The sequence below is a fragment of the Silene latifolia genome, chromosome 10 (assembly GCF_048544455.1).
Source record: "Silene latifolia isolate original U9 population chromosome 10, ASM4854445v1, whole genome shotgun sequence".
Lineage (NCBI taxonomy): Eukaryota > Viridiplantae > Streptophyta > Magnoliopsida > Caryophyllales > Caryophyllaceae > Silene > Silene latifolia.
This window is the reverse complement of record NC_133535.1, coordinates 111,598,870-111,670,958: the sequence shown is the minus strand read 5'-3', so window position 1 is coordinate 111,670,958 and position 72,089 is coordinate 111,598,870.

Here is a 72,089-nt window from a genome sequence, read left to right as displayed (position 1 = left end):
CCTACATTCCTGTTGGGAGTTCGCTTCTTCACCTTTTTCCCGCTCTTCTTGAAGGTTCCCTTGCTCTTATTATTGACATTGAGCACATCTTTGGTGGAGCTAACACTTAGCCCCATATCCCTTTCGGCTTGCACAAGCATTTTGTGCAACTGATCAAGGGAAACCTTTTTATCTTGCATATTGAAATTCACCCGGAATTGAACATATGCTTTGATTTTGTTGAGGGAATGAAGGATGCGATCAATCACGAGTTCATCGGGAATTTCCACCTTATGCATTTTCAAGGTCTCAACATGCTCCATCAACTTGAGCACATGAGGGCTAACTTTTTGGCCCTCCTTGATGTTAAGATCAAAGAATGCGGAAGCCGCCTCATATTGTATGACCCTAGGAGCTCGTGAAAACATGTTCACAAGCTTCATGTAGATCTCAAGAGCGGTGCTAATCTTTATAGCACTTCGTTGGAGTTCGGCCTCCATTGCAAAGATCAACACGTTTTTGATCGCGGCCGACTCCTTTTGGTAAACCTCATAGGCTTGCCTAGTGGCAGCGGTGGACCTAGCATTAGGTTTGGTGGGAGATGCCTCGGTAAGGTAACGAAGCTTGTCGTCACCCTCTGCGGCCAAGCGAAGTTACGCGTCCCAATCGGCGAAATTGGACCCATTCTTTTCTAACTTACATCGATCCATGAAGGATCGGAGCCATGACACATTGGTGAGCGTGGTGGAACTAGTGGTTGCGGACGTGATTGGAGTTGCCATTGCGATTGATAAAACAATTTTGATTACAAAATAGGAAATGAAGAAATTAATGAACATCTATCGTTTTATAGTACTCGTATATTTTAATACAAGTATTTAAGCATTTATGTAGTGACCTCCACCGAACTAACATAAATGATTCCGAGATCCAAATTCATATTAATATGGGTACGGTGAGCCGAGTCATCCCTTATTAATATAACTCGGTGGATTAACCTCTTAATCGATTCTACTTCTAGAACTCTCGGTCGACAAAAATTACTCTAATTTTCATCTTTAGCCCGGAACACATGAGACTACGGTCACGAATACTTCCGTTGAGCTCAATCCAAATTTCAAAGTAATAACATTTTATTACCCACTTACCCAACGTAACAAGTTTAGTACCCCGGTGAGCCGAATCTACTTCCTTATGAAATTGGGATTGATGGTTTCTACTATTTGGTAAGGCTAATTCTCAATTATTATATGTGAGAGGTCTTGTCCATTTATTATCTATCACGTTTTAAGTGAACTAAAGCGGTGAACTACGATAATTATAATTGACACGGTCGATGACTCGATATGATATGCATGTGATGTATTGGCGATTTGGCAATGCATGTAACATATTAAAAGAAATACAAAGCAATAATAAAATTCCTAGTATGGCCTTCCTAAAGATAGAAAATCAAATAATCTATTACATATTCGGAAACCAACTCCTTTGGTCCCTTGAATCTTCAATTGGCACGCCTCCCAAGAACACCGTCTTCGTCGGATCACCTTTCCGAATGGCACCGTCTTGAAGATACTGCATAATTACAAATAATAATAAAAATACAAAGCTATTCCTATTATACATTTGTAAAATGGAAAAACTAATAAAATAAAAGAAAAGTGATACGAGATCACATTAATTACAACCGAATCAATATTCCCTTTCATTACGGGTAATATCGATTAAAACTAAGGCCATACTAAGATAAAATTACATAATTCAAAATTATATAAATAAAATACATTCAACAATTGAAATATGCAGCATTATAATATGTACCTGTCATGCCAAATGATGTGCCAAATCACCCTATTTAACTTGTGTCATATATATAACCCGGTTTTATGGAATTGCGTGATAATAACCTTTTAAAATCACTAATTAACACTTAAATCACATCTAAGCTCAATTTAATTATCCTAACACATTTTAGGACTCAAAAAATAGTCATCACTCAATTTTTGACAATAATTCAACTTGATTTAGTTTTTATGCTCATTTTTTACCTTAAAATCATAATATTTATGAAATAAATCCAAATTAAATTATAAAAATTTCAAGTATTGAATTTTAAATTTTTGATCATTCTGGAATAATTCCATGACACTCATAATGACAAAAATCATGGTTAAAATGTTCGAATTAATGTTGAGAAAATATAGTTGCATTTTTATCGGTTTTATCTCATAAAACATCTAAAGTATCCAAAAATTAATCCAATAACTTTTATAACCTTAGATCTAATTAGTGGGATATTTATGAAACTTAAAATAATTTTCTCATGCCATGCAATACGTTTTAGCTATTTATGCTAAAATAGTCACTATTTATGCCATTATTACTCTAAAAATTCATAAGTCATGCTAAATGAGATCATTTAATAGAGAAATTTACATACACTCTGTAAATTATGCATGTGACAACATATTAAAGTTTCATGACCCAATTCGAAATTTAAGTATTTTTAACCATATTACCTCTTTTAATCCATTTTTATCTCATAAAATTCATAAATCATGCAATATTAATCCAATTAATACGAGATTTTACACACAACTTGTAAAATATGCATGTGAGGTCATATAAAATTGCCAAGGTCAGAGAGTAAGTTTAACCAATTTTAGTCATTTTAACCCTTATTTATGCCATTTTTACACTAAAAATTCATAAATCATGAAATATTAATCACATTAATATGATATTTTACATGCAATACATAACATATTCATGTGAGGTCATACTAAAATACCACGGCCAGTAGTGAAGGTTAACGTATTGTAGTGAATAAATGTACATTTTACTCATAAAAATGTGATAAATCACTAAAAATCATTAAAATGAGCAATAAATTTCCATAAATCATAAAAATGACCTAAAAATATTTTAGGACCAGAATATATAACATGCAAAAATTTTCGTGGCTTTATCTTCATAAAACTCAAACTTTTAGTTTTATATGTTAACATTTTAACTCGGAAAAACAATAACCGATTATGCATGCAACATCCGTATGCTCTGATACCACTTGTTAGGTTTATTTACCTCTTATTAGACTCTTCTAATAGTGAACTAATTAACTTCTTAATTATTTGTTCTTTAGATCTAGTGCATGCATAACAAAATAAAAGATTTATGAAGAAAAACAATGTTCCTTACATTGTTGGTTGGTTCGAAATATGGGGCACAAGTAAGGTAACCTTCTTTCACTTGTTCTTGAGCTTAATATGATGGATGATCCTCCTTAGACTCCAAGTATAGAAATCCTCCTTAGATTTCACCTAAGACTTACCCTTAAACTATTATACTAATTAACTAGATTAATAAACTAGTTTCCTTAAAATGATTCTAATATTATTACTATTAATACACTAGTAATCTTATTGTGATATTAGAATGGATGAACAAATGCTTGTGAATCTAAAAACCTTGTTTTAGAGAGATGGAGAGAATAAGAGTTTTTGCATGTTAGAAATTATGAATGAATGAGTTTAGTTGTTCACCGGTGGGGAAGAGGCCAAAATGGCATCTTTGCCTTTTGCTTTTTGTGTTCACAATGCATTAGGTATGAAGGCTAGTATTCATAGGTTTAGTTGTTTATTATTTGATCACATAAAATAAAATAATCACAACCCATTTATACTCCCTCCATTTCGGTCCAACACACTTAAAATGGACTACCATTTTATTTTGTCAATTTGTCACTTGTCACACAATATGTCACATGTAATATTTTACATGTTATTAATTAATTTAATGCATATTTATCACATAAATATCATTTTACAAATTAATTAAATTACATACAACAAATTGACTAGTGATAATTGATCATATAAATAAAATGGGTCATTTAATTATAATTCACAACATCTTGTAATTATAATTGACCATTCATTCTTATCTCTATCGTTTCTCAAACAATAAGCAATTTTAGTAATAAAGCATTTTTATTACCAAAATAAATCTTATTTAATCCCATTACAATAAGATATCAATATTCTCTATCACAAGTAAATTGTTCAATTTTAAGGAATTGACTACCTTGTATCGTTATACAATTAATCAATTTATCCATTAAGGGAATTGTCCTTTAGGTGTGACCTTAAGGGATCAACTGACCACCACCGTCATACGACAGTAATGTCAAACTCTAGTCAGCCAATCATTACCGATTAATGATGATCAGTTTATTATATAATAAATCATCCCTCACGTATTCTTAATATGAGATTTAATTATGATATTAAATCATGTGATCGCACTATTGTTGAGGACACATTTTCCAACAACTATCGCCTTAAAGAAAATCTACTCTTGAGTAACAATCTTTGGATTGTAATGCTATGGCTCGTATGCAACAAGGTCGATTTGGGACAAGGTCATAATACCATTACTTTCGAAAAGCAACATTTTAACAATAAGACATGTGTGCTATACTCCCACTAAGCTATACTCCCACTCTATTTTAATAGATTATAGTTCCATTACTTTCAAAAAGCAACACATTAACTATAAGACATGTTTGTGACGATCTACTCCCACTCCATCTCTTAGAAATACATCTATCTTCTTAAGAGATAGCTTTGTGAGTTACAAACATATATGGTGAGGTATTAGAAGTTTGTCTAGACTGACGTGTTTGCACATAAAAAGACAAACTCTATCATGGCAGCTTGATTCATGTAATATGCGAGCCTGATTCATGTCATTTGTTAAATAGACTCTCTATTTTAGGTATTTCCTGGGTTGACCATTCGTTTTTAATAACGTGTCCGTTTTGGATTGCAAATTCCCTAATATGTGAGTTCAATAGCTCAACATAACTTTATAACTGATCTTACATAAGTAAGTTGTTACTTTTAGTAACAATGGCATAAGGAGAATCGAATTCATAGGTTATGGACATATAATGATTTAATCATTATAATTATCTATTTGATCAATTTAAGTCGATAATCTTATGTTTCTCGATGCAAGTAGTGTATGATGATAAATTTTAGAACAAACGATCCGATAAAGTGTGTGACTTGGGTTGCAAACCAAGTCACCAATATCCAAAATACAACCATTGTTTAAAGGAAACAAACAAATTTCCAAGTCGAACGAGGAAATCGAAATAGTTCTAAAATTTCAAAATACAACATGAAAATAAAGACAAAGTAAGCCCTGGCTTCCATAGATCTAGCACCATGGGAGGCTACATATAACATCCCTCAAGATCTTCTAGGCTTGCTTTTCTTTGCCCTTGCCCTAGCTAGGATGCCCTAATTACAATAAAAAGGGGTAATCATCACAACTTGTATCAAAATACCAAAGTTGAGATCGAAACATAAAAGATAGGGATAGTTATTTACCTACTGAAACAATCTTTCCAGCTTTGATATCGCCAAGGTACTTTAGACAATTCCTCTTCCAATGCCCAACACCATAATAGTGGCATTTGTCCCCGAACGGGGCACCCTTCTTGGGCTTAGAGGAGCTAGCTTCTAAAGCCTTTCCTTTGTTCTTGGAGGGAGTTTGCTTCTTTCCCTTATTGCCACGTTTCTTAAAATTCCCATTGCTCTTATGATTAATGTTGAGCACATCCGTGGTGGTGCTAGCACTTAGCCCCATGTCCCTCTCGGCTTGCACAAGCATTTTATGCAATTCATCAAGGGAAACTTTCAAGTTTTTCATATTAAAATTCACCCTGAATTGAACATATGCCTTAACCTTGTTTAAGGAATGAAGAATTCGGTCAATGACTAGTTCCTCGGGAATCTCTACCTTTTGCAATTTTAGAGTCTCAACATGCTCCATCAACTTGAGCACATGAGGGCTAACTTTTTGGCCCTCCTTAATGTTGAGATGAAAGAATGCGGATGCCGCTTCATATTGAATGATCCTCGGAGCTTGTTAAAACATGGTCACAAGCTTCGTATAGATCTCATAGGCGATGCTAATCTTTACAGCACTCCTTTGGAGTTCGGCCTCCATAGATAAGATCAACACATTTTTGATCGCGGCCGACTTCTTTTGGTAAGTCTCATAGGCTTGCCTAGCGGCGGGGGTAGTCCTAGCGTGAGGTGCGGCGGGAGAGGCCTCGGTAAGGTAACGAAGCTTGTCGTTACCCTCCGCGGCCAAGTGAAGTTGAGCGTCCCAATCGGCGAAGTTGGACCCATTCCTTTCTAATTTACAACGATCCATGAAGTATCGGAGCCATGAAACATTGGTGAGAGTGTTTGAGCTAGTGGTTGCGGATGAAATTGAAGTTGCCATTGCAATTGAGAAAACATTTTCGACTACAAAATAGGAAGTGAAGGAATTAATAAACATCTATCGTTTTAATAATACTTGTAAACATTTTAAACAAGTTTTAAGCATTTATATAGTGACCTCTACCCAACTATTGTAAATGATCCCGAGATCCAAATTCATATCAATTCGGGCACGGTGAGCCGATTCATCCCTTATCAATATAACTCGGTGGATTAACTCTTTAATCGATTCTACTTCTAGAACTCTCGGTCACTAAAGTTACTTTAATATTTATCTTTAGCCCGGAACACATGCGACTACGGTCACAAATATTTTCGTTGAGCTCAATCCAAATTTTGATGTAATAACAATTTACTACCCACTTACCCAACGTAACAAGTTTAGCACCCCGGTGAGCCGAGCCTACTTCCTTATGAAATTGGGATTCATGGTTCTACTATTTGGTAAGGCTAATTCTCAATTATTATTTAGTGAGAGGTCTTGTCAATTTATTATCTATCACGTTTTATCGAACGGCGATCAGAGCCAACCTATGTACACTTCCTTACAGATGAAGAGGAAAACCCAGAGGAACCTTGGTTCCAGGCCATTCTAAATTTCAAGCTCAATGGTACATACCCACCAGATATGGATAAGAGGGGACAACGCGCCATACGCCTACTTACCTCTCAATACCACCTCATGCAGGGAGAATTGTACAAAAGAACACCACATGGTGTCTTCTTGCGTTGCCTTGATCATTCACAGGCACAAAAAGTAATGGAGGAAGTTCACGATGGAGAATGTGGCCCTCACATGAGTGGACCTATGATGGCAAAGTAGATCACGCGTCTAGAATATTACTGGATGACAATGGAGTCAGATTGCATCAAATACGTCAGGCATTGTCATAATTGCCAGAACTTCGGGAATGTGCAACATGTTCCTCCCTCAATGCTTTATACCATGACATCTCCTTGGCCATTTTCTGCTTGGGGAATAGACATCATCGGGAAGATCACTCCAGGTTGGACAGGAGGCCACTATTACATTCTAGTAGCTATCGACTATTTCACTAAGTGGGTCGAGGCAATATCATACACTAGCCTTACAGCAAAACATATGGCAAAGTTCATACAAACCAATATCATTTGTCGATACGGTTGGCCACATGAAATCATCAGTGACAACGGGTCACATTTTTAGGCCGAAGCTGCACAGTTGTTAGCCAAATATAAAATCTAGCATCACCATTCCTTGCCATATAGACCCCAAACTAATGGCGCAGTAGAGGCTGCTAACAAAAATGTCATCGCAATCCTCAAGAAAATGATCGACAATTATCGCGATTGGCCTAGCAAAATACCCTTTGCGTTATGAGGATATCGCACGTCAGTAAGGACGCCCACTAGGGCTACTCCTTTCTATTTGACTTACGTCATGGAAGCAGTACAACCAGTAGAGCTAAAGATCCCATCCCTACACATTGTACTCGAAAGTCAAATTCCAGAAGCTGAATGGAATAGGGATATGTATGATGAACTCATCCTCTTGGACGAACGAAGGCTACGCGCATTATATAATGTGAAGACATATCAGGCACGTATCAAACGAGCCTTTAATAAATGGGTCAAACCCAGAAACATCAAGGAAGGAGATTTAGTGCTCAAGTCAGTCAGAGCTCTCTTACCTGTCGATCCACGGGGAAAATTTAAACCTAATTGGGCAGGACCATTTTTGGTCAAGTCCATACTTTCAGGGGGTGCAGTTAAGATCACAGACCTAGAGGGAAATGAGTTTTCTAATCTGACTAACCTAGACCAATTGAAACGGTACTACCCTTAGAAATAGGATAAAACGCGCCTCGCGTGACACACGTGCCGCTCTTGCGACACGAAATAAAACCGGCCCCTGGCCCACCAAAAAGCTTATGACATTTCGCTCTTGCGTTCTGACATTTTGACATCCTCATATCATCAAATTGAATTGCATTTCCTTAGGAGTAAGTAAACCACACTCTTACTTTTCTAAGTTCGTTGCAAGCTCTTGCTTCGAACATTTATTCTTTTACATTTTTTCGAACTACGTATAGGGTTTGATTTCATTTTTTTCTAATGAATACGTAGGCAATCCTTTACAGGATACAACCCATCATTTCCAAAATGTAAATAGAAGGACATTTGCATGTTGCATTTGAAATTCGACAAGAATAAATAAAGAAAATTTCATGAAAGTTTCTTAATTAAAAAATCTTTTATTCATTATTCCTTAAATAATAGTAATACGCCAAATACATATATAATTAAAATGGTGAAAAATAAAATGCTAGGCTAGGATTTTAAAAACCCCGCCGTTTATTACAACTTTAATAATAATAAATACTACTATAAAAATGACTAAGGCTACTGTTCCATTTTCCCCTTGCCTTGGTCACCCTTGTCATATTTCTTGTCTCGACCACGAGCAGGACGCTCTTGCGTTATTTCTGACCTAATCACTAACGGTCGTTCTCGCGGTCTAGCATTCCCATTTCGATCCACCACCATCTTCTCGGTAGGAGCATTCTTTGGTCTCTTTGACGGATGGACGACCCGATATTCGGCCTCTTCTTCCTCCTCAGTCAAGTACTTTTGGTTCTCCTTCGCCACTTCACGGATCATATAGTCTATAGGCTCGTGCTTCCTTAGCTTTTCACATTCCTCGGGAGTGCTAGCTTTCCTCCACTGCAGATATGAGTCAGATACCCATAACGAGTCAACCGGAACGGGTATGAACCACATGTTCCTTTGGGCCCAACGAATTACCCACTCTCGACAAGAATCCGAAGTATGCGCCAAGGTAGTTTGAGGGACGGTGTCTAGCTTCGGGATTTTCTGTCTTAGGCCCACTTGCCTCATCAATCTCTCCGAAAAGGTATGGACCATGAATTCCAAGCTGGGAACGCGAATTGACCGTATCGGATCCAAGGACGATACTCCAGGCACTGAACTAAGATGCCACCAAGGGACTTTCCACCTGATCAAGGGCCCATCTTCACTACTCAATTTGTTTTCCCAATAATTGCATACTCGAGTGAAGTCCACCATGTATAGCCAGATCTGCAGTCTTTCCATCAGCCGATCGGGAGCGATATCCTGTCACGTCAACTGGGGGCTCGATCAACCGCAGTCTTTCCATCAGCCAGACCTGCAAGAAAGGATACGAGAGTCAATGTCCCGAAACCGGCCGGAAAAAAAAACAACAAAAACGAAAAAAAAAACCGGCCGAATAAGACTAGAAAACAGGTTCTTACCTGTAAAATGATAGGACTCCCAAGATAAGGATGCTCATGATTTGCCTTCCTATTGTCCAATCCTAGAATGGTCTCCCCTAGAATCAAACATGTTGGGCTCCTGCGCAGTTCCATTTGTTCCACTATGCCTAAAAATCGAGGGTCACCCCTCATCTCTTGGTCCACATGCCCTCGTAGGACATAGCAATGAAGAAGGCAAAATCTATAAGCTCTGCGCCTTTCCACATGAGAGATAGTAAGGTCCTCCCTATTTATAAATCGATCGACAAATTCGAACATGCGAAGACCTTTTGAGGTCACAAGACGGTCTACCTCAGCCTTGGTCAATCCAAGCAAATCCCTAAATTTGTTTTTATATCCTTGAAAGCTAGGGGGTATAGCCGGAACACTTTCTGCATCCCATCCTCCAACTGCAGCAATTTCTTCAGGAAAAGGATAAATTTTGCCTCCCGGAAAGGCAAATACATGAAAATTCGGGTCCCAATATTCAAGACAAGCATCCAAGAAGGGCCTAATTACCTTCACCAGCTTCAAACTTATGAGGGATCCTAAATTAAAAGCACCCATGTCATGTTTCTCCACATTTTTAAATTCATTCGTCCACTCCTTAATGTGATTTTCAAAGGCATCCATATTTTTGTTGGAAAATTTTGAGAATATATAGGAGGTTTTATGTAATAGACGGAGTCAAGGAAGAGAGAATTGTGAGCATAAAAGCTCAACCGAGGTCTCTATTTATACTATTCGACGTTTCCTAATTTCAGCCGAGGACGGACAAGCTGGAGAAGGACGCAGCAGTTGTTGCGCCTCTTCGAAGGATCGCAGCTCCTACTTCGCCTCTTCCCCGGGCTATTTTCCTCGTTTGACGGCCGTGGATCTTTCCTAATATGTTTTAAGTAAAGTTTCCTATTCCTATAGGGACTTAATTCGGTAATTCCGAATAATTACCAAATTTATGTTTTCTAATCCTTTACGGGTTCGCTTTTTTAGGCAAAATCGACATTTTCGCAAAATACGCACACTTACTCATTTTTATTTTATTTTATTTTTCGGGGAATCATTTCACTCCCTCTTTTCAAAATGTTTATGGTATACTTAGACATTTCTTTTAAATTCTTTTTCTAGGGGGTAGCCCTCCCTACCGTCCGGCCGCGTCATTCCGGCCGCGTCATTTTGTCCATTTTCGGGCAATTTTTTCATTTTTGTCCATTTTTGGGCACCTTTTTGCTTTTCTTTTCGCGCTAATTTATGCCATTTTAATTTTCTACGTTAATTCTTTTTGCTATATGTTTTGCTATGTGATTTTCTATGCGAATTTCGGCAGCTTGACGGCACAAACCGTCACATGCCAAACCCGTTTTTCAAAGCTAACCTGGAGATACAACGAACACCCAGCAGCAAAGGCACACAGGCCATCATATATACAACCAAAATGCAAAAAATTATATCAAAATACGGGCTCCTGCCCAATATGACATCCAAAAATTTACAAATGTACAACAAACAGTCAGCAAACTAGTCCTAACGACCCCTCAGCTCAGCCACTGTCGCCTCAAGGGCAGCGATCTCAGCATCTCTGGCCTCGAGCTCTCTCAGCAAACGGACCGTCTCCTCCTGGGACTACGCTAGCTCACCCTCTAAGCCGCGCTCCCTCTACACAGAAAAATGGAGTGATACTTCACTTCACTTCGCTTCACAAAATTGGAGATGATAAAGTAAAAGAACGGGTACGAAAGGTTCATACCTGCCACCCCGAGCCACCTCTGAGGGCCTCGATAACTATAGCTCGCAGCCGGTTGGCTATCTTCCAAAGCTCCACGTGCCTGGACGGTGCCACCTTCATTCAAATAAAGAGAAGGTTCAAGCAAATACATTCTTATGTAATAAAGCATAAAATACAAAAGACAGCCAAAGCTGGGGGCTTACCCTCCTCACGATATGCTGCCACTCGTCCAAGCCAGCGTCAGTCACCGCCTCGCTGAAATCCGGGATCTTTGAGACCACCGTAATGCTCGCCAACTTAGTGTACTCCAACGTCTGTGGAAAAGGTGGGGGCTCGACGCCCGCCACCTCGATCTCCTGCAAATCTCAAGTGATTCATTATTTCGGTGATCATTCATCATCTATCAAGTTTATCAAGGACAAGTAAACGGTAAATATACTTACCACGATAGGCCAGTACGCTAACCTCCGGCAAACAAACTTAGCATACTCCTCACCAGGGAGAAGGAGAGCGTCACCACTCGCTCCAGCCAGGTCAACTATCCTCGCAGCCTCTAAAGGCTCCCTAAACATCGTCCGTGGAGGATTGATGGGAACCGTGAAAGCGTCACGGGAGCAGTGCCGAGCTAAACGCTCACCCAAGTACGACACAGGCCCCATGGGCATCGTCAACAACAACCGACTCGAACTCCGGGGACGGAGTACCTCAGTCACGAAAGCTGGAGCCCAAGAGTAGCTCTCCCAAGGTCGGGACACCCACTAAAGCAATAAAACGAGGGCTCATTCCTATGATCATCTCTAAATAAAGGGAAAAAAGTAAAATAATGATCAAAGACACTTACGCTGTCTAAAATCAAGGCATTTACGCCCCTCCGAGAAACATCGTAAGAAGACCGCTGACTCTTTCGACGACACACGACCCAGTCCCTCCCGACAGGGTACGCTGTCGGTACGTCCGCCGCCCTCGTGTGCACAAAGCTAGGAAAGTAGGAGTACGCCCACGCCTGCAGGCAAAAAAATAGTAATGATTACTAATCATTCTCTTCAAAAATGATATTTCATATCTACAAAAATGATGATCTTTCATATTTTCAAGGAAGGTTAATACCTCCAAGAGGAGTCAAGGACCAACAGTGGCAGGAGAACTACCATTCTCCATCAACTCCGGACGAACCATTGCCCTCATGTAGCGTGTGAGTACCACAAAGCTAGGATTAACCCAGTCCCAACGACCTAGGCTACTCAAGTTAGAAAAGAACGAAAGAAGCTTCGTCGATAGCCTCTCCCCTTGTCTCCGAGGTAAATCGAAGACAAGAACCACCACAACCACAAACAGGCGCTCTGCTCAGCAATAGTCCCTGACGTAGGTACTACGCACCAAGCCAGGAACCTGGGCCGCACTCGTAGGCAGGTTCCAGCCAATGAAACTCCACGTCTCGGCCGAGTCTACTCTCATGGCCACCGACAGCCACATCAATGGCTCCTCTCCACACGGCAGGCCCGAGATCATGCCGTAGTCCTCCAAGGTGACCCTGATCTCTCTAAAAGGCATATGGAAAGTCGAGGTCGTGTCCCAGAACCGATCAAAAAAGGCTCGAATTAGGCTGAGGTTAGCCCGAATCTTCCCCTCCTTGATCTCCCTCCAGCCTTGTATAAAGGCACCGAAGGCTCCCTGCTCGATGACACCCTTCTCCTCCTCCGACAGCTTCCCAAAGGCGTCCATCATCGTCCTGTAACTGGAGAAGGACCTCGTGTTCCCAGCCTCCTGCAACAATTCAAAAGAAAGCTTTCTTAAGCATAGAACATGTAAGAAATAAATAAATGAAAAGTAAATGACGAGCTGAAAGTTTACCATACTCCTCGCCGTTCTGTACGACTAGTGGCTCTCCACCACCCAAATGAGATGTCTACCATCCCATTTCTCGGCCCACTCAGGCGCGCCTGCGAGCTGACGGCCGCCTCGTCCCAAATTGGCCCTCCGCACGACCTTCTCCTCTATATCCTTCTCCATCTCCTGGACCGCTTCCGTAGCGGTAAAAGGGTCAACATCGGTGTCCATGGGGTCTCTTCCTTATGTAGAATGGATATCCTCTGCAAGTCGAAGTAAACAAAGCAATGCTAAGCATTTTCAAGCATCTTCTAAGCATTTCCAGGCATTTTCAAGTGTTTCAAGCACCTAAAGACAACATTTATAAACATCTTTGCCTAGAATTTCCCAACCCCGGCCACACACGTGGTAGTTTAAGTCGAGAAGAGTCTGAGTTCGAGCCTAGTTGCGGGTTTGAGTCAAAAATTCGGCAGCATTTCGCTACAATAACAATTATGCCATATAAAAGTGTCCCGGAGGAGCTGTCACAAACTGAAAATCCGGCATGATAGCAAGTTTACCCATTACTCAAGGGTTCCAAAACATTAAGTTTCATCAAAAATGGAGTAGTATTGGGCCATTTTCGAAGGGTTTTACGGTTTAGCAGAGAGACCGTCATATTTCGCCCTCGAATCCTTAATACTTGACGAAAAATCAAGAGGGATACATGGTTGTCTTTCTAACATGATCAATTACTCATTTATAATGTCAATTTCATGAGGTAATTTTATTTGGGACGAAAGCCCCAAATTTTCGAAATAAATGGGTATATAAACCCTAATTTTCGACCCAAGATCAAAGCTCAAATGCAAAATAAAGCAAGTACAAGACACATACCTTGATTAGTCATCGTTTATGGCGGGATTTGATCAAGTTTTGACGGATTTTGGTTGAGTTTTGTGAATAAATGAAATGTTTTATGTTTTTCAAATGAAAAAACAAAACACGACTTAAGTCGGGTTTTTACCCACACAGGGATGAGCTCGAGAAAGGACGCAGTACTTGCTGCGCCTCTTCCAAAGGTCGCAGCTTTTACTGCGCCTTTTCCTCAGCAAGTTTCCTCAAGACTTTGTTAAAGTTCGTTATGAGTTCGTTATTTGTGGGCCCAGGCCTCATGCGCCTCTTCTTTCACATATGCCTCCTTTTTGGGCGTTCTCTTCGTCCGAATCGGCATTTTATCTTCAGCAGACTGCAAACAACCACAACATTTAGTTCCCCAACGAGAATTCATGATCAATAAATACAGTTCATGGGCTTCTCCCTTTTGTCGGAATTTTGCTTGCGACGACCCGAGCGGATTTTCTCGTCAGCGGTGCCAAGGGCGCGTTGTTGTCGATCCAACACCTTTATTTTTCCTCAGCGATGACACAGGCGCGTCATTGTCGATCGATTTATTTTCTCCCCAGCGGTGCTAAGGGCATGCCGTTGTCGACTCAACATATGATTTTTTTCCAGCATAATAATCAATATGTTACCCAGCGAGAGTTCGTTGCCGCTTACAGCCCACGTATTTCTCAAAAACAGAATTCGCTTGAGGCCAACGTAAGCAGATTCCCAGCGATTTTTTTCAACATATAATCTCCCGAAGAGTTCCTAATCCTTCAAGATCTTTCAGAAACTTTCTTTCAGACATCTTTCAAAATATCCTTCATAGATAATCCTTTCAGACAACCTTCAGATAACCCCTAATGCCTTCAGACACCAAGTTATCTTCAGACTAAAGAGTTTTCCCGAAGTGCCTTCAGTCTCATTTCACCCAGGGGTGTCTCAGGTATGGTTTCTTCTTATGGCTGGCGAGCTTCCTTACGTAGTCAAATGGACTTTAAACGACCCTCCCCAATAGTCGACAGACTTTAAAATGTTCCCGACGACAGGTCCTTGGTTTAGACCCCTTGAGCCGCCTTGCATCGCCATAGTCGTCAAGTTGTAATCTTCGATTGACCTGATGGCTATACTTTGACTTTCGCCTTGTCCAAGCCTCAGTCAAAGTGGGGGCTCTGTAGATACCTAATTTCTACACCTCCCGCCAACCACCCAGTGATGATTGGGCCGCATGTTTGATATGCGGAACGATTTTATGACAGTTCGTAAGTTCATCGACAAGTGATAGCTCAAACACTCGAGTCAACCCCTTGGTCATCATCTACGCACCGATACGGTCGTTTTGACAGTAATTAGAGTTCATTTGGAGTCCGGGTCAAAAACCGCTTCATTTTCTAAAAACCGTTTGAATGCCGAGTCGGAATATTTCGGAATGTTCTAGAATTCTCTGGATATTTATTCCTTAAATTAAAACTGATATTTTTAGTAAATATCTTCCGTCTTTTGTGTTTTATGGAATAAGGAAGTATAGATCTACCGAAATTCCATAATAAAACGCGGAAATCTTTCTTGCTGAGTAGGAAACCTCTGGGGAAAGGATGCAGCAGGTGCTGCGCCTCTTCTAACGGTCGCAGCAGCTACCGCGCCTCTTCCCTATCCCTTTTTCACGCTTTTCATAATATTGTCGTGATTTGTTTCCAAATCCGTGTCATTCCTAAACTCCTCCATGTGTTTAGTATAAATAGAGACCTTCGGCCTCCATATTTGGCACGCGAGTGTTCCGCCCCTTCTTTCTCTCTCTTTGCATTCTAGACTACGTTTATGCTTTCGACGCCTACGTGCTTGATCAATCGACCACGTAAGCTCAGATCCTTCTGTGTACCAGTCACGTTGCATAGACCGACCAATTTGACCAACTCCACTTTTAATCAACCTAATCTATCTATTAAATCCTCTAACGAGGGCACTTTCCACGCATATTCGAGTCGAGCAATCACTAAACGATAACTTTAGTCAATCTCATTTCGTCACACATGTAAGCCTGAGGGTGTAAATCCCATTTTATTTATTGTACTTTTTATTTTGTATCACTAATGTAAGATCTATATCAAAAGCACGTTCAAAAATTGATTTAAAATCCGTCTTTTAAAACCATTTTTATAAAACAGTAGAATTCAGACGTCGAGAAGAAACACAGCAGCAGCTGCGCCTCTTCGAAGAGTCGCAGCACTTGCTGCGCGTCTTCCCGAGTAATTCAATACTTGCAGGTTTTCGCCATTTTAATTCAAATCGATTCTTCTGGGTTTTGACTTGTCCATGTCGAGGTTTTGGAATCCTAACTTGATACATAAGTTTTATTTCGGGTCTTATTCGTCTCTAATCTCAAGTTTGTTCGTCTTTTGTATTTCCGACACGAGTTAATCATAATCATGTAAATCGCTGTAATTTCTCGTCTTTTAATTCGTTTTATGACTTGCCCAGATGCATATAATGGATTAAAGCACTTCAACTTGAGTATAATATCAATAAACGACCTTAAATCTACCAACGATTGATGAGTAACCCGCCGTTCCGACTTCACAGCCAGAACCCAACTCAAGAACAGGCGCAGGGATTGCTGCGCCTCTTCCAGAGGATGCAGCAGATGTTGCGCCTATTCAGGGTTGGTTTCTGTCTCTGACCTCTCTCCCGCTTTGACGTAGCTCCTAATTACGGTTTAAATCAACTATTATTCGTACTATCACCTCTAATCTGACGTATTTCCGTATTTTAATTCCAATTTTATTTTCTTCTTGGAAATCTTGTCTTTGAGCGTGCTTTTGACGTAGATCAAATAAACCTTGTAATTCTTGTAATTTTAATTATTGTAATTTCGTCATTATTATCTTGCATGATTTATTTACTTAGCGTTCACATGCAATTAATCTAACTTCCAACTTCGACCAAATTGAGTGGTAAATTGTTTGTTCACCGACATAGTCTAATTTCACATGCTAGGATTAATCTATGTTTGTTGCATTGCATGCATTACATCGACGACATATCAAATATGAACGATTTCCCTAATCATTAGTAGAAATCGCTATCGAGGCGGGCGGGATTAGGTGTTCGAATTAAAGAGCTTCCTAATACGTACCCTCACCCCTTACTCAGTTATCTCTGGACATCCATGTCCATTGGCATCTTCGATAGTCATTCTAGACATAGAATGCTAAGGGTAACGACTTCTTAGTGTTCATGTCATTACTTTGTGTCTTGACATGGCACGAGGTATTCGAACGGTTTCCAATTTTTCTACAATAAATTGGTGGCGACTGCACAAATGCTGGCTTATTCAACCTTTCACCAGTTTCAATGCCTCACCAATCGGTAACGACCCATGACGTGCTTTGGCAAACCAAGGTTCCGTGGGAGAAGTGCCGCCGCCGCCTCGAAACCAACGCGCGGGTGGCCCATGTCCATATATTCTAGCATCTCAAGCACAGCAAATTTTCTATATTGAGGATCCTTTAGACAAGAAATGGTCAGTTGTTCGTAATGGTAAAAGACGCATTCTTGGCGTAGATGGTGTTGTTGATGAAGAAGCATATGATCAAGTTGATGAACTTTCTCCTTAATCGATCACTTGCCAAAATGTGCAAGTACTACGTGACGAAATCTATGTGCGAGATGACCATGACGAGGGATTATGGTTTGATAACTCCAAATAATAGATAACATCCTTCGCTGTTTTTTGAACTAGTTTGTAGACGATTATATCATTATGTCATTTGCGCTATAATTATTTGAACTGAGATTTTTTATATGAAGGAATGTTATCAGCTAATTATATTTGAACTGCATTTGTTTTCGTTATTCATCGTGTTTTACTAATTGATGACCCATTTATCTTTATGTTCATTTTCTGAATTTTTTATTAGGCTGTTATTTGAACCTCCAATGCTACTGCCATTTATGTATGAGGTTATTTTTCTCCATTTATTCATACTAATATTTTTCTAATTTGATTCAGGTCCACAATATGGGTAAAAATGGAGATAATGATTCCCGTCCAAAAAAGAAGACGAGGGGCCCGTCAACGGAAAAAACTTTTGAAGAGATTCTTAGTAATCAGGAGAATGCAGAAGACCAAGCGAAAAATGAGAAAAAAGAGAAATTGTATATTGATTTTAATGAGCTTGGTCTGCCTTATGGATGGTGGTTGAAGAAATTTAGGTCTGATATGGGAAATTTGGCGTGAAATATCAGGATCATTAAAAGTTGGAAAGATGTAACAAATGGCGAGAAAACTACAATGTGGCGTTGTGCTAAGGTAGTAAATTATTAGCATTATGATTATTTGATTTAAAAAATTTATATTAGATCATTAGTAGAATTATCCTTTTTTATTTCCCCAGAAAACATGGAATCTTGAGGATGACAAAAAGAAGTTTATTCTGAGGGTTGTGCGTAATAGATTTAAGGATTAGAAGACGAGGATGACAAGCATCTACATTTTCCCTAAACAAAAGTCTGATGATGGAGAAGAAAAGTCTGATGATGGAGAAAAAAAGTCTGATGATGGAGAAGTCGCTATTAAAAGTCTAGTTGGAAAGTACAAACAACTCACGCAAGAGGATTGGGATGAATTTGTTAAGTAGCGCATGACTGCTGATTTTCAGGTCAGTTTTTTCCTTTATTCAAATGATTTGTTTAGTTAGCGGCTAGCTTCTAATAGCGACTAAATTAACAGAACCCAAGTCCTCTGGTTTGGTTGAGTTGGGTAATCGAACGGAGGCGGTGATGGCAGAGGAGAGGGAATATTGGTCTAGTGCAAGACATCTAGAAGAGTGAATTTGCTTTAACAAGCAGAGAAGATCATAGTAACAGTATGAGCGACTGAGTTTGGCTAACTGTGTATTTAGTTTTATGAGTTGCTTTATTGCATCCTCTGCTGTCAGTTGGGCGCCTTGGCTTTGGCCCATCAAATTCATCAGCTGCTTTTTTAGAACTCGTACAGGGTGTTCGTGTTCGGTTGAACACTTGACTAGTGTAGACTCCGTGCTTTTTAAAATACAGGGTGTTGTGGAAAATAATGTATAAAGAAGTAGCGCATTTCAAAATTGGTCATGAGTGAACACTTAAGTAGCGCATTTGTTTAGTTAGCGCCTAGCTTGCTTAGCTTCTGGGACTTTCTGTTAGAAGTCTAGGATAAGGAAACACAACACATTGGCACTATTTTAAATTCATACCATCATTTGAAACCACTGACAATACTAACCCATATATGCAATAACAATTTTATTTATTCTTAATTGATATGTATGACAGATTATTTCTATGAATGCCCTCCATTGCTCTATCTTTATTCCTCTATTTAGCTGCTGCCATGTTCATTTACATATGTTATAATATTTTGGTCATATTTTGGATTCGTTTTTTTATAGGAAAAGAGAAAAAGGCTCAAAATGCACAGAAGCATAATGTACATCCACATTATTTGGGAAGAGTTGGGTATGTAGGCAAGCAAGATAAATGGTATGTAGAAGAGCTTACGAAAGAGGCAGAGAATCAACTTAATGAAGATCCCGCTCTTACACAGAAAATGGTAGTGGAACGTTTTTGATCGGATTTTTGCTTGGATCAAAGCACATAGCCCGCCAACTAGTGCTGAGCGTCCACCGGAATTGCAAAAAGTTATTGATGAATATGTAAGTTCATTCTAAACAAATTAATATTTTTTCTTATCAATTCAGTAAATATGTTAGTGTGTTTATTATTATTGCATCGTATCATCTTTCCCTCACAACAGGGGATTTGGAAGTAAAAGGAGGAAAAAGAGGAGTTTGTTCCTTCTAGATTTGAGGATGCGTTGGTGAAAGCATTAGGGAAACCAGAGCACACAGAGAGAACGAGAGGAGTTGGCAGCTCTGTTGGTCTCCAAACTTATTTTGGAAAACCACCGAGTCGAGATAATCGTGGAAAGCGGTATACAGATGATGACATCAAGTTGCTTATTGAGAAGGCAAAGAGTGAAGCTATGGAGCAAATGAATACACTGATAGAAAAGAAAATAGATGAAGCTTTGAGAAATGGTGGGAAAATGTTAATATCTGATGCTACTTTGGAGGATTTGCCAAAGAATCATTCTCCTGATGAAGATGATCATAGTAGTTGCCATTCAACTCATCTTAGTGACCCATTCATCGAATTAAAAGTAAGTTATCGTCAAAAACTATTTAAATAGTAGCAGAATTATACATTATTGAATTTTTGTGCTTCAACAAGACTCAATTCGTTATTTAACAATGACCAGCCGAAATTGTGATTTGTGATTAGGGCAATTTTTAATATAAATATTTCAAAAGACTAACCATATCCTCTGCTGCAATCGTAGATTAGGGCAATTTATTTTATTTGAAGTATAAAGTTTCAACCTTTTTTGATGATCAATTTTGTTTCTATCATGAATTTGGCTAATGGATAAAGATAAGACCTTTTATGTAACCTTGAGTTTTAAAGTCTGGAGGCGGCTTGATTGAACCAAATGGAGTCGATATGATAAAATTGGAAATATTCTTAGTTCCGATACAATCATATATCCATTCTCCCACTATAAACTGCAGTATAAACTATAAAGTTCCCTCCTTTGTTTATCTTACCCAAATTCTCGTTTAAAACGGGCATATCCGTCTTACACAAATTACCACACTTCCCTTCATTTTCATGAAAAATGAAGCTTTCCAAATTTATAAGTACCCCTTTATTAAGTACTTAATATTGTTGATTTTTGTTTTTGGTTAAAGTAGTTATGATCATTGGTTGATTAGTTAGTTTTGAGTTAGTAAATTGCTAGAAATTTGTCATTTGTGTATACCCTTTTAGCTGTTTTGTCTCTATTGCTGCTGTAGCATGAGAATTTGAGATTTATATTTGTGTGTGGCATATTAATATATCATATACGTTGTGTGTTGTTTCTAACTTTTTGCCATATATTGTTCAAGTTTGATCAAAACATATGAATCAAGTTTTAGGATTAGATAGGTTTGTGAATGTTGCTAGGACTGCATGTGCACTCTTAGCATTTTATTGTCATTGTTAATGAAAAAGATGAGAAAACTAGACAGGCTGCGTAAATCCAAACTCCCTTACCTCGCAATTTACGGGACCCTTTGAGGCACTAAGGTAATGTTGGTGTTGGTGTTGTTGGTAATGCAGAAGATGAGAAAGGTATATGTTGTCCGAGACTACTAGGATACGATGTTTTAGCAGATGGAGGGTGTTGGGAGATTAAATCATATGTTTTCCTTTTCTTTTTGGTTCGTATGATCGAGATGTATAAGTGTATAACAAGTGCGGCAAAGCTCTACCATTGGGTTTTAACATTGTTCTACTATGAGGATATTGACCTCAAGACCGTTGGACTGTAGTTCAGTTAGCTCAACCCCTTGCTAGTTGAACAACAAGGTCGATATGATAAAATTGGAAATATTCTTTGTTCCGATACAATCATATAACCAACAGAAAGGAATAACAAGGAGCATTTGGCCTTCGACCCCAAAGCCTAAACAGCCGAAAAATCAAAGGAAACTCAGCTAAGAAACCTGACATTTCAGCTTTATCACGACAGCTACAAGAAAAAGACTTTATACAACACCCCTCTGCTGATCATGCTGAGCCCTCAGAACATTAATATTCTCCTATAAACGAAAATGATCCGAGTGTGTTAACATGTGACGAACAGCCCACAAACAGATAGTTTTATAACTCATACTTCCGCCATCCAATCTTAAAACATAAGGAGCTCAATAATATAGGACTACAGAATAGCGAGTTTTTTGCTACATTGGAAATGAAACAAGCCTTGCAGGCTTGCAGCATATGATTTACGCCTCTTTAAAGCTTCACGGGCAAGGTCTTCATCCCCTTTGCTTAGTGCAAGTTGTGCCCGCTGATACCTGTAAGGTAATATGGTAATGTAGACGATGTCAGATGAGATTATATTATAAAACAGCATGTAGTGATGCAGCTAAGGCAATGCTCTGAAATTTCTGTAAACAAAAACCTTACCAATCATCTGCGGCTTTCTGTGCAGCTTTATACTTGTTTTTCGTTTCTTTTTTTATGCCAAAACCTGTATCATTAAGAAAGATGGAGAATAAAAGCCGATTAATCCATAAACCTTGATAAGGTATTACCGGATAAAATTGGAAATGTAATCACTTGGGGGTTCAATTTTGCGTCTTGCGTCAGAGAGTTTTGCGTCTGAGATTTTTGTATATTCAAACCAACTAACCAACTGACAAACTGTCTTGTTATTTTACCTTATCTTTTGATACATATCTTTTGATTTTAAGTGTATTATGACAATGTTTTAGGAGAGAGTTCCTTGTCGACTTGCTATCATTAAAGACGGAGAAGTGATTGTTGCTACTCATGGGATGGTTTCACCATGGGTTGAAGGCAAAAAGGTACACAACACACCATTGACCATGCAGAACGCCCAAGTGTCCATCGATGAAGTTATTAAAGCTGGCGCACCACTTCCATGTCCATGGAATGGATTTAGTAAGGTTGGAGAAGTGGAAGGGAGTTTTGCGCAATGGCCGAAAACCTTGATTTTGTTAGGCGAAGACAGGGTAACTTGATTTTTAATCTATAGCATTTAGACTATTGTCATACTTATAAAAAACCTAGCATTGCCCTCATCAAATACTATTTCAAATATTATTATTTTTATTAGGCCAATAAAGGAGAAAAGTCAAGTCGAAAGATACTATAGAATCCGGCAATAAGGTTCAAAAGAAGGTAGTTAAGTTCTATTATATTTATTTTATAGGTTATGATGCTAAGGTTATATCAATTGCAATGTAACATTATTTTAGCACTTTTATATACTCTTTTTATATTATATTAGGCAGCATCCCTTGAAAAGGACAAGGGGAAGCAACAGAGAGGTGAAGAAGATGACAGAGCTCCTCTTAGTGTAGAGGAAGTTAAAGCCTTGAGTTATCACTGTCAGATCTTGGAAGAGAAGTTGTGCTCCTTGTCGACCACTGCATGCATCAAAATTGTGATTGATGCCTCAGTATTCAATTACCAAGAGAATTAGGCAGATGTTCCGATATTTATGGCTAAATGTTGTTATGCTTCAAGCTTGGGAAAGGTTTGTATATATGAACCTATTTCATTTATTGGTCTTTTGTTCACTAATAGTTTGATTACTAATTTCCTCACGGTTTTATGATGAAATTTGTAGTTTCTTGTACCAGTGTAAAACTACAATCGAAACTACTAAATTAGTTGCATACTTGTGCCCCGTGAAACTTGTGGAGTATATGCATAATCCAAAACAATGTGAAGCTTATACTAACCATGCAATGAAAATTCAAGAAGATAAGAAATATATTATGGGAGCATTTCATGAAGGGTAAGTATTAAACTCGTAATTGGAGTTAGTTAGTTGTACTTAGTTAGTTTTACTGTACTGTAACTGTAGCTGTACAATGTCTCTTGCTTTTTTAAAGAGTCATGGAGAAAAGAAAGCCAAACTTTTTTTTTTGAGAAGATGTGAAATCAGCCTCTTCTTCTAGTGCTAAACCCAACCAAGCAAGCTTCTCATTTTGTTTCACTCCCATTAAAAAATAAAAGCTACTTCTGCTGCTATAGTTTAGTGCCTAATTTTTTTTCCGTCATCATCAGATTTTGAAATTGAAATGTAAGGTTAGTATTGTCATATGTGCAGATAAGTTCTAATTCTTGATATGTAATGATTTTGTCATATTTTGATCACAGTAATCATTGGATGTTGGTTGTCGTTTGCGTGGGATTGAACACAATATATATTTTGGACTCGCGAAAAAGGGATCCTAAGAAGATGGGCATAAAAAAGGTTCTTGAAGGTGCGTGGATACTATATTGTGCTTATGGAGGACGACGAAACTATAATAATAAAAATACTAAACTATATATCAAAGAGATCCGGGTACGTAACAATTATACCCTCGTCAATTTTTTCCTCTCTTACCAATTGATTTTTCTGAACTCCCTTCCCTTTATCTCCCTCCGGCAACCCCCTTCATCCAACCTTTCTTCGACTACCCTTGTCCAGTATCTATGTAAGAATGCACATGCTTCTGCTTGATTCCACTTAATTGGTGTTGTGGACATGGGCCACATGTCGGTCTGTGGGCGTGAGCCACCTACCGGTGTGTAGTCACGGGCCACCTGCACGTCAAGCCAATCTGTGGATATGCAACGGTCTTTTGAAAGCCATGCTCGGTGGCGTAAAAATACTTTCGACCAGATCGTTTTAGATCGGTCGGTTTCGTGTCGGCAAGGGTCTCGAAATGATGCAAGAGATGTTCGGAGTCCCCACCAAGCATTTGTGGGATGCTTGGAACCCGTTCGATTCAACTTTATACCTAGGTTAACCAAGGCAAAAAGCGGTGTTTGACATAGGTACTAAAGATAAGGAATCATCCCTCTTTAGCATCCTATCTCTAGAACGACTCTCGTACGCCCTAGGTAAGGTCGTCCACTATCTAAAGTTTCTGAGTAAGAGGTGAAGGTACGTATTGGGAAGCCCTTTAATCGGACACCCAATCCTGCCCGGGGTAGCGGCCTCTACTGATCGATCTTGGTTGTTTAAATGCAAAAGTTGATAAAACGGGTAAATGCATGAATGCGCATCCACAAGTTTGAACCTAACATGTGAACTTTCTATGTCGGTTGTTTATCCAAGTATCAAGTATTTGATGTCGAGTTGAATTTAATGTTGATTTGCATGCAAGATGGAAATCAAACATCCATTTACCGAGTTATGTTTATGGTGCATAAAGTGATCTGTTTGTCTTAGTAAGGTGTTTTGCAAATACAATGTGAAAGAGGCAGATTTGTCATCTGATCTGTCCTGTATTTGAGTTAACCGGAGTCGGCATCATCCTAGACAAGTGCTGGAAGGAAACAAGGTCTGCATAAGGCAACCTATTTAGGCGCGAGCCATCAGGCGATGCAAACAGGCCTGTCCTGGTTTGAAAATTAGAAAATGATTGGCTTGTTTAGGTGCGAGTCAGCAGACTGTCCAAGTGGCGTCTTTTGACAGTTAAAATGTTTGTAAAATGGTTTGAAAAGAGGGTGTTTGAACCCGTCTTGGTTTGAAAAGGTCATTTAGACCGCTTTTGTGTTGATGTAAGGAACGATACTTGAATAATCATCATTATATTGATAATATTCGATGTCGGGTTCGATTTTGCAAGCTTGACATGAATAGTTTTGAAAATGATTATGAACTAATTGTTTTAAGTTCATTTGTTTGTAATTGGTCAATGTTTATCATCGTACTTGGGTAAAAATCCGACATGGTATGTGGAAGCAAGGATGATTTTGTATTTATGACTAATATGCTTGTTTTGAAATGTAAAGAAATGAAATAAAAGGTTTTAAAATACCTTTTAAAATATAATTAACCAAATATTATCACCGGAACACGGATTAAGCCGTCATGGTATTAGGAACTGTTAGGCCTGGAAATCCGCAGATATTTCAGGATGCTATTCCACCCTGGCCTGACCATCAGGCTGTCAGGACGTTAAACCGCCAGGGTATAAGAAGACTGGTGCCAGCCAAGGAGAGGACAACGGTCAAAATGTAAGGACAATATTTGACCAATTCAATGACTATATTATTGACAATATACGGATAATAATTGGAGTATTAATGGAGAAGATTTGGTAATAAAAGACAGCAATTAAGGGAGCAATAAAGCGCATTAAACCGAGCAATTAAGGATGAATATTCAACATTAATGTAGGAGATCCAGCAGCCGTTCAGCATGGACTATATAAAGAACACTTGAAGATTATTTACAAGACACAACACAATGTAGCACATACAAGAGCATACAATATTCTCTCATACAATACTCAAGCTATATTACGATCATTTGTGCTAAATACTCAATATTATAGTAAAATCCTCTCCTGCCTTGGTGCCCGTGGTTTTTTCTCATTTAAGGGTTTTCCACGTACAAATTCTTTGTCTCGTTACTGTTCGTTTGTCTTATTTTACTTTTCTAGTTTCGTACCCTGCCCTACATATTCACAGATAGGTTCGAGCTAGTTAACCCTGCCTAGACCTACCCTGGCCTGATTTCGCTGAGTGCAAAATCCATACGAAATAATTGGCGCCCACCGTGGGGGCATCTAGCTCTTTAAAATATTTTTTCCTTATCTTACAAAAATCCAAAAAACCTACAAAAATGGCCCAGCCTACCATCGAAGAACAATTGAACGCAGCCCTCCAGCAACTTGTTGAGTTGGAAGGTTTGAAAGATAAGGCAGCCCAAACTGAGGTAGAAATACTTCAGTTAAGAAAATCTGGGTCAGCCCTGAGACAAAAATTAGAGAAAACTCAAAGAGCATGCTCTAGATTCCATCCAGGAACACCATTTGCATCAATCATCAAAAACATTGATTTCTTCAGCTTCGGGAGTCCAAGTGGCTCTAAATTTATCAATGTTGACGGTGATGGTGAGCCAAACAACAACAATGAAAAACCCGATGAATCTGCAGCAGCCATCATGATGGCAGTAGTCAAGGAAATCAAGAAACTGAATGAAAAATTCGAAAAGATACCTGGATTTCCTTTTATATTGGAGGAAGCTGCTCCTGATAGCTATGCTGATTCGCCTTTTATAGACGAAATAGCAAAAGTGGATCTGCCTAAAAAGTTTGTGATTCCGTCTATGAAGATTTATGATGGGACCACAGATCCACAGTATCATGTAGCTCTCTATAAATAGAAAATGTTAGCTGCATCTATCCCCAGCGAGTTCAGGCAAGTATGCATGTGTAAGGGATTTGGAACAACACTGACCGGACCTGCTCTACAATGGTACATCAACCTGCCAACTAAGAGCATCCATTCTTTTGCCAATCTGATCAACAACTTCAACCAGCAGTTTGCAAGCAGCAGGGAGTTGGAGAAGCGGTGCAATGATCTATACAGGATTACACAGAAGCCAGACGAGACTCTTAGGGTATTCCTCGCCAGATTCAACAAGGAGAAAGTATCTATTCCCAGGTGTGACGTTGGAACAGCAGTGGAGGCATTTAGGCAGGGGTTACTACCTCATAGTGACTTGTACAATGAACTCACTAAGTATCCCTGCCATACCTTCGAAGATGTCTAGGCCAAGACCCTTGCATATATCAGGCTGGAAGAAGACAAAAGCTACAAAGTCGGATCATCCAGTGGATTAAAGGACTATGAAAAGAGCAATAGGAAGAGCAACAAAGGAAACAATTACAGACCTACTCCATATTCCAGGCCAGACCATTCAAAAGTCAACCTGGCATATGAGTATCAAGGTAAGGCTAAAGTTTTCCCACCTATTTCTGAGCCTAAATTCAGTGTTGATAATGCAGCCTTGATCCAGAGACTTGACAACATGGGATCAGTAGTCAGATGGCCTAGGAAGGTGGAAAATCCCAACCCTAGGAGAGACAACTCCAAGTGGTGCAAATTCCACATGGACATTGGACATACAATGGATGATTGGTTCACCCTGAGAAAAGAAGTGGCCTACCTGTTAAAATTCGGATATCTAAAGGACCTAATCAGGATGAAGGGCAGGAATGCAGACTAGGGCAAGGAGAACCATGAGCGAAAACAGGATCGCAACCTTCCTCCACCACCCCCAATCTATGAAGTAAAATTCATATCTGGTGGATCGGAAATCTGTGGCCTGACCAGTTCAGCAGCAAAAAAGATAGCCAAAACACCGAGGACTACATCACCCTGTAAACCGGATCATGTCCCATCAATCACTTTCAGTGATTGTGACCTGGTAGGAATTCCTGATGTTCATCATGATGGCCTAATAATTTCTATACAGATTGGAACTGCTACGGTAAGAAGGATCCTAGTAGATGGAGGCAGCTGTAAACCTGATCATGCTTGATGTACTGAAAGCCATGAATATTGGCGAAGATCAAATCACCAAGAAGTTCAGCGTTTTGGTAGGGTTAAGTGGAGAAACCAAAAGCACATTTGGAGAAATTCATCTTCCAACCTATGGTGAAGGAGTCTCATCCTATGAGAAATTATGAGTCCTGGACTGCTTGTCGTCCTACAATGCAATCTTGGGCAGGCCATGGATCCATAATGTCAAGGCTGTACCATCGACCTATATATCATCAATGTATCAAGGTACCAGCAGATTGGGGCATAGCCACAATCAAAGGAGAACACAAAGCAGCCCAAGAATGCTATACAGCGGCCTTAAAGCCTTCCAAGGCAGGAAAGTCTCTTTCATAGCAATTACCGTACCCTGTCAGGAGCCCTTATGTGGCGCCATCCAGAATGGAAACAGATCAGGTAATCCCGGACCCTGAGTATCCCAACAGGTATGTTCTAGTAGGGTCTGACGCCCTAGATTGTTTCAGGCTAGACCTGGTAAAATTTCTTAAGAATAAGTCATCTTGGTTTGCTTGGTCTCATTTTGATATGACTAGAAGTAGTGCTGATGTAATTACACATAAACTTAACATAGATCAACCTTTTAAGCATGTGCAACAGAAAAGACAAAAATTTACGCCTGAAAGAAATGCAATAATTAACGAGGAAGTGTAAAAACTTCTAAATATGGGAATGATCAGGGAAGTAATGTACCATGAGTGGTTAGCTAACGTGGTTGTTGTGCAGAAAAAGAATGGTAAATGGAGAGTTTGTGTAGATTACACAGACCTGAATAAAGCCTGCTCTAAAGATCCATTTCCCCTGCCACATATTGATGCCATGTGTGGACACAACCACCTGCACGCCCAGCCGATCTGTGGACATATAGCGGTCTTTTGAAAGCCATGCTCGGCGGCGTAAAAATGTTTTCGACCGGATCGTTTTAGATCGGTCGGTTTCGTCTCGGCAAGGGTCTCAAAACGATTAGAGATGTTCGGAGTCGCCACCAAGCATTTGTGGAATGCTTGGAACCCGTTTGAATCCACTTTATACCTCGGTCAAATGAAGTACAAAGCAGTGTTTGACATAGGTTCTAAAGATAAGGAATCGTCCGTCTTTAGCATCCTATCTCTAGAATGACTCTCGTACGCCCTGGATAAGGTCGTCCACTATCCAAAGTTTTTGAGTAAGAGGTGAAGGTACGTATTGGGATGCCCTTTAATCAGACACCCAATCCCGCCCGTGGTAGCGGCCTCTACTGATCGATCTTGGTTGCTTGAATGCAAAAGTTGATAAAACGGTTTAAATGCATGAATGCGCATCCAATAGTTTAAACCTAACATGTGAGAGCTTTCTAAGTCGGTTGATTTAATCCAAGTATCAAGTATAAGATGTCGAGTTAGATTTATGATTGATTTGCATGCAAGACGAAAATTAAACATCCATTTACCGAATTAGGTTTATGGTGCATAACGTGATCCATTTGTCTTAGTAAGTCATTTTGCAAATACGATTTTTGAATGAGCAAGTTAGTCGTATGATCCGTCCTATATCCGGGTTAGCCGAAGTCGGGATCATCCCAGACTAGTGCTGGAAAGGGAACATACCCTGCATCAGGCAGCCAGAAGAGGCGCGAGCCTATTGGCGATGCAAGGGGGTCTCCCCTGGTTTGAAAAATAGAAAAAGGAGTGGCTTGTTTAGGCGCGGGTCAGTCATAGATAGAAGTCGCGTTCTGACCATTGAAAAACGTTTATAAAACGTGTTGAAAAAGGGGTATTTGAACCTGTTTTGTTTTGAAAAGGCCGTTTGGACCTCTTTTGTGTAGATTTGAAGAACGAGACTTGAATAATCGTCATTGTTTTGACAATATTCGATGTCGGGTTCGACTTTGCAAGCTTGACATGAATAGTTTTGAAAATAATTATGAACTAATTGTTTTAAGTTCATTTGAATATAATTAGTCAATACTCATCATCGTACTCGGGTTAAAATCCGACATGGTATGTAGAACCAAGGATGACTTTGTGTTGGTGACTAATACATTTATTTTGAAAATGTAAAGAAATGATGAAAGACTTTAAAATACCACCCAAAATGTAAAGAAATGAAATAAAAGGTTTTAAAATACCTTTTAAATGTAATTAACCAAATATTATCACCGAAACACGGTTTAAACCGTCATGGTATTAAGAACCAAGGGTGAAAAATGTTTTATGGTTAAAACTTGTAAAAGAAAATAAAAAGGGTTTGAAAATACTTGAAATGGTAAAAACCGATTACAAATATGAAAATGAAAATAGAAGAAAAGAAGTGACCAAACACGGATTGGACTTGAGGTTGGGCAGGCTGCTTTAGGCGCGAGCCTATGTGCTACGTAAGTAGCCTCTGTCTCAACCAAAAAGTCCGATTTTGGCTCATTCTTCCCATGTTTTGGACCATGTTATGCATGATTTAGCATGTTATAGTCATGAAACAAGTAAATACATGATAAAAGAAGGATTTTTACACCCTCATACTTACATGCTTGGCTTATGGCGAGAAACCGACGTAAGTGTATCAACTCGTTTGGTCGGAAAAGACTCGGTTTAAAACCGTTTTAGTAAGTAAAAAGAGTGTTTTATTAAGTTTAGTGATGGTGTAGTGGTCGAGATGGTCGGTCAAGTGATTTAATGCATGATGACGGTACCAAACAATGTGTAAGGCTTGTGTTTACGATCGGTAGGTTGTAAACACGTGTCGGATTGTGACTTAGGAAGTCGAGTCTAGAATTTTAAGGGAGAAAAGAGGGAGCGGACACTCGCGTAAGTTCTCAAATGGTGGCATTTGAGGTGTATTTATAGGATAATGAGTGGTTGTGTGAGTTTTGAGCGACGTGGCCACCTGGGCTGATCAAAGAGGCGCGAGCCACGTCGCACGTCTTCGAGGTGTCTTGTCGCTTTCACACAAATGCAATCATGATTTATTCTATCCTAGGATTTGTATGCACATGTTTGGTACTTAACCATGCATGAATCCGGGAAATCTTAACATGGAAGCATTTGAATGGTTTTGTTTTTTTTGTGTTTGACTCGGTTTGACTCGTTGTTGGAGTAGGGATTTGAATTTTGAGTCGGTTTTTGGTCCGGTGTCGGTTTTGACTCTAGTTAGTGTCATTGCGACCCTGTCTTCATGCATTAAACACTCCAGGTACTTTTGAAAAGGTTTTAAATTTTTTATTTTCGAAATCGTTTCAAGTTTTCCAACGTAAAGTTGTACACGAACTGTCGATCAAACGCCGCGATTCCAAAGCATGTTGTAGTCCGATAATCATCGGGTATTTGTTGGAGTCTCAGCAGATACTAGGTAACTACAGAGCCCCCACTTTGACTGGGGCTTGGACAGGGCAAAAGTCAAAGTAGAGCCCCCAGGTCAATCGAAGATTACAACCTGGAGACCCAAGCGACGTCGAGGCGGCTCGAAAGGATTCGGGCCAAGGACCTGCCGTCGGGAAGGGCGACGCCCAGGCGACTCGAGGGTACGAGCCAAGTACCTATCGTCGGGAATAGTTTAGAGTCTGTCGACTGTCCGTGCGGGTCGTTTAAAGTCCGTTAGACTACGTACAAAGGCTCGCCAGCCATAAGAAGGAGTCATACATGAGGCATCTTCGGATATATCCTTGCGTGTTTGCGGAAAAAGGCTCGCCAGCTTGATAAGGAGTCGCACTCGAGGCATCTTCGGGATAGGTCCTTCGGTTGTATCTTCCTTGCGGACAAAGGCTCGTCAGCCGTGCTACGGATATGAAGGGGTTCGCCCGCCGCGGTGCGTTGTAAGGCTCGCCAGCCATGGTGCGTATGTGAGGAGGGCTCGCCAGCCGCAGTGCGTAGTAAGGCTCGCCAGCCATGGTGCGTAGTAAGGCTCGCCAGCCACGGTGCGTAGTAAGGCTCGCCAGCCATAGGGCGTATATGAGGAGGGCTCGTCTGCCGCAGTGCTTTGTAAGGCTCGCCAGCCACGGTGCGTATATGCGGAGGGCTCGCCAGCCGCGGTGCGTTATAAGGCTCACCAGCCATGGTACGTATATGAGGCGGGCTCGCCAGCGGCGGTGGGGTCGGTTGATCGACCGTAGGAATAGCCGCGTTGGATGGGCCTGTTTGAAACAGGGGTCTTCGCGAGAAAGCCCACTGTTGACATTTGAAGGAAAAATGAATTTTGAATTTTCACTATTACTATATTTGTTTTGAATTTTAAATGGCGGTTCTAATCGTCGTTTGTTTGAATTTTGAAGGAAATAGCGAGTTCTGAATTTTCGCTACTACATTTGAAGTGACAGTTTATGTTGCCGCTGTTGACATGTGAAGGAAAATAGTGAATTTTGAATTTTCACTATTATTTTTGAAGTGACGGTTTATGTTGCCGACATTGACATGTGAAGGAAAATAGTGAAATTTGAATTTTCACTATTATGTTTTTGAAAATGACGGCTTTAATTGTCGTCGTTTGAAATTTGAACAAATAGCGAATTTTGAATTTTCACTATTATGTTTTTGAAAATGACGGTTTTAATTACCGTCGTTTGAAATTTGAAGAAATAGTTGTAGTGGAAGTGGCGGTTTTAATCGCCGTTTGTTTGAATTTTGAAGGAAAATAGTGAATTTTGATTTCACTATTTTTTTTGTATTTGAAAAATGACGGTCCCTAATGTCGTCATTGAAGATTTGAGGTTTGATGGGAAATTGGGCCAAAGCCCAAAATTCCGCTCAATAGAGCAGGTCGCACCCCGTTGAGGCGCGAGCTACTTGGCGAGGTAAGGGGGCTTCCCTATTTTTTTGTAGAAGACGCGAGATTGGTTTGCATACCATTCTCACTTCGTCTTCTTCATCCTCTCGACAAAAGAAACAAAAACCGCCATTGTTGGTCTTCTTGCTTGCTCCAGTTCGTGCCATCATCAACATGTCATCTCAAGGTATGTATTTCCTCTTGAATCTATTTGAATTTGTTGGTCTTTTGATTGATTTAATTAGGGCGAAATGTTTACTCTAAAAAAAATCGATTTGGGCGTTGAGCCCATTTCGAGCGAAATTTATGATTGCATTAGGTTAGAAACCTATTTAGGAGTATATGGGTGCTTTTAGTTTGCATTTTGGTCCCCGTTTACGTCCCCTATGATCGAAAAACGTGAGTGAGGCGAAGAAACCGTCTCATTTCACAATGCCAAGTTTATTTTCTTGGGTAATGGGTCCCACTAGGTTGCATTGTAGTCGGGAAAGACTGTTTTTGCCATTGTGGACCTTTGTTGGGTATTGTGGGCAAAATTGGAATCTTTGCCTTTTGTGACGGTCTTATGTCTGACAGAATAAGCGCTTGTTTGGGCTTGAATTGAGTCAGTTCGCCTTGAAATGGACCTTATTGGTAGTTTAGGTCGCTTTCAGGCGTGATAAAATCACGTTGCCTCGTTGTGGTCGTATTTTGAAATTTTGACCGGTTTGCGCTCAAATTGGCGTAGAAATTACCTTTTTGAGTTGTAGAAAATAACCCATTGCATCGGGAACGTATTTTGGGTTTTTCGCGGACCTTGTGTAGGTCTCGAGGTGTTGTTTTTGTTTGGCGTTGTTTTAACTCGTCTTTTGCTTGAAAAGAAGGGCGAGTCGTTTTTTGTAAATTGTTTTGTTTGGTTGGGTTTGTGGGCGGGATTGCCCTCGTTCTGCTTTGTAGGTTTTTTTTTTTTGGATTTGTCCATTTTACGCCGTCGTAATGCCCAAATTTTGGCTGACGTTCTTTGTTTGTAGGAGAGTGTTCGGGACCTACTGGGTCCCTTATTGCGACTTTAGAGGACCTGTTTGGGATAGCGCCGGTTAGTACTCCCGCCAGTGCGCCTGACCTGACAGTGGAGGACGCTTCTGAGGAGGAGGCTGTTAGGGCTGAGAGAGCCGCTGAGGTCCTTGAGGGGCCCGTTCTTGGGGCTGCTGGCGTTGAGAGAGCTCAGACAGGGTTTAAGGCTGGTACCTCTAGGAGGAGGGTTACTAGGAGGAGGTGGGCTCCTCGACCGACCAGACGGACGTCACAGAACGTCACTACGGTTGTTGAGATGCCTCCTATCCATCACGTTGAGTCTTGTGGTCAGAAGAGACGGAGGGCAGAGACGGTTGAGGACGATGCTCACGTCGCAGGTTGGGACGTTAGACACGTTACAGCCCCGCGGGGGTTGAACCTGCGGGCGGCACCTGCTTGGACTGAGGGGTTCGATGGTAGCCAGTTGCTGCTTCGACTGGACAGGCACATCTCCTACCGTGCACATGAGGGCTTGGTAAGTCGTGTCACTTGAACTTCCGTCACTTTTGAAGTATCAGACCTGAATAGGTGTTCTGACGTTGTTTGTTTTTGATTTCAGGAGATTGGCACCATGAAGACTTTCTTAGGTTTCACCACCTGCCTGGGCTTTTACGACGTTCTCCGAGCCGGTACAAGGGCGTTGATAGAGAGGTCGGCTTTTGGGCCATTGGTGGCCGCTTGGCGGGATATTAACGGGTATTCTATTAGGTCGAACCTGTGTCTGATTCGTGCCATGTTGGATCGGTACTGGGATACGACGTCGTCGTTTCACATGGAGTTTGGGGAGGTCGGTGTGACCTTAGAGGATTTCGCCATGATATCCGGCCTCCCTTGTGGCGAGACGCCTATTGAGTTTATAGAGACACCGGAGAGGGTGTCTTCTCCTGCGGTTACTCGGCTGATTGGTACCGTTTTGCCCGAGCCTTCTGACGTTACTCCGTACCTGATCGCGAGCTCGTATGTGAGAGACCACTTCAAAGGGAGAGCAGTGGGCTATGCTCCGGCGCCGTTGGTGAGTCCGGAGGCTGAGGCTAGAGCTGACGCGCAGGAGGCGCGGTTGTGGTTGTGGTACTTCTTGTGTGCCACGTACTTTGGTGACAAGGGTGAGCGCTTGTCGACCAAGGTACTTCCTCTCCTTGCTTACCTTGACACTTTGGGTCAGTTTGACTGGGTTACGCCGGCTTTGGCGAGTTTTACCCGGTACTTGCACGCAGTGGTGCGTCCGAAGGCAGTGGGGGATGGTAGTGCCCCCGCTTTGGTTGGTCCCGGCCTCATCTTGGAGGTACGAGGGTTTTTGTGGTTTTTGTTGAATTTGATTTTGATTTTGATTTTGGTTTTGATTTTGATTTTGATTTTCGGAATTTAAAAGAAAGATTGGCTGATTTTTGTTTGTTGTGTTTGGTTACAGGCTTGGTTGTATGCTTACTTTGTCCCTCTCCGCCCGGGGACTACAGGTGGTGTCCCTTCGACTTACCCTGCTGTGAGGGCTTGGACGGTGGCTCGGAAGAAGTCGATTAAGTCGACTTACGAGGACTGCAGGCGCCGTGTGAACGCCCTTCGAGTTGCTGACGTAAGTTGTCGTTCCTTACTCCTTCTTTATAGAAATAGATAGAGATAGGATGACTAGGTAGCTTAGGAAGACCCCAGTCGGTTGAGTAGCTTTGTCGGGTGGCCTTGGAAGCACTACACAGAGGTGCCGGCCATTTTCAGGGAGCGTTTCCGGCCTCGCAGCTCCCAGCGTTTGTACCTTGAGACGGCGATCGAGCCGGATTGGTACCTGGGTGAGCGGTTAGCTCGTCAGTACTTTACTGAGACTTTCGTGGTACCGGTCGATCCGCCTAGGGTGTTGTTCCAGGAGTCGACCCCCGACAAGGTTGAGGAGCACCCACACGGTCAGGGAGGTGAGGAGCTGTTGCTGCAAGAGGTCGACTACGACACCTTCCGGTTGTCGAGGCTTTCCCGGTACCCGATCGAGGTATGTTTTCCTATGCTCTTTTGTTTTCATTGCCTCTTTTGATAGGAGGGTTTTTTACCTTTGATGTGGACCCAAATTGCAGGGGGTCGACATGCTGATGAGGACCCAACCCCCAGTTTTCCCGGCGGAGACCACCTTTCAGGGGCCGGGCGCTGAGGAGCTACAACTGCGCTTGCCAGAGCCTGCGGTTGCTGAGGTGACCGACGTTGGCATGGAGTGGAAGTTGGTCGTTCTGAGGGTGAGTTCCTGACCTGAACATTTTTCCTCATTTATGTTTTGCCTTGCATTGTATTGAAGAACCTTCTTGGCTGTAGCTGACGACTGCTAGTCATCAGGCTTTGTGGCGGATGGCTAACCGCTGGAGGGCGCTTGCTGGTGACCTGGCTGCGAGGGAGGCGCGACTTACTTAGGTACTTTTTGTGTGTTATTTTTGTGTATTTTGTGTTGCGTTTCACGTTTTTAGACCTTGATGATCTGTATTGTGTTTTGCAGGGTACCGCGGATCCGGCGGAGCTTGCTCGGTCCGTGCTGAGTTGGATACAGCCAGGTCGACGATCGAGGCCCAGGGGTTGGGGATCACCAGTCGAGACAAGGAGTTGAGGCGTCGTGAGGACGTGCGGCGGAGCCGAGATGCGGAGATTGCCTCTCTCAAGGCTCAGTTGGCTGCGGCGGAGGAGTTTCACGTCATGATGGAGCACGAGACGCTGGAGATTTCTCCGGAGAGGGAGTCTGAGCAAATGGTGGTGTCTGCCTTGGCTGCGACTCCTCGTGAGACCGGGACTGGTCCGACGGGAGGCGCTGAGTAGTCGTAGTAGCTTGTCCATGTCTTGGACTCTTGTTTATACACATTTATATTTTGCGTGAGGCGGTTTGTATATATGTGTTTTTTGATTGTGGTTCATTTTCTGATTTTTGGCTTTTTTTTTTGTTGTGTTTCGGAGAAGCGCTGTCGGCTGTCAATTCCCCTTTTGCTTTGCACTAGTTCCTGCATCGTTAGTGTAGAAAACAGGCAACAGGTAGCACATATGCATAAACGCAAACACGTAAAAAGCATTTGATTGAAAACAAAATTTAACCACGATGACACGAAGTTAAAAATTGAAATTTGAAATTTGAAATGATATTTTTGAAAATTTCGTGACAAGTCGTCACGTTTGGATTTCAAAAGGAATTGATTTGAAAATTGAGAAATTAACTCGTGTCTTGAATTAAATTGCATCGAAAGTATTGAAATTGATTTGTGACTCGAAAAATTCAAACTCAGACCGTCATGGGTGATTTTTAGAATAGATTTTTGCGAGTGTATTTGATTTGATTTTTTGTGAGATCAAGACTCGGATTTGTGAGTGCTTAAATTTTTGAGGAAAACTGATGTCGTGTTATCAATTTTCAATTTTTATTTTTGCTGGGAAAATTGCGAAAAAGCGAAAAATTTTCGGAATTTCGACGGACATGGAAACGATCAGTCGCGGATCGGGGCGACTAGCGCTTCCCCTTTTTAAAAAAGAAAGAAAAATCCGTATTTTTAAAGCTGCGTCATGGAAACCGTGTCGGATTTCGTAAAACGCGAAAACAAGGAAATGTGAGTGTGAGGAAACACAAAATGTCCTCGACCATCCCGAAGAGGCGGGAGCATTCCGGCGGTAGGTTTGAGGTGTCAGGAGAAAACACAACTTGAAAGGGACAATTCAAGGTGGGAATCCTAAGAACAAGCCCAAAGAGGCACGAGCTACTTGGCGATAGGAGCCAGCTCTACCTTTTTTCTAAAAAACGCGCTGATTGTTTTTGTATAAATAGTGATGTTTGTGCTTCATTGTTTCATCTTCGGAAACACGAAAAAACATCTCTACAGAACCTCTTCTTCTTCCACAAAAATATTCATGGATGCCTTTGAGAATGCGTTGCGACAATGGTGCCGGGATTTGTCGCCTCCCGAGAAGTATCAACTCGTTTGCATGGGAGTTGGTCAATTGTTGGTGCTCCGTCAAGTCAAAGTGCAATCCTCATTTCTCGAAGCATGCTCTCGGTTTTGGGATTCGAAACACCATGTTTTCGTTTTCCCGAAAGGTGAAATTTGTCCACTAGCCGAAGAAGTTGGAGCCATTGGTGGGTGGCCGGGTTGTGTCCCGGTGCTTCCTCTGACTCGGTTGTGCTATAAGGAGAAATTCCGTTCCATGTTGAGCTTGTCAATAAGCCTAGTCAACTTTCTTCTTGCTCCTCATGGTGTGGATATGTTGGCTTTTATCAACATCTTCTCAAACCAATTGGATGCCAATGTTTCGGAGGTGGCTAGGAGAAGAGCTCTTGCCTTTTGCCTTGTCCATGTATACCTCTTTGTTGATGCTTTGAAGAAGGAGGGGCCAAAATGCTACGGTTGCATGACCCTCGTACATGTGGTTGAGCAAATGGAGCATTGTAGAGATCCATCATGGTTGGTGCTTGGCAAGATCATCCAAGCTTTAGACAAGAAGGGCTCTTGTGGAGAAGCTCCCTCGTTTGGATCTCCAAGGATCCTCCAAGCGTGGCTATTGGAGAGGCTAAGGTATGTAGAGCCTCCGGTTGATTCTTCTTCTTATTCCTTCCGTCACCTTACTATGAGGAAGAAGTTGTACTCGGATAGTTTTGCTCCCACCGAGGCCTATTGGGCCGCAAGATTGGCGGAGGAGGGTGGTCCTCATATCCGTTGGGTGGTGCCATGGTGGCACTTGAGATCCTTCACGGGGTTGCCCGTTTCGGGTGCTAGTCCTCGTTCTTTGATGGTGGTGGGTTTGAAGGTTGCTTCCTTCATCTATCCCGAAAGGCTCATGAGGCAAATGGGGCGTCAACAAAAGGTGCCCACTCAAGATACCCTTGTTCATGAGAACGTTTTTCGAAAATCCGAGCTCGTGGAGGTTTTTGAAAGATGGTGGGCCACTCGGCCGCTTTGGGAGGTACCAAACCCCGTTGCCACGACATGGGTGACTCCCGCTTATGTCAAGTGGTCAAGAGCTTCATCCTTGGAATAGAGGTCCAAATACCGTAAGGACGAGGTTGTCGACTTGAAGTATCGAGAGGTTGGCAACGCCAACCGTGCCTTCTTTGAGGACTATGTTGACGGAGCTAGCCCGGATGTGATGAGGCCACCAAAGAGGAGAAGCTCGGGTCCCAAAAATGTAGTGGGCCGTGCATGGGCTCGTTTTGGGCCGACCATGGGGTCATGCAAGAAACCAGAGGCCGTTGCCGTTGTAGATCTGTTGAGGATCCGTTCCGAAGAGGAAGCTCATGCGAGGCGGGCCAACAAGAAGAACAAGGGGAAGATGTACCCCGAGGGAAAAGGCAAAGGTAGAATGGAAGAATGAAGACCTCCATTACCCACTTTATTATTATGTTGTATTATTATTGTGAGTTTTTATTATGTTGTACTAGCTATGTTTTGCGTGTTTTGTGCTAGTTTTATTATGTGAGGTATTTTAGTCGACACCTTAGCTTTGACAAGTTGTAGACTTGCCGAGCCTTATTTGTTGTTGAATTTGTAATCCCTCCCATTATTAATTAAATAAAAGGATTGCTTGTGTCAAAAATGTGAACGCTTGTTTCTTCCATCCATTTTGTAAAGGTAATTCGGTTTGAATTGTCCTAAACATTTGCACTTGGGAAAGTGGGATTTCTGTGGGAAGGGAGAAAGGCTTCCTTTTTGTATTTTTGTGGGAAAAGGAATGTTTTTCTCTTTCTTTTTTTTTGATGAGGATGTTTTTTTTATGTGGGGTTTTTTTTATTATGGGGATGGTTGTATCCTTCTTGTGTAAGAAAGGACTGCCTACGTATCCACTGAAGAGGTGAAATCAAACCCTGATCGTAGTTCGAAATGTTTTGTAAATTTGATTGGGTTTTGTGGTTGTATCCCTCATGTATAGGAAGGACTGCCTACGTATCCACCTGAAGAGGTGAAATTAAATCATGCTCGTAGTTCGGGGGTTTTTTTTTTTTGTTTTAGTGCAAATGGATGTTGCCTTTGACAGATCAAAGGACATTCGAAACGGGCAAGGTGCCGCAACTTAGACTCGATAAAACATGCAATTTCAAATCAGAACGCGCTGAGGAACTTGACTTGAAAAGGGTCAAGGTGGTCGCTAGTTGTGAAACTGGGGTGAGGTCATTGGTCGCTATGGTTCAAGGGTAGTATTTCTTGATTTAGTTTAAGTTGGTCGGGTTTGTAAAATCCTCCCCATCTAGGTCACTCAGTCTCATTGCGCCCCCCGAAAGTATCTTCATGACCAGGTATGGCCCGACCCAGTTGGGTTTGAATTTTCCCCTCGGATCCACAGGTAGTGGTGCTCGGACCGACTTGAGGACCAAGTCGCCCTCCTTGATGTTCCTGGGTTTAACCTTCTTGTTGAATGCCCGTTGTATACGTCGTTGGTATAGCTGGACGTTGTGCAAGGCGTTGAGCCGCCGCTCGTCTAGAAGAGTGAGTTGTTCGTACCTTCGACGAGTCCATTTCGCCTCAGGGACTTGACTCTCCAGCAGGATGCGTAAAGACGAGACCTCTAACTCTACCGGTTGAACCGCCTTCATACCGTATGCTAGGTAGAAGGGTGTGGCGCCTGTCGGTGTTCGAATGGAGGTTCGGTATCCCCAGAGTGCGAACGGGAGTTTGCTCGGCCAATCGCGGTAGTTGTCTTGCATTTTCTTGATAATGGTGACAAGAGTTTTGTTAGCTGCCTCCACCGCTCCGTTGGTTTGGGGACGGTAGGGGGATGATCGATGTCGTTTGATCTTGTATTTGTCCAGCAAGGTCTGTGTTTCCGCCCGGAAGTGAGAGCCTTGATCGCTGATGATTTCGTGGGGCACCCCATACCGGCAGATGATGTTGTTTTGGATGAACTTGGCCACTTGTTTGGCGGTCAAGACTGCATATGACTGTTCTTCCACCCATTTGGTGAAATAGTCGATGGCGACGAGGACGAAGCAATGCCCCTTAGTGCCTATCGGGTTAACTTTCCCGATGATGTCGATGCCCTAGGTTGAGAAAGGCCAGGGTCATGTCATAGTGTAAAAAAGGGATGGTGGTACGTGTTGTATGTTGGTGAAGATTTGGCAATTGTGGCAATGTTTGACGTAGTTACGGCAATCGGCTTCCATGGTGGTCCAGTAGTAACCTAGCCGCATGATCTTTCGGGTAAGCATCATTGCGCTCATGTGAGGGCCACATTCTCCGTCGTGAACCTCTCCCATGACTTTTTTGGCTTTGTGATGGTCAATGCAAAGGAGGAGAATCCCTTGGGGTGTTCTTTTGTATAGTTGATCTTGGTTTATCACGAATTGTGATGCAAGTAAACGGATGGCTCTTTGTCCTCTTGGGTCAGAGTTGGGAGGGAATTCGTTTTTTGTTTTGTGGTTGAGGATGGCTTGGTACCAGGGTTCGACATGGCTTTCCTCGTCGTTGTTAATGGCACAAATGTGAGCTGGCTCGCTCCTTCTCTTGACACATAGGGGCATCGATGTCATGTCGTCAGGTATGTTGACGAGCGCGGCAAGTTTTGCCAGGGCATCAGCAAATTGATTTTCTTCTCGTGGCAAGTGGAAGTAATCGACTTGGTCGAAGAACTCGGCCTCTTGATTGATTTTCGCTCGGTAGGGAGCTAAGCTGTCACTTCGGATTTTCCATGATCCGGAAACCTGATTGATGATGACTGAGGAATCTCCGTGGACTCTCAGTCTCTTGATGCCAAGTGTGATGGCTGCTTGTAGGCCGATGAGGAATGCTTCATATTCAGCGGCATTGTTGGTGACGGCAAAGTCTAGCTTGACCGAGATCGGAACATGTTCTCCCTTGGGTGATATTAGAAGGATTCCTTCCCCGAAGGCTCTCATATTAGATGCACCATCGAAGTATAGGTCCCATGCGTCGGTGTCGGTGCAAAGGATGTCTTCGTCGGGAAGTGACCATGTGTCGGTCGTTGGATCCTCGTTGACGGAATTCTCTGCTAGGAAAACGGCGACTGCCCTTCCCTTGATTATCTTGAGGGGTACAAACTTGAGGTCAAACTCGGACAACATGAGTGTCCACCTAGACAGCCTTCCGTTTAGTATGGGTTTTTCGAAGATATATTTGACCGGGTCCATCTTGGAGTAGATGTGGACCGTGTAGCTGAGCATGTAATGCCGCAGCTTCTTTGTTGACCATACTAGGGCAAGGCATGTCTTTTCCAGTTGGGTGTACCTTGTCTCATACTCGATGAACTTTTTGCTGATGTAGTAGATGGCTCGTTCTTTGCCGTTGACCATTTGTGCTAGCATTGCTCCCATGGATGTGTCGGTGACAGTCAGGTATAGGGATAAAGAAATCCCTTGTTGAGGTGGCATGAGGACAGGAGGTTTGGATAGGATTTCCTTTATCCTGTCGAAGGCCTTTTGGCAGTCGTCGTCCCAATCGGTGTGAAAAGAGGCGCGAAGTTTCTTGGATATTGGTTCGCAAATCATGGTGAGATTGGCTATGAAGCGGCTGATGTATTGAACCTGACCGAGAAATCCCCGAATCTCCTTCTCGTTCTTAGGCCGAGGCATTTGCTGAAAGGCTTTGATTTTGGTTGGATCAATCTCAATGCCTCTTTTACTGACGACATGTCCCAAGAGTTTTCCGGAGGGCGACCCCGAATGCATATTTCTGAGGATTTAGCCTCATGTTATACTTCTGCAGACGAGCGAAGAATTTCCGAAGGGCGCTGATGTGGCCGTCCCTGTAATACTACGGTTTTCCTAAGCCTGGTACTTGGCCGAGTATGGCCTACTCGGTCGAGTAAAGTGGGTCGTGTATCCTGGTTGGCTACTGCCCAGGAAAACTCGGCCGATTTGTGGAATACTCGACCGAGTAAAGGGTACTCGGCCGAGTATACTCTATCCTCGACCGAGTATACGGTCTGACGGAGATTATTTCCGCGGTTTGATTAGAGACGGTTAGAGTTATAAATTAAGATTCACTGCTTCACTTGTTACGTTTGACAAAACCTAAAACATGCTACGTAACTCTAATCCTCTCTAATGTCTCCCAAGAGCGTTAATGGTTCGTGAGTCCCTGTGCTTTTCTCTCTTGCGTCGCTTTCATTGGTAAGCCTCTTATGCCTTGTAATCAGTTAATAGGTTGTCCGTTAGGGTTTTCCTAGTTATGGTTTTGGGTTAATTTGGGGGTTTAGGTTTTTGGTCATCGTATGTGTTGTTGATTGTTGATTATCGTTGTTGTAGGGTTTCCATACTCAGTTCCTGTTTAATTGGTCTGAGATTATGTTGTATTGTGTACGTTTATTTATATGCTGATCATCGCTGGAGTGATGGTGTGGTGTTGGTGTGGTGATGGTGTTGGTGTTGTGATGATTGTGGTGGAGTCACTTGCGGGAGTGGCTTCACACCCTAGTTCGCCCTCCGTGGAACCCGTCACGGGAGGGGATGTGCACATTAAGGCTCAGGGATATCGCTCGTTGATGAGCGGGACTTAGGTGGGGATTGGCAGCGGTCCCTCACTGGCGGAAAGGATTACCTATTGCGATGGGTAATCTGGCAGGGCTACACACCTCGGTGTGTAGTCGGTTATTGTGTGAGATCGGGAGACCGGATGTGGAGGATGATCAGCTGGTTGCTTATTGTACTTGTCTTACTTTGATTATTCAGTAACTGACCCCGTTGTTGTTTTATAAAATCTGTGGTGATCCATTCGGGGATGGTGAGCAGATTGTGACAGGTGATGCAGATGTTTAGCTATGGGGCAGTCATGGGGAGTCATCACTTCGAGTCTAGCTTCCGCTGTTACGAGTTTAGTTATTTTTTATTTCAGTTGTATTGAGATCCTTATACTTTTATTTGGAGTTGGTCTGAGATAATATAATCGCTAGCTCTTTATAGTTTAATAAATGTTGTTTGGAATTGGTAACTTTGATATACTAACCTCGGGAAACCGAGATGGTAACAGCCTTTCATGCTAGGGTAGTCCTTGGTAAGGTACCTTGGTATGAGGGGGTGTTACAAACTGGTATCAGAGCCGACGATTCTGGCACCTAAACTAATGAACCCAATGAACTTAGGGAGTCTAAATAAAATGAACCCGGGGAGAGTTGTTTGGAGCTACCGTAAAGACTTGGGAGATGTCCCAAAGTCGCATTGAGGCCCTTACGATCTCTAACCGGACACATCGGGGAGTCTTGGAAACTTGGTATGTCGAGTCATGTATGTGTAGTACTTGTAACTTGAATTTTGTGAAATGGTTGGATGAAATGATTGGATGAAATGGTGAGAGTTATGGAACATGGTAGTATATGAGAGGTGGATTGTGAGTTCATATATGTTAGATCTTGAGCATGAAGAATGTGATCATGTTACCTGTTTAATAGGATCTTGAGCATGAAGTATGGTAGTGGTACATGTGCATATGAACATGATGATGTTAATGTTTGGTTGTTGGTAGTAGCATATGGTTCCGGTCATGCGCCTATATACATGAATGTCGTGTTTAAGTTTTATGTGGGTATGATAAAAGTTCATCTATGTACTGGTTTCTTGAAGTATTGGGTCGTTATTGTTTGTTTTATGCATGTTTAAGTTGTTTTGTTAAGAAAAATTGATTTCTATAAAGACCGATTATGGAAGGGTTGTCTTAAAACTGTCATAAGTCGAGTTCTAGAAACGATATTGCTGTGATTCCAATTGAAGTGATAGCTTGTCATTTTACGATTCTAACGATAGGTCACACGCCCAGAATGACCAAGTAACGAGTGAGATATGATTGTTTTACGAAAACTGGACGTTGCTGAGAACCGTGCTGATACTCGACCAAGTAGACCCTACTCGGCCGAGTATCTTTCATACTCGACCGAGTATCTTCCATACTCGACCGAGTATTCCATATTCGGCCGAGTAATCTTTCTGTGATAAGTCTGTTCAACTTCTGGAGTCATAATCTCGGCCGAGTAGTCTCATTACTCGACCGAGTATCCTGTACTCGACCTAGTATGCTAAGTACTCGACCAAACCTCTTAGGACGGTCATTTTGAGTCGGTGGCTGTGTTTTTACGTTTGTTGTGAGTCGTAGGGTACGTGCACATGTTTATTATGGGTCTTAAAGCATTCTTTTATATATGTGACGGTCTTGATACTTAAGTTACCAAATGTTATGATAGGGAGAATACCGGCTTATGAGGGATATATGTTGGATAGGAAGGACATGAGTTATATGTGGTTGTGATGGATAATGGAAAAAGGAAAGGGAAGAATGATGAGATAATCGAGGTAAAGAGCATGTTTTGTGAGATATAGTGAGTGATATAGTCGTGTGTTGAGTAATATAAAAGTAATTGTTTATGGGCAAGAGTGATATAAGTGTAAGGAAATGTGAGAATGCAAAGGTTGAGATGAGGGATGCGGATAGTGTTAATTGGGATGTGCAAGGGTTTATGGGGGGAGACGGTTAGGATTGTGTTGGTTAAGGATATATGTGATGAAAGGTCGTTATAGAGGGATGGAAACGAATTGTGTATAGTGAGATCGAGTTATGTCGTGATGGGTAGATAGTGGTCGAGTTTGGGAATTTGGAATATCAAGAGGTGAGCCAAGTGTGTGATTCTTTGGGCAATTAACGATATGAGGTGAATTTTTTGTTTTCTAGAGATACGAAAGGGAGATACGACTAATAGAAAAGTAATCGTTAGTATGTGGACTTGATGGTGACAAGTGTGAGTGAGTAGTATGATAAGAGAGGATCGGTGATAAGGAAGAATGAGAATATATTTATATGAATTAATGGAATTTGAGTTCTGAAGCAACAAGAAGGTAATCGGATAACAAAGAGTTAGGTAGAAGAAGGAAGGAGATGAATTATTAGTTGGTATTATTGGATGGAAGTATGTTGGGAGAACGTTGATCAAAGTTATGGGACATGAAAATAAGGAATCATGGAAAGGCACGATAACATCATGAGAGGCGGTGAGCTAATAGTTATATAGGAGTTTAGGACGACATGTTAGCCGTGAGTTTCGAGGTATTAAGGGGGTAAGAAGCTGGCAGAGCATTTGCACGATATGAGATTTTGGTGGAGAGTTAGGTGACGATATAATAAAGGATAGAATTGGAAATAATGTTGAGGTAAATTTTGTTGATAAATTTGATGTTCGTTATTCGGGATGGCAACCAAAAAGCGGAAATGAATTATTATATAAAGAAGTGATAGTAAAAGAGCGGTCACATGAAGGATGGTGGTGTCGTATTGTTGTCAGTAGTGGTTGAGGATGATGTTACATTCAAGATGTTCATATGCATTAAGGAAGTTAGTTGTTCTAATGGGGTTGATTTTGTGGAGGCTGATTGGTATGTATGGTTGTGAGAGAGTATAAGATGTGGATATATGAGATGTTCGCTCGTAGTTGGGTACTGATGATATGGTTACATTGTCAGAAAGTGATAGTTATGCGAATGGGAGAATGTAATAGGAGGGGCATACGAGTTAAGCACGGGTGAGAGGTAACCTTTATCAGGTTGTAACTTACGTGATCAGGATTGACTAGTTACATTTGATTATGAGTCCTTGATATGTGTAAATGTTTATGTGAGGTTCTGACCTCACGAGTCATGGTATGGATAATATTCATAGGGTTGGATCTGTGATTACGTGTAATATGCTGCGTCGTGATCTAGTAGAGCAGTTTTAAGAAAATCTTCTGGTCAAGGAAGTTGTACTCAGTCAGTGTTATGAGATTGTAAAAGTTGTGATGGCTATCGATATGGTTGTTGTGCCTCGAGTGGCGATCTGAGCACGGTAATTCGTGTTGTGATACGAGTATTTTCGTGTTGTCATAGATTGTTGTTTGTTTACTGTTATTTCCTGTCAGTGTCGGTCAGGGCATATAGACCGTTGTTTTGTTTCCCGATGTTTCTCACCAGTGTCGGCATGGGAGTGAGAATAGAGTATGATATGAAAGAGAGTTGGGTATGGTTTTGTTGTTGTCATGGTATAGTAATATTCTGTTAATGGGACACAGTTGTGACAGGCTGTTGGAGTACTTTTAATCTTGATTTAGATAAGACGTTGGTGGACATAGTTGTGACAAGAGAATTGTGGAACATGGGTGGTATTGAACTTGAACTACAGGTGGTTTAGCACCTTTTCTTGGGACAGTGAGTACGGAGTTTTGGGACTTAGTATCATATCAAGTTAAGGGTGAGTTTTGTGGTAATAAAAGAGATGAACTTGAGAAGCTAATGTGAGTATGTGTAATATTTTGTGGATTGTGAGCTAAGATCGTGGAGATGAGTGTATAAGTATATAGAAGTATGTTAATTTGCGGTAATGTGGAAGAGAGGGAGTTGTAGTTATACTGAGGATTTTATGATATATGTTATGTGAGTACAGAATAATTGGAGGCACGAGAACTGTTAGAGAAAGAAAGCTCTGGATATAGGAATGGTTGTAGGTCTTGAGGTTATAGTGGGTTATCGTTGACATGCGGTTGTGATGAGGATAATGAGAATATATAGTTCAGGATCTAGTATTAGTGAGTTATGAGGGCGTAACATTTTTCTTAAGAGGAGTAGGATGCGACAAATAGAGTTTGATGGTTGTACATGTTATAGTACAATTGGAAGTTTGAGTGTTGGTGTAGAGTAAAGGATGGATTTGTGTTGGGGTTCGTTTATTATAGGTAATGGCAGTGCTTGTAGTAGTATGATGTTTACGAGTGTGAGTAAACATTAAGGACGAAGTTCGTTTTAAGGGTGGTAGAATGTAACATTCCGTTTTGATGGTTGATCTTGTTTGGTGGATTGTCATGGTATTGAGGTGCTAGTGAGCGTTATGGAAGTAAGACAGAGTTGGCAACACTTATGCTGTGGGTATCCGATAGTATTATGGAGTTAGTATTGGGTGACTATGCTGTAGTTGAGACGATATCATGAGCCATGTTGTGGAAGGGAGCGTGGTTGGTGGAGTTAGTGTTAGGTGTCCAAGTTTTATATGTTGGGTTGGAACTTCGGGGACGAAGTTCTTTTTAAGGAGGGAAGACTGTAATACTACGGTTTTCCTAAGCCTGGTACTCGGCCGAGTATGGCCTACTCGGTCGAGTAAAGTGTTTCGTGTATCCTGGTTGGCTACTGCCCAGGAACACTCGGCCGAGTATGTGGAATACTCGACCGAGTAGAGGGTACAACTCGGTCGAGTATACTCTATACTCGACCGAGTATCCGGTCTGACGGAGATTATTTCCGCGGTTTGATTAGAGACGGTTAGAGTTATAAATTAAGATTCACTGCTTCACTTGTTACGTTTGACAAAACCTAAAACATGCTACGTAACTCTAATTCTCTCTAATCTCTCCCAAGAGCGTTAATGGTTTGTGAGTCCCCGTGCTTTTCTCTCTTGCGTCGCTTTCATTGGTAAGCCTCTTATGCCTTGTAATCAGTTAATAGGTTATATGTTAGGGTTTTGCCTAGTTATGATTTTGGGTTAATTTGGGGGTTTAGGGTTTTGGTCATCGTATGTGTTGTTGATTGTTGATTATCGTTGTTGTAGGTGACGATGTGGTATTTGTTATGCATATTGTATGATTGATTTCAGCATAGCGGATTGCGAAAATGTAGGGTTTCCCTACTCAGTTCCTGTTTAGTTGATTTGAGATTATGTTGTATTGTGTACATTTATTTATATGATGATCATCGCTGGAGTGATTGTGTGGTGTTGGTGTGGTGATGGTGTTGGTGTTGTGATGATTGTGGTGGAGTCAATTGCGGGAGTGGCTTCACAACCTAGTTCGCCCTCCGTGGAGCCCGTCACGGGAGGGGATGTGCACATTAAGGGACAGGGATATCGCTCGTTGATGAGCGGGATTTAGGTGGGGATTGGCTGCGGTCCCCCACTGGCGGCGAGGATTACCTGTTGCGATGGGTAATCTAGCAGGGCTACACACCTCGGTGTGTAGTCGGTTACTGTGTGAGATCGGGAGACCGGGGGTGGAGGATGATCAGCTGGTTGCTTATTGTACTTGTCTTACTTTGATTATTCTGTAACTGACCCCGTTGTTGTTTTATAAAATCTGTGGTGATCCATTCAGGGATGGTGAGCAGATTGTCACAGGTGATGCTGATGTTTAGCTATGGGGCAGTCATGGGGAGTCATCACATCGAGTCTAGCTTCCGCTGTTACGAGTTTAGTTGTTTTTTATTTCAGTTGTATTGAGATCCTTATACTTTTATTTGGAGTTGGTCTGAGAAAATGTAATCGCTAACTCTTTATACTTAAATAAATGTTGTTTGGAATTGGTAACTTTGATATACTAACCTCGGGAAACCGAGATGGTAACAGCCTTTCATGCTAGGGTAGTCCTTGGTAAGGTACCTTGGTATGAGGGGGTGTTACAGTCCCGTTCTCTTGATTTGACAATCATGTCATCGGCATACACCTCTACCTCCTTGTGCATCATATCATGTAGGAGAGTGGTAGCGGTTCTTTGATAGGTTACTCCGGCGTTGATGAGGCCGAAGGGCATGACCGTGTAGTAATAAGTACCCCACTGGGTAGTGGATGCAGTCTTGTGCATGTCTTCCTCAGCCATTTTGATCTGGTTGTACCCAGCATACCCGTCCATGAATGATAGGAGAGCATGCTCGGCGGTATTATCCACCAGAATGTCAACATGTGGCAAAGGGAAGTCGTCCTTCGGACTCGCTTTGTTCACATCCCTGAAGTCGACGCAAACCCGAATTCTCCCGTCTTTCTTCGGCACAGGCACAATGTTGGCCACCCAGTCAGAGTATTCAGACACTTTGATGAAACCGGCCTTGAACTGTTTATCCACTTCTTCTTTGATTTTCAGGGCCCATTCAGGACGCATTCGGCACAGCTTTTGTTTCACGGGTTTAGCTCCGGGTTTAATGGGTATCCGGTGCTCAGCAATTTCCCTGTCAATCCCAGGCATATCTTTGTAGGACCAGGCGAATACATCCTTGTATTCGTGGAGGAGGTCAATGAACTGTCGTCTTTCCGAGGGGTCAAGGGTTGTCCCTATCCTAAGTTCTTGAGGTGTGTTGTCGGTTCCTACGTGATGAGTCATAGTTATATACATATTTATGCCTCCCCTTAATTACTTTTGATACGGTTTTAGTGCTAGTTTATATCATTTACATGCCTATTATGTTAGAATGTCGATACTTCCGCCTTTTGATGTTTAATGCAGGAATGATGCATTTGAGGAGCAAAGGAGAGAAATGGGCATCGCAGAGTGGGCATGAAGGAATACACGAAGCATGGCACGAGAATCCATAAGAATGAAGGAAGAGAAGTTAAGAAGAAAACACGAAGAAAAGAGCTTCTTATCATTAGTGCCTAATTTGAAGAGCCATGTCTTGTGTTCTACAACTGATTTCCAAGTGATTCCAATTGGAGGTGAAAGCCTATCTTCTTAGCTTTCCAATGCCGCAAAAATCGCTTGTTTCTGACAAGTAACGAAGAAATAGCGGCCGTTTGAAGTTCAGTGTGTGAAGCAGGAAATTGGTGCCTCGATCGAGTACAGTGAGGCTCGATCGAGGAACTTCATGCTCGATCGAGTACACCTTGGGCTCGATCGAGGAACCAACCTAATCAATAAACTTTGCAATGTCGAGAGTTGGGGTATCTGGGAATTGGTGCCTCGATCGAGTGCACCTAGGCTCGATCGAGGAACCACTTGTTTTCATAATATTCCGCAAATTTCCTTAAGTTGGTTATGACTACTATAAATACCAAAACTCGTACTCTAGGTTATTTTACGCTTTATTTTACTTTCAGACGGCTGAATACTCTTTCTAGCTTTAATCTTTCCTTGCTACGGTACTAATCTTTCTTCAATAATTAATCATTTAAGTTTATGTTATTCGATTATTGTTCTTATTTCATGTTCTTAATTATGTCTTCAATTATCATTATTGTTGTTAATTCTTTAGTCATGAGTAGCTAAATTCCTCATCTAGGTTGAAGGGGATCTAGGTTAATTAGAAAGGGGAAATTGATTAATTGCTAGTGAAATCGTATAAGTTGTCGTTTGATTATTGTTCTTATTCTAGTTAATTAACTTAGGCCTGAGTTGTTAATTAGTGTAGCGAATTAGTCCTTTCACCGACCGGGTTAGAATTAATATAGGCTGCGATAATCAAATAGATTATATCTAATTATAGCGACCGCATGTTAGAATCGATCTAAAGGGCATAATAGAGTCGACCGATCTTATGACCTTAGACAACTTGGCAGATCTAGCAATTGATTAATTGACCCCATATATTTGACCTAGTGAACCGGAAATCCTAGAATTTTAATATCATTGTTTAAACCTCTTTTATTTCTCGCAATTAGTTGGTTAGATAACAAACCAAACAAACCCCCAGAAATCGGTCACCTTTAGACAATTTAAATATTTTCAGACTTAACTTTTACCGCCTCCCTGTGGATTCGATACCTGTCTTACCACTAGCTATTCTTGTTAGTCTTGAGATAGTTTTTCTTTGATTTAGTGATACGACTTTAGCCTTATCAAATTTGGCGCCTATTGTTCTGTTTGTTTCTGTTTATTTTTGTCTTTTGTTTCAGGGAACTTCAGTTCCTTGAGACAGTTTTATCTTTTCTTGTTGTTTTCGTGTATGCCCAGGTCTAACAGGTTAGAGATCCTACCGTTTGATCCTGAGCCAGAAAAGAATTTTCGCTACAGACGAAAATTTCAAAGAGAAGTAAGTCAAGTGGAAGACTTGAGTACACTTGACTACGAGCGGTATACTTTCGCAGTAGACTCGTCCTTTGAAGAGGACACACTTATTTCTGCAGCTGTGGCTTCTACAACACCAAAGATGCCTACATTAGCAAGTCACTCCGATTCCACGGTTGATTCTATTCCTAAAGGTTTCAAGCTCCCTACCGCTGATAAGGGAACTTTTGAGATCAAGCCTTCTTACAAAAGTTTGATAGAGTGGAATTTATTTGGAGGAAAAGCAGGAGAGGACCCCGCAAAGCATATGGAGAAATTTGTTACTTATAGTTGTTCTATCCCTTTGACAGCTGGGGTGTCTCAAGATCAGGTCAAGCAAACTTTATTCTCTTTCTCCTTGAGAGATGATACAGCTGAGTGGTTAAGGGACTTGGATATGGAGGTCGACGCAATTACCAAGTGGACTTCATTAGCTCTTGCATTCTACAAGAGGTATTTTCCTCCACATAAGTCTAATGCATTGAGAAGTCAGATTACAAGTTTTAAACAGGGTCCTATTGAGGATTTTAATGAAGCTTGGATCCGTTTCAAAAGACTAGTTCGCTCCGTCCCTCACCATGTTTTTGAGATTTGGTTCCTTTGCAACCAGTTTTACAACGGGTTGTATGATGATCATAGAGCTTTACTTGATTCTGCTGCTAATGGGAGATTCCAAGATAACACTAATGACAGTAATGCGTGGAAGTTGATTGATCAGATAGCTACTCACACAGCTGAGTATGGTAACCCAGAGGAAGTAAGAGAGGAAGTGGCTCAGATAATGCGGTTGCAGCATAGTTGGAGACTATATTGGCTCAAATAGCTGAATTGAAGACTACTCAGTCTTTGGGTAAGCAAGAGATGGTTCATATGGTTCAACAAGAAGTGTCCTGCGAGAGATGTGGTATAGATGGCCACACTGCGGCCAAGTATATGAGTACTATTGAGCAAGTTCATGCCTTCCAGTCGTTCAAGCAAGGTACTCCATATTCTAACTTCTTCCCTGAAGGGAGTCCGAATGCTTATGGTCAAGCTCCTCAACAAAATCCATATATTATTCCTCAAAACCGTGGTAATCAACCACAAGGAGGTTATCAAAGGCCAAATCAAGGAGGTTTTCAACAATTTCAACCTCCTCCTCAAGTTCCAAGTAATGAGGTGTCGGAGTTAAAAACTCTATTGCAAAAAACTTTGATGATGCAACAAAAGCAAACGGCTCAAATCTCCGAACTTATGGCTCATAACAAGATGTTGGATACTCAAGTTGCTCAATGGCGGTTCAAGAGCCTTCAAAACAGTCCGGCCTTCCTCCTCAAGGTAAAAAAGCACATGAGCACGTTAATTCTATTTCTTTGAGTAGCGGTACTTCTTATAAGGGTCCGGACATGCCCACTAATGAAGATGAGGTTCCCTACATGCATCCTAAGGGATTGGGGAATTTGGAGCTAAGTGATGACGAGAAAGAAAATTGCAAAGATCAAACACGGGTTGAGAGGAAAGACTAAAAAGCGAAAAAAAGCCAGGTTCCTCGACCGAGTAGACACGCGCTCGATCGAGGATCTTCCTTACTCGATCGAGTGCACCCCGGGCTCGATCGAGGCACCTCTTCTGACAATGTTTCAGCTACGGCAATGGATAAAAATAGGTTCCTCGATCGAGTAACTACTGGGCTCGATCGAGGCACCTCTGTAACTGACGTTGATGTTTCTAAACGTACTCCTAATGCAAAAGAAGCCGAGCCAATTAAAATTCAACTACCTTTTCCCCAAAGATTGCAGAAATCCAAACTTGAACAATAGTTTGGAAGGTTCATGGAGGTATTAAAGAATCTTCAAGTGACAGTGCCATTTACTGAATTGGTAGCTCAAGTGCCGGCTTATGCTAAGTTCTTAAAGGAAATTTTGTCAAAGAAGCGGTCTTTTGATGAAGTGGAGACTGTCGCGTTCACTCATGAATGTTACGCCGCCTTACAAGCCAATTCTCCACCTAAGCTTAAGGATCCAGGGAGTTTTTCTATTCCTTGTACTATAGGCCCTTTAAATATTGACAATGCTTTATGTGATTTAGAAGCGAGCGTTAGTGTAATGCCTTATAAAATTTGCAAGCAATTAAACATGACTAAGCTTAAATGTACTAATATGACTATCCAATTGGCTGACAGGTCTGTTAAGCACCCCATGGGTATCTTAGAAGATGTGCCAGTTAAGATAGGGAAGTTTTTCATTCCAGTCGATTTTGTAGTGATAGATATAGCCGAGGATTCCCGTGTTCCGATTATTCTAGGACGAACATTCTTGCATACTGCATGAGCGGTTATAGATGTTAGACATGGGAGTCTTACGTTTAATATTGGAGAAGATACTATCACTTTTGGTCTTGACAAAGCATCACGCCCTCCTGATTTAAAAGCTTCTTGTCATATGATTAATGCTCTTGATCCTACTTTTGATTATTGTCTTGCTTTATGTTTTGATAGTAATTCACCTGACGCCCCTGCTGTTGCGTCATATCCATGGATCAAGGAAGTGGATGAGATAGAGAAGCTGATTTATGGAGATAATCCTCCTCCTGAGATGATTTATAGCTGTGATGAGAGCGTCGACATAGAAGCTGAGTTGGATGCTTTAGAGGCCGAAATTTTCAAAGAGGAGCCCATCAAAGTCTTTGAGGAAGCTCCTATGACGGATGAAGAGCCATATCTCCTACCCATGGATGAGGAGTTGAAGAGTGATGGGCATGCTTGCTCATATTTTATAAACTTTGAGTTTGATGAGCCAGGACATTTTTCATTATTTTTATTCTTTGCTTGGACTATTTATTGGTGCTACTTATGCTTGTGTGTAGCACATGCGCTACTTTTTGATTTACTATTACGAGCTTTAACTTGTATTGATTATGATTTGTGTATGCATTTATTTTATATGCAGGAAGTCGTTCGTCCAGATGGTTCCTCGATCGAGTAAGGCGAGGCTCGATCGAGTAACCACGTTTTTGGGTTTATTTCGTAGCTGACTTGATGTGGAATTGCGCGATTGATGATTTTTCCCCTATTTTTGCAGCTGGTTTGGGGAATCATAAGCTCTTACCCGGTATTCTCTTCCCTTGTAGCTTCTTTAATTGTGTTATCTATTTCTTTTCCATTCCTTTTGTTAGTTTTGTCCTATAGGTTGCTGGATTTGTGTGTGATTGCTATTCTATAGGCGTCACAATGAAGACACTGTGACATTTAGGTTTGGGGGAGGAATTTAATTATGTTGTGGAATTTAATTATGTTGTGTGATTTATTTATGTTGTGTGATTTATTTCTGTTGTGTGCATTTTATATATCAAAAATCCATAAAAATTACAAAATTTCAAAACACAAAAACATGTCTTTTCCTTTGTTTTAAGTAGAGTCTTGGTGAATTAAATAACAATGATGTTAAATTGCATTGTTTTTGCATTTGAATCCCATATAGTTGTTCATGTACATTGTTTTGACTCGTTAGCCATGAAAACAAAGCTCATAATTCAAGTCTCAACCGTATTGACATGCCTTATATTGATTAGATTTGACACAATTATGTTGGTAAACTACTTAAATTCTGAGGTCTATAGAGTTTCCTAGGCCAGGATCATAAATAAACTGGTCTCATTTGTCAATTAGGCTTGTGGGTGGTTTCTCCTTGTGGAATATGTAATATCAAACTGCATAAGTGTGACATTGATTTCTTGATACTTTTATTGCTTTCATTCGACTAAGTACATGTGGATAGGCGATTCTTATCGTTCAAATAAGCCTTACATTACCTTTTGTTAGCCCGTTTGAACCCTTGTAGCCAATCTTAAATTACATCCTATGAGCTACAATCCAAGAATTTGCCTACCTTTTCGGGACAGTTGCAGTTGCTTGTTTATCACGTTTATTTTGCTATTATGGTTGGGTTGGGACTTATTGTTGTCATATGGGTATAGCAAAAGACTTTTAGCGATTGTGTTGTATCATTGTGTTGGAAAACGAAAAATATGAAGCAAAAGAAAGAAAAAGAAAAAGAAATAGAAAAAGAAAAAGAAAAAGAAAGAAAGAAAAAATCGAAAAAAAAGAAAAGAAAATAAATTGATTGCTTCATTTGGTTTTGTCAAGTCTCAAAAGGATGGTTTGTAGAGTCTAATGCATATTTGGAGAGTGGTTTGTTAGCTCTCATGTGTTGTGAAGTTGAGATCATTTCTCTAAGTTGGGTTCATTTATTATCAAAGATTTGGTTTTTGTTTTGGTTAGCGCTGCGACTACCGTCTTAGCTCCACATATCCATAACGTGCTTTGGCACAAACCACTTCTATTCCTTTAACCCATTTGCCACCCTTATTGTCCTTGATACATGTACTTTTGTCTACATATGTGATTGCATATTAGTTGGGGAAATCCCTATCACATTAGATTGCATGCATGTTTCATAAATTGAGTGAGTGTTTCTACTTCTTTCTATCTTACATACAACTCAACCTTACAATACTTATGAGTGCATGAGTGAATCCGCAAGAATCCGACTAATTTGTCTTGCAAGATCGAAAGGTATTTGGCATTTGTCTATAGTATGGTGACTTGAGCTTGAGTTGCGTTTTCTATTCCCCGTACCTTTGAATTTGTTTTATTGGTACACTCTAGTCATTACTTTGTTACGTATATGGATAGCTTGGGATTTTTATGTGCATTAAACATTAGCTCTGAGTTGTTTATTCGTCATTTGTATGTTTGTCCTTAGTATTGCGTGTTACTTTGCTTGAGGACAAGCAAAGATATGGTTTGGGGGAGTTTGATGAGTCATAATTATATACATATTTATGCCTCCCCTTAATTACTTTTGATACGGTTTTCGTGCTAGTTTATATCATTTACATGCCTTTTATGTTAGAATGTCGATACTTCCGCCTTTTGATGTTTAATGCAGGAATGATGCATTTGAGGAGAAAATGAGAGAAATGGGCATCACGGAGTGGGCATTAAGGGATACACGAAGCATTGCACGAGAATCCATAAGAATGAAGGAAGAGAAGTTAAGAAGAAAACACGAAGAAAAGAGCTTCTTATCATTAGTGCCTCCTTTGAAGAGCCATATCTTGAGTTCTACAACTTATTTTCAAGTTATTCCAATTGGAGGTGAAAGCTTATCTTCTTAGTTTTCTAACGCCACAAAAATCGCTTTTTTCTGACAAGTAACGAAGAAATGGCGTCCGTTAGAAGTTCAGTGCACGAAGCAGGAAATTGGTGCCTCGATCGAGTACAGTGAGGCTCGATCGAGGAACTTCATGCTCGATCGAGTACACCTTGGGCTCGATCAAGGAACCAACCTAATCAATAAACTTTGCAATGTCGAGAGTTGGGGTATCTGGGAATTGGTGCCTCGATCGAGTGCACCTAGGCTCTATCGAGGAACCACTTGTTTTCATAATATTCCGCAAATTTCCTTAAGTTGGTTATGACTACTATAAATACCAAAACTCGTACTCTAGGTTATTTTACGCTTTATTTTACTTTCAGACGGCTGAATACTCTCTCTAACTTTAATCTTTCCTTGCTACGGTACTAATCTTTCTTCAATAATTAATCATTAAAGTTTATGTTATTCGATTATTGTTCTTATTTCATGTTCTTAATTATGTCTTCAATTATCATTATTGTTGTTATTGCTTTAGTCACGAGTAGTTAAATTCCTCATATAGGATGAAGGGGATCGAGGTTAATTAGAAAGGGGAAATTGATTAATTGTTAGTGAAATCGTATAAGTTGTCGTTTGATTATTGTTCTTATTCTAGTTAATTAACTTAGGCCTTAGTTGTTAATTAGTGTAGCGAATTAGTCCTTTCACCGACCGGGTTAGAATTAATATAGGATGCGATAATCAAATAGACTATATCTAATTATAGCGACCGCATATTAGAATCGATCTAAAGGGCATAATAGAGTCGACCGATCTTATGACCTTAGACAACTTGGTAGATCTAGCAATTGATTAATAGACCCCATATATTTGACCTAGTGAACCGGAAATCCTAGAATTTTAATATCATTGTTTAAACCTCTTTTATTACTCGCAATTAGTTGGTTAGATAACAAACAAAACAAACCCCCAGAAATCGGTTACCTTTAGACAATTTAAATATTTTCAGACTTAACTTTTACCGCCTCCCTGTGGATTCGATACCTGTCTTACCACTAGCTATTCTTGTTAGTCTTGAGATAGTTTTTCTTTGATTTGGTTATACGACTTTAGCCTTAACAAATTTAGCGCCGTTGCCGGAAGGCAACAATTGTTCTGTTTGTTTGTTTATTTTTTACTTTTGTTTCAGGGAACTTCAGTTCCTTGAGACAGTTTTATCTTTTCTTGTTGTTTTCGTGTATGCCTAGGTCTAACAGGTTAGAGATCTTACCGTTTGATCCCGAGCCAGAAAAGACTTTTCGCTACAGACGAAAATTTCAAAGAGAAGTAAGTCAAGTGGAAGAATTGAGTACACTTGACTACGAGTGGTATACTTTCGCAGTAGACTCGTCCTTAGAAGAGGATGTTGGAAATCTATATCTCTATACTCAACATATTCATATATGCAATGATTTTAATTTAGTCATAAATTAAAAGGGTGATCTTATGCATGCAAACTATAAGAAGAATAAGGAGGAAATCTTTATTCTTACAATGATTTTCGGATCAAAGGGCACAAGAGAGTTCTCCTACTCTCTTGTTCTTGAGCTCTCCTTAAATGGATGAACAAAGGATACAAGTATAGTATCCCTCCCAAGGAATAATACCCAAGATATACTCTTAATAAAATTAATATTATTAATACTAGAATAACATTAATTTAAATAAAATGACCCAAAAATATTTTTGTCCTCTTTGGGTTTCGGTCAAGAGGAGGAAGAAGAAGGAAGAATATATTTTTATCTCTCTAAAATATTTTATGATGTTAGAATGAATAATGAATCACCCACTTTTGCATGTAGTGAATGATAGATTTATTGAGCAAAAGACCCTTGGCTCTTTACAAGAGAAACCGGGTAGGAGGGTGGGAAAATGGCCAATGCATGAGCTTGGTGCTCTTCACAAGAGGCACTAGGTTTGCATGCCTAGCCTTAGGAAAAATAATCATGTTTTCCACTAACTTAATTAACATAATATATATTGTTAATACCACCCAATATTTCGGTCCATATAGAGATAAAATGGATTCCATTTTATCTTTGTCAATTTGTCAATTTGTCACATGTCACATGTCATGTAAAATTGTTACGTATTTTTAACATATTAAAAATCAACGCATTAATAAAAATACGTCATATACAAAATTGACTTAGTAATTCACAATTACTTGTACCAAAATAATTTACCAATTATAAATCACACCATCTTGTATTTATAATAATTTATTCATTCAATTACAATTTGTTTCCTTAAACAATAATTTCATCTAAGTAATAAAACAATTCGACTATTTAGACCGTATCTTATTTAATCAGATTACAATGAGATACGTAAATATTACTTCCAAAATCGTCCGTCAATTTTTAAGTAATTTAATTAACTCGTATCGTTATACGATTAATTAAATGATCAATTAAGAGTATTATCCTTTAGGTATGACCTAGGGGATCAACTGATCACCACCGTCGCACGACAGTAATGTCAAACTCTAGTCAACCAATCATTACCGATATGTGTGGACCAGTTGACAGTAAAAATTACTTCCCAATTGTATTCTTTAAAATGAGATTTAAACACGTGATCATCATGATCAACAGTTGTGATCGCATTATTGTCGGAGGACACATATTCCAACAATCTCCCACTTGTCCTCGACAAGTGTGCGTCACCAATTCTCTTGTCCTATTACTATCTCCCACTCAATGCAAGGTGTCTTTCAGGTCGTACTTGCAAGTGATCATATCGAGAGTGGTTTCCTCGATCTGGAGAATAACTGATTGACCGGATTTATCCACCATGGATACATTCCGAGCGTGGCCACGCATTTTCAGTTCATTACTCCTCGAGTGGCCCTGAGATATTGTTATAACCCTGACTAGGGGTGGACAATTCCTATCGCACTCATTTCCTTCGATTAGCCACAGCCATCATAACCCAAAATATGCCCATTTGACCCCATTTACGAAGGTCGTAGTAACACAAATAAAAGTTAATCTGAAACTGTACCATCTTAGGTGAATAGTCTTTAGTCAAAAGAATCGACTCATTTGAATACTATAGTAGCTCTCGCCACGACCAGGCTATATAAATTTGCCAGAACTCTATAAGCGGTCATAAGGCCCGACAAAATGTTCCTAACAGTCTGCCTATGTGATCGATTAGTCATCTCACACCACTCTATGGCACTTGAACTTGCCATCAATCGCATCACACTCTAGTCACTTCGAGACGTCACCTCATACAAGTGACTATGGGCAAATACTTTGTTAATCCGTGTTCACTTTAACGGGGTTCAATTGTCACTACAACCCGTTTGGATGTAACAATGTATAAATTAAAGATTAAAGACAAATTCGATTATGAACATGAACAAAAACAACATTTTTATATCATTTCAAAATCTAACATAAACTTGGTACACGTTTAAGTCCCATGGACGCAACATGTCCATCATGCTTAGCCTGCGATAAAGGCTTGGTGAGCGGATCGGCTATGTTGTCATCCGTCCCAACCTTACAAATTGCAATTTCCTTTCTTTCAATAAAATCTCTAATTACATGATATTTTCTAAGTACATGTCTAGATCTATTACTAGACTTTGGCTCCTTAGCTTGGAAGATCGTCCCACTATTATCACAATAGAGAGTGATGGGATCATTGGCGGTAGGTACTACTCTTAGACCTTCCGTGAATTGCACGATCCATACTGACTTCCTTGGCGACTTCGATCGCAATGTACTAAACCTCCGTTGTTGAATCATGATTCTGACTTCCTTGAAGCTTCTCAAGCTAACGGCACCACCATTGAGCATGAAAATGAAACCAGCTTGTGATTTCATGTCATCTCTATCTGTTTGAAAACTCGAGTCCGTGTATCCATTAACACGTAGCTCAGTATCTCCTCCAAACACTAAGATAGAATCCTTATTTCTTCTCAAGTACTTAAGGATGTTCTTGACGGCTATCCAGTGACTCTCCCCAGGATTTCCTTGATATCTACTCGTCATACTCAAGGCATACGAGACATCAGGACGTGTGCATATCATGGCGTACATGATTGATCCGACAGCGGAAGCATAAGGGATCGTCTTCATGCGTTCAACATCATGGGGTTCGGAGGGAGATTGAGTCTTGCTCAATATAGTCCCAGTTACCATAGGTACCAAACCCCTTTTTGATTTGTCCATGCTGAACCGTCGAAGAATCTTATCAGCATAAGATTCTTGACTTAGTGCCAATATCCTTTTGGATCTATCTCTATGGATCCGGATACCTAATATGCGTTGTGCCTCTCCTAAATCGTTCATTTGGAAGTGGTTACCTAACCACTTCTTAACAGAAGACAACATTGGAATATTATTTCCAATGAGTAGTATGTCATCGACATACAAGATTAGGAACACAACATTGCTCCCACTAAATTTCATGTATAAACATGGTTCCTCAACACTTCGAGTGAAACCATTCTCTTTTATCACATGATTAAATCAATGATTCCAACTTCTAGATGCTTGCTTAAGACCATAAATGGATCTCTTAAGTTTGCATACTTTGTTAGGATTTTCAGAATCAACAAAACCTTCGGGTTGTATCATGTACACCTCCTCTTCTAAATGCCCATTTAGAAAAGCGGTTTTAACATCCATTTGCCATATTTCATAATCATGAAATGAGGCAATTGCTAATAAAATCCGTATGGATCTTAGCATGGCTACGGGGGCGAAGGTCTCATCATAATGTAGACCTTGGACTTGGGTAAATCCTTTTGCCACTAGCCTAGCTTTGTAGACATCATCATGTCCTTCTATGCCATTTTTGACTTTGAATATCCATTTGCATTGAAGAGGTCTTGCCCCTTTAGGAAATCTACCAAGTCCCAAACTTGGTTTTCATGCATAGTATCCATTTCGGATTTCATGGCTTCAAGCCATAAGAAGGAATTAGAACTAGAGATTGCGGCCTTGTAGGTGGCGGGCTTGTCACTCTCTATAAGCAACACATCGAGTGTTCCATATTCTTCGATAAGTCCCACATATCGATCGGGATGGCGTATAACTCGGGCCGTTCTTCTAAGTGGAGGAGGGACAACCGCGTTAGACGACGAAGGAACATCTTCTTGCGTCTCTACCTCAGTTTGTGGCTCTTGAACTTCATCAAGTTCAAAATTTCTCCCACTTTGTCTCTTAGAAATAAATTGACTTTCTAAGAAGACAGCCTCGGAAGACACAAACACTTTGTTTTCTTGAGGTTTGTAGAAGTAGTAACCTCGAGAGGTCAAAGGGTAACCTACAAAGATGCATTTTTCGGATCTTGGGGCAAGCTTATTGTCGTTCTTTGTCTTGACGTAAGCATCACATCCCCAAATTTTCATGTAGGATATATTAGGAACTCTTCCCGTCCATATCTCATATGGAGTCTTTTCGGTGGTCTTTGTGGGACTATTGTTCAAAGATCTAATTGCAGTTTGAATCGCAAATCCTCAAAACGATTTTGGTAACTCGGTTTGACTCATCATGGATCGAACCATATCAAGTAGGGTTCGATTTCTCCTTTCGGCAACACCATTGAGTTGTGGTGTTCCGGGTGGAGTAAGTTGTGATATAATACCACGACCTTTCAAGTATGAATCGAATTCAAGGCTAAGATATTCTCCACCACGATCGGATCGTAGTGCCTTAATCCTTTTGTTCAATTGGTTCTCTACTTCGTTTTGAAATTCTTTGAATTTCTCAAACGCTTCACTCTTATGCTTTATCAAATAGATATACCCATATCTACTCAAGTCATCGTTGAAGGTTATAAAGTAGTCATAATTACCACGAGCGGTGATACTCATTGGTCCACATACATCGGTGTGTATGAGTCCCAATAGTTCACTAGCTCGTGTCCCTTTACAACTAAAAGGATTACGAGTCATTTTGCCAAGTAGGCAATATTCGCATGTACCATATGATTGATAATCAAATGGTGTAATCACATTAGTCGAAATTAATCTTTTGATGCGATTCTCGTTTATGTGACCTAATCAACAATGCCAAATGAATGCTTCACTTGGGTCACTTGATTTGAGTTTCTTTGATTGAATGTTATAGATATCATTAGTCGGATTTGAGGTCTCTAAAATGTAAATGCCATTTATGGAAGAAGCTTGGCCTATAACCAAATCATTTCGTACAACGATTGTTCTTAATGACAAAACAAAAACCGTCCATGTCTAGCATGACGATTGAAATAATGTTTTTAGAGAGTGTAGGCACATAAAAAAAATTATGTAAATACAACTCAAATCCGTTAGGCAAAGCTAAAACATAAGTTCCTTTGGATTCAGCCGCTACTCGAGCTCCATTTCCAAGGCGTAGAACCACATCTTCCTTGCTAAGCCTCTTCACGTCTCTTAAACCCTGTAAATGATTACAAAGGTGAGAACCACAACCGGTATCTAGTACCCATGTCGTAGTGGAAGTATAATTTATATCAATAACATAAATTTCTTTAGGAATTTTACCTTTTGGAACGATGATTCCTTCCCTTATATTTCGCAAATATACGGGACAATTCCTTAGCCAATGTCCCAAGCCATAGCAATAATGGCACTCATCATTAACTTGCTTGAAGTTTTTGACTTTCTTTCCCTTCTTCTTGAACTTTTTGCCCTTTGAAGCAAGAACTTGATTGCTTGAGCTCCCACCAGTTTTGGCATCTTTATCTTCCAGAGATAAAGACCCTATAGATTGTATGATGTAGTCTTCCTGAGACGGGCTCACACGAGATCTAGTAGTAGTAGGTGGTCTAGAAGAAGTGATGAAGTTAAGGTTTCCATCCGAACCTATCCCAAAATGAAGTTCTCTAGTGGTGTCGAAATCATTGTTGGAGCAAACGTCGTCAAAAACATTGTGATCTGACTCAAAAGTTATCGGTGCGGTCGCATTTGATGGATTCATTGTAATGAACTACAAGTATGGAGGAAAAGGAAATATTAACATTTGTCTTTTAATATCATACTTGTAAATAAACAAAGTATGAGCATTTATATAGTGACCTCTACCCAACTATTATAAATGATTCCAAGACCCAAATTCATATTAACTTGGGCACGGTGTGGCCGATGAATCCCTTATCAATATAACTCGGTGGATTAACGCTTTAATCGATTCTACTTTTAGAACTCTTGGTTGATAAAATTACATTAACATTTATCTTTAGCCCAAAACACATCCGATAAGGGCACGGTGTGGCCGATGAAACCCTAATCAAAAACTTTTGTTGAGTTCAATAAAAATTTCGAATAAATGTGTCCATGATCCAAACCCACATTAACTTGGGCACGGTGTGGCCGATGAAACCCTCATCAACATGAATTCGGTGGATAGACATTTATCACCCACTTCCCCTACGTAACATGGTTTGTACCCCGGTGTGGCCGAGTGCACTCCCTCAAGAAATAGGTTTTCATGGTTTCTACTTTTTGGTAAGGCTATGTCTCAATTGATTATTTTAGCGAGAGGTCATATCAATTTATTATCTATCACATTTTAAGTGAACTAAAGCGGTGAACTACGATAATTTAAATTGACACGGTCGATAAACTCGATTGAAGATGATGGATGTTTTAGTTATGGCGATTTAGCGATGCATGCAACATATAAATAAAATGCAAGGCATAAAAATAAATCCTAGTATGGCCTTCCTAAAAAGAAAAACTATTTAACTATTACATATTCGGAAACCAACTCCATTGGTCCCTTGAACTTCGGTTGTGGCACGCATCTCGAGGTAACACCGTCTTTATGTATCGCCATCTTTTGTGACACCGTCTTCAAGGAACTCCAGAATAAATAAATTACATAATAAATTACATAATTTCCTATTATACATTTGTAATTAAAATAAAATAAATCTATTAAATTACAAAACGGTGATACGAGATCACAATAAATTACAACCGAATTGATATTCCCATACATTTCGGGTAATACCAATGAAAACTAAGGCCATACTAAGTAAAATTACATAATTTAAAAATTACATAAAATAAAATTATGACAATCATAAATAAAAATGCAGCATTATAATATGTATGAACATGCCCAATTTTATGCTAAATCGCCTTTAAGGAGCCAATATCGTATATTACACGGTTTTTACGGCTTTGCGTGATTCAACGTTTTATAATCACAAAAAATTCATAAATTCATATTTATGCACAAGTTAATTACCCTAACCTCTTAGGACTCAAAATTAGTCTTCACTAATTACTTGACTATAATTAACTCATATTTCTTAAAATTGTTCATTAATGGACCTAAAATTATAATAAAAATGCTATAAACTTCAAATAAATCACAAAAAACCAAATAAATTCAAAATTTGAAATTTAAACTTATGAACATTCTGGAAAAATACCATGACACTCATAATGTTTAAAAACATAGGTTAAAATTTCGTAAAATTATCGGAAAAACTATGTTGCGGTTTATCGGATTTATCAATAAAAATCATAAAAACATGAGAAAAATTATATTCACCAACTTTTCAATTTTAGATCTGAAAAAGATAATAAAATGCAACATGTGACGTTTTTCCTTAGTCATGGAGTATGTTTTATCAATTATTTACTAATTAAGTCACTATTTATGCTATTATCCTTCAAAAATCCATAAATTATGCATAAAGACTTCAATATAGCCTATTATTTTACACACATCTTATAAAATTGCATGTGACAACATACTAAATTTCTATGACCATATTCGAAATTTATCTCATATTAACCTATTTTTATTTAAATTCGATTTTTATCATGAAAAATCCATATTTCGAGGATAAGAACTCCAAAAATTATGAAAGTTTACAGGTCATCTCAAAATAATATATGTGATAACATATCCAAAAATCACTGGAAAATTCGAAGTTTAGCTAATTTTAATTCGAAAATGACATTTTAATCATAAAATCACATTTTTAATGCCATTATTTTATAAGATGAACAATAAAAATCCATAAATTAACCAAAATATCCTAAAAACATTTTAGGACCAGAAACTTTAACATGCATAATTTATTTCGTGATATATCATAATAACACAAATTTACAAGTTTTATATGTTAATCGTATAACTCGGAAAAACTATAACCGATTTGCATGCAAACAACCAAGGCTCTTGATACCGCTTGTTGGAAATCTATATCTCTATAATCAACATATTCATATATGCAATGATTTTAATTTTGTCATAAATTAAAAGGGTGATCTTATGCATGCAAACTATAAGAAGAATAAGGAGGAAATCTTTATTCTTACATTGATTTTCGGATCAAAGGGCACAAGAGAGTTCTCCTACTCTCTTGTTCTTGAGCTCTCCTTAAATAGATGAACAAAGGATACAAGTATAGTATCCCTCCCAAGGAATAATACCCAAGATATACTCTTAATAAAATTAATATTATTAATACTAGAATAACATTAATTTAAATAAAATGACCCAAAAATATTTTTGTCCTCTTTGGGTTTCGGTCAAGAGGAGGAAGAAGAAGGAAGAAAATATTTTTATCTCTCTAAAATATTTTATGATGTTGGAATGAATAATGAATCACCCACTTTTGCATGTAGTGAATGATAGATTTATTGAGCAAAAGACCCTTGGCTCTTTACAAGGGAAACCGGGTAGGAGGGTGGGAAAATGGCCAATGCATGAGCTTGGTGCTCTTCACAAGAGGCACTAGGTTTGCATGCCTAGCCTTAGGAAAAATAATCATGTTTTCCACTAACTTAATTAACATAATATATATTGTTAATACCACCCAATATTTCGGTCCATATAGAGATAAAATGGATTCCATTTTATCTTTGTCAATTTGTCAATTTGTCACATGTCACATGTCATGTAAAATTGTTACGTATTTTTAACATATTAAAAATCAACGCATTAATAAAAATACGTCATATACAAAATTGACTTAGTAATTCACAATTACTTGTACCAAAATAATGTACCAATTATAAATCAAACCATCTTGTATTTATAATAATTTATTCATTCAATTACAATTTGTTTCCTTAAACAATAATTTCATCTAAGTAATAAAACAATTCGACTACTTAGACCGTATCTTATTTAGTCAGATTACAATGAGATACGTAAATATTACTTCCAAAATCGTCCGTCAATTTTTAAGTAATTTAATTAACTCGTATCATTATACGATTAATTAAATGATCAATTAAGAGTATTATCCATTAGGTATGACCTAGGAGATCAACTGATCACCACCGTCGCACGACAGTAATGTCAAACTCTAGTCAGCCAATCATTACCGATATATGTGGACCAGTTGACAGTAAAAATTACTTCCCAATTGTATTCTTTAAAATGAGATTTAAACACGTGATCATCATGATCAACAGTTGTGATCGTATTATTGTCGGAGGACATATATTCCAACAGAGGACACACTTATTTCTGCAGCTGTGACTTCTACAACACCAAAGATGCCTACATTAGCAAGTCACTCCGAACCCACGGTGTGACACCCCTCGATAGGGCATCAAATTTAAAGCGGAAATTACGAGATTTTTAAAACCTTTAAAGTTTAAAGTGTGAAATCCACCATAAGTGATCAAACGAAAATGAAGAGTAAGATGAATAAGTTTTACAATTAAAAACGGAGTGCGATGGGGAAAAGATATCCCACGAATAAACACAAGTCTAACGATAGGTGAGTCTAAGCAAACTATAACTAAGGTCCAAGGTTCAACGTTCTCGCTAGCTCACACGTCTTCCCCATAATCCGCATCACAAACCTGTCATTCATGTAAACATGAACGCCACAGTCAGTGGGGAGTAACTCAGGGTTCTCCGAGCCACAATATGTCAAAATGCACATAAGCAAGAACTTAATCAAACATATTGATCATGCATCATACTTGAATAATATGAACAAGGGAATATAAACGATAATCATAATGAGATAGGCACATTGGATTCTTAATGAGATAGGCATGGCACATTATATTAAACATGCATTCAAGGTAACCAAAACATGGATATGAGATTAGGCATCGAATCATACGAAGAAGGTAAACAACGGATCAATTGGATAGAAAATACATGGATGGAAACCAATAGCCATTACTTGAAAACCTCTTAACAACCATAGCACGGGACGTGGCTACTAATGTCACATTCATACTTATGGCTTGCATCTCACCATAAGAACGGATGGGAACATCAATCCCGGCGATCATATCGCAACTAGGGGCTTGCATCTCACCACTAGTATCTGATAGGACCAAGACTCTCACAAACAATCATAGAAGACGTGCACCCTCGTATATAAGAACACGCCAATGACCGTAACAAGCAAGACATTTACAAAGGATTGACTCAAAACAAGACAACCCCTAGACTCCAACCTCCTGGTAGGACGACGATCATAATACGGTCCTAGTCTAAATCTGGCCAGACTCTCGGGATGGACGACACCCGATTCGACATACAATCCCAAATCGTATCCAAGACTCGATCCATGACACCTAGCCGTGCCCCAAGGTCGAGTAACCCCAAATCGGAACAATGGTACCTAGCCGTACCCCAAGGTCCGAAGAGGCGGAAGGAAGATAGCCCAACTCAGAAACAATGGCACCTAATCGTGACCCAATGTCCGAGGGCAAATAAATGAGGAATGTCGAGTAGTCACACAATGTAAACCGTCACACTCCGGTCACAAATACGAGTAACAATAGTTGCATGATTATAACGTCAATAAGTCTTATACTAACCAATTACCAATACGGAAGAAGATACATGCATAAACCATTGATTATTAGAAGTCGCAAGTGAAATAGAGCACACAGGGGACTCCCAGCCGGGTGGTGTACCGGCCGCCGGGCCACCGGCTGGGACAACATGCCAAAATCAGAAGTTTAATAAAACTTACAGTGCGCTCCCAGCCGGTCAGTAGACCGGCTGCCGGTCCACCGACTGGGAATACGGCCAAATTTCAAAAAACACATAAAACCTTCAGTGCACTCCCAGCCGGTCAGTAGACCGGCCGCCGGTCACCCGGCTGGGAATACGCCCAAACTCAAAATCACCTAAAACCTTGGTGTACTCCCACCGGTCAAGAGACCCATTGCACGGATCACCCTACTGGGACTACGAGCTTTCTAAAATGTGCTCAAAATTTACAGGGGATCTCCCCACCGGTCGGTCAAGAGACAGGCTGCCGGTCACCCTACTGGGAATACAAACACGCGGATTCCATGCAAAACACTTCCAAACCATTTGAAACCAACAAAAATCGTTTCCCATCAATTGTTTACGTATCCTAGCATGATTCTAACTCGGAAAAATAACATATTTGAGCATGTGAATGGGTAATTTCGGATTCAAGAGATGTAGCATGAGATTTTCATCCTAACATGTGAGAATTGCAAACAAGCATGATATTCAACATTCAAATTAGCACCAATCATGAAAGATACAACTTTTAACATTCATATGAGATTATAACTACATAAAACCACACAATTCTAACATGAAAGTCGAGTAACCCATCACCGTTACCTTTTTGCACTTCAATCTTCTAAAGACTCGTCAATGATGTAGCTATCCTCCTCCGGGTTGTCCAAGTTCTCCCCTAAACACAAAAAGAAAGGTATTAAGTCAAGAATCCACATCCTTGTAAGATGAGAATTTCGAAATAGAGAGAAAGATGACAACTTTCTTACTTAGAAAGAAAGGAAATGAGAAAAGGAAGAGAATGGGGCGAAAAGGAACGAGATTGGTGAAGAATTGAGTGAGTTATGGTGATTTTAGGGTTGAGAGGAAAGGGTTTAACAATGGAGATGTGTTTGTTGGGAAATTTCAGAAATTAGAAGTGAGGGAGATGAAGTTGTGAGGGTTTAGTTGAGGTTTTGTGTAGAGAAAAGAGAGGGAAAAAGGTCCATGAGTCATGTTAAGCCCAATAACTCAAATTGAGTCGGTTTCCACTAGAATTTTCGTCTCAAGCCTACTATAACTCAAGACGGAGAATATTATTATTATTATTATTATTATTATTATTATCCGACCAGAATATTTATTTTTTGTATAAGATAAGCTTTAAATATAATATTTATAAAAATCACGTTTAATAATGAAATCAATTAAATTAATTAATTTAGAATATAAGTAAGACAATAGAATGGTTAATTAAATTATAAATGTCAAAATGGAAAATTCGCGGGTGTTACAATCACCCCATCTTTTAAAAAGTTTCTTCCTCGAAACTTGAAAGTAGAAAAGAAATGTTATAAAATGTAAAACTGATCTTTTAAAATCGGTAACCAAAACATTAAAAGGTTACTCATCGTAAGAATCAAAATCCTTTCAAAAGTTTCAATTAAAATTTTCCGACAGAACCAGATTCTCATCAAAGGAACGAAAATGCTCTCGTTGCGCATTCAAGAACATCACATTCCAAATCGAAGATATGGTCAAAAGCAAATCATTTGTATAAATCGAAAATCAAAATACTTTCAAAAACATTAATGAAGAGTTTTCAAAAGTATAAGTCTCATTCATGGAACGAAATTGCTCTTGCCGTGCACACAAGAACGCTAACTTTCCAAGTCAGAGACAAATCTAAGACAAAAGTCACTCGTCGACAAGCGTAGAACAAGTTATTAAACGTTTCTAATAACGAGTTCTAACATCCGATCAACGTTAAAATCGACAAAAAAAGGCAATTCACTCAAATTTTCTTTTGCAAAGGTCAAAATAGAAATAAAGGTTTCATTTCTAAATTCAAAAGGAAGTCAAATTTCCGAAAATATATAATATCAAACTCTGACAAAGAAATCATAAGTAGATCAAAGTTAGTTAGAAATTGAGCAAAGTTAAAAGTAACTCGGGTTTAGCAAATAAAAATCAATAAAAAGAAGTTATACTCATAGAACAGGAGGAGGACTAAATCAAATTTCCATTTTCAAACCTTTAAAATAGGTATAGTTTTATAAGAGTAATATAAAATTTTTAACAATGAAACAAAAGTGGTAGCTTGAAAGGTTTAGAAATAGTACGAAATGGAAAGAACTTAGATGTCATGAAAACAAAGTACGCTAAGAGGGTTCAAACTTAACTAACAAAAGAGCTATGATGAACTTCCTAGGAGAAGAGTTGAAATCGAATCTACAAGGATATCAAAGATAGAGTTTCACAAGTTACGAGTATCACATTTAAAGGAGGAGCATGATGAAGCGAAGAAGAGAGGTATGAACGAAAACGCTTATGCTTAAGGAAGGAAGGAATTTAAACAACAAGGAAACGCCAGAAAGTGAAATCTCAAATGACAACACGATCCTAGACGGCTTCTAAAACTTCCTAATAAAGTAAATCTCACAACCATATTACCTCCAAGGATTACTCAAGATAACTTACGTCACTCTACATCTAAGCTATTCCATGAAACAAGGTACTTCACCACATTTGTGATTCCATAACTCTCAAATATAAGTCATCTATAAACGATTTCCACGAAAGATCAAAACTACTAAAAGAGTTACACACATAACCAACTATCGACTACTAGGAGTTCTCACTATGGTAAATCCTTAATCAAAGGTTAAAATCTCAAGGTCTTTATACTTTCTAGCACTCCAAACCAAAATCTTATTCACACCCGAATTCACAAGCATAGATGATCACATTCCCCAAATCATAAAGACCACCAACCAAAAGTAGATAGGTTTGTCATACAATTTTTCCTACCCAACTCAACTCAAGTTCCACTAATCCAATTTTGACGAAATCAAGGTTTTACAAAGAATCCTCAAAGAGCATCTCACTCACTCTACAACGTAGCCAACAACGCCATCACTCCACTAAAGAAACAAAGAGTAATAACTAGGTCAAGAAATGATAGGAAATTTCAAGGGAATACATGAACATGACGAGGTGTGAGATTAAAGGACTCAAATAATAACGGTAACTAGTTAACAACAGTAAGAGATATTAGAATTAGGGAAGTATTCAAGGCAAGGAAATGACATGTAAAATTTTATACTTAAGAATTAAATCCAATCAAGGTATGAACGAAGGGAAGGACGACGATTAAAGGTACGAAGGAGGATTTTAAGGCTTAAACCATACACTTACTAAAACTTAAGGTTCTCTCTAACTAGGTCACACCTATTAGGGCATTGTACCTTCATAACAAAATGACCAAATTCCAAAACGAGAGTCAAGGTAAAATAAACGCTCGCATAAGGGTTGAAAAATCGGTTAGATGCCTCGTTCACCTATCCTATCACATATTAGGGTTTCCCTAAAGTAAATCTACCACCCAAGTGTAACAACATCTCTTTATCTCAAGTACTCGACACAACCTCAAAGTTTTAAAGACCAAAGAAAGAATTAACAAAGACTTCTCAACAAAATTCTCAAGGGACAACTAAAATCAAATCGCATCACCAATCTATACGGGATCATTAACATCTAAGAATGGGTTTTCTTCCAAATTCATATCCTAA